At 43.7% G+C, this 57,980-nt stretch overlaps 1 protein-coding gene across 1 annotated transcript; it reads left to right on the top strand.

Annotated features, from left to right (window-relative positions):
* The first annotated feature begins 25,511 nt into the window (after positions 1-25,511).
* GJA9 (gap junction protein alpha 9) lies at positions 25,512-57,738 on the top strand. The gene is made up of 4 exons (XM_077481826.1): positions 25,512-25,588; positions 27,722-27,775; positions 34,235-35,835; positions 57,355-57,738. Exon 3 carries the CDS (start codon positions 34,256-34,258, stop codon positions 35,831-35,833), a length of 1,578 nt encoding a protein of 525 aa, XP_077337952.1. The 5' UTR covers positions 25,512-25,588; positions 27,722-27,775; positions 34,235-34,255; the 3' UTR covers positions 35,834-35,835; positions 57,355-57,738.
* Positions 57,739-57,980: the final 242 nt, after the last annotated feature.

Raw genomic sequence — 57,980 nt, 5'->3', positions numbered from 1 at the left:
GCATGCTCAAAATACAAGATATCGTCGATAAACGGACCGATGACACCCCTCGCAATGAATCCAGCTTTTACACCAGGACTACACGCTCCCTTTTTGAAGATTAAATGGCCGCACATACCTGTCCGGGCTACTCACTTCTTCACAGACGACAAAATGCTCTCATACTCTACTCTCTCGAACCAGCTTAGACCAAACACATTTTCATACTGGACCTATATCCAAATTAAACATTACCTTGACACACAAGCTTCAAAATTGGAGTGGTCCCGACCTCTCACCCCATTTGAGGACATGTGCCAACACTCAGAACCCCATAGACACCTTATCTCCTTTACCTACGGATTACTGTTCCCGAACCAACAACAACGAAATTGCTGGACCACGATGAAATGGTCCACTGATTTATCTATCAACCTCACAGATAAGGATTGGGAAACAATACTTACCATCACACACAAAGGATCCTTGAACGTTTCTGCGCAAGAAAATGCATATAAACTGATTTCACGATGGTACCGCACACCTCTTAAACTCCATCACATTTACCCTTCCCTCTCACCGCAATGCTGGCGCTGTGGCACTGAAATCGGCTCACTGTTACATATATGGTGGGCCTGCCCTAAAATCCAACCGTTTTGGAAGAAAGTTCACCATTTGATACAAAAAATCACCACATACAATCTGGAATACACGCCTGCACAATTCCTATTACACTACCCTGCAAAACCACAACGTACCTACCTACGATCCCTCACTATGCACATGATAGCCGCTGCAAACATGTGCATCCCCAGGAAATGGCGATCATCGGCCACTCCAACCATGCGTGATTGGTTTGATAGACTCCACAAAACAGCCGAAATGGAAGACCTGATACATCAAGCCAAAGACACACCTTCCAAATTCATACAGACGTGGTCCTGTTGGCAACATTTCACCACCACACAGGAATATCGAGATCTGCTTACATGATATGAAAACTTAACACAATGTTAATAACGTCTCTCACAAATCAATCTTGAATCACCTCATTTCCGTACCCCCTCTCCTTACTCAACTAGACCCCCCTTTTTTAGATTTTCTTTATCTTTTACTACTGTTTATATACAGGTTTGGTTCACATTCTCAAGAACCATTTGAATTTTCAAACCACTTAGGCCATTGGAAGCATTTTACCCATTCTCCACTATCGGAACAGGCTATATACAGAACACTCCTATCCCATTCAATGTATTTACATTGATATCCTTCCACCGCCCCTACCTTGCCCCATTTTAGAATTTACTACTCAAATACCACTTTAGTGTCGAATGTGCAATTGGAAGGCAGCTTTGACTGCATTTATTTCACACAATGTTCTGGAATATGTTTTTAGTTATTTTTAATTTGTATTTCATTCCCCAACAAATTGTTCTATTCCTTCAGTATTCGTGTAAATTAACTCTAGTCCCTTTTCCACATTGTGACATCAAACTTTTCTGAAGTGACACCAAATCCCTCCACTGAGATCTCGAGATCTAATACTCTTTCCCCTTTTCTTTTTTTTTTTTAGTAGACTAATTAGTTGAATAGACCATGCCTACAGATATTTACCTTAAAGAATGACATCATAGTATTGGTTAGAATTTCTTGCTATATGCCATTCGAGATTGTCGACTCTTATATGTACCGAATAATATTGTCACTTTTTTCACTCATACATATGTTATTGTTTTTGTTTATGATATTGTACATGTACAAATTCTTAATAAAAACTTCTTTAAAAAAAAAAAAAACAGACACAATGATTTGGGGATTCAGGAAGTTCATATATGTAGATCAATACATATTGATTAGAATGCATGCGTTGTGTAATAGACATTTTAGTGCCACCAATCAGCAACCTGTTATGTAGCCACTGACACCATTAACAGTTAATATGAGGTGTAGTTGGGTAATTCTTTGCCATATTAAAATTGTTTCAATGGGCTACTTAACTTTGATGGACTGGTGAAATGATTTGGACCTCTGTATCCCAGTTCTGCCCTCTTCTTCCTCTGACTCCATCTAAAATGGAATCCATAAAAGTTGACAGCAAAGTCCAACACCCAGATACTAGAAAGACACTCAAATACCAGATATGTTCAGGTTGGAAATGTAAATCTGCAGATTAGTAAATAAAAGCCTTGATGTGTTAGACATACGGTCAGTATTCTGCTGGTATCGTGGCCCAATGTTGAGTTACCAATGCCCACTACACAATGGGAGGTTACTGTCACTTATTGGCTTTTAAAGACATGCAGGAGTACTACTTTTTGGGACTTATTTACTAAAGACAAATAGGCTGATTACTGTGCAAGGAGATTTTCATTTTTTTAGGGAATTTAACTTTAGCTTAGTGTATGAGGGTAGTTCTGCTGACTCCCATCATCAAATTATGTGCAGGCAAAAGTACTGCTTTTTTTGAAAATAAATTCTAGTGTAGCAGTCATAACCCTTTGCAGGGCGGCCTTAACCTTTTGAGCTTACCGGGTACCTCCGCTTGGCTTGTTCTTCCACGTCTAGGGGTTCCCAGGGTTGATACCCAACAACTTTGGACGCTGATACCAATAAAGTCCTTTTGAAAGGTTTTATTTTGCAGGGGTAACATCCAACAACACATTCTTGTACAGAGGGCAAGGGTGAAGAACTCAGGCACCTTGAACTGCAGACATAACAAAGTCTCTATTTCCTCCCAGAGAGTAGCCACTCGCAGCTGGGCGCTTCCAGGCTGAACAAATCTCTAGTCAGAGATTATGGCAATCAGAACTTTAAAGCTCGACAAGAAAAGAGCCCATCGTGCCCTTCTGGGAGAGAGTCGCTTAGCCTCAGACAAGAATGTAATATTCTTATAGTCAGTAAGAATAAGAACAGGCACAGTGGTACCTTCAAGGAGATGTCTCCATTCTTTCAGGGCTAAAATGATCGGCACCAATCTCATAATTGCACTCAGCAGGTGACAATTTCTTGGAAAAGTAGCCACACTGATGCATAGCGCTCTCAGAGTTAGAACGTTGAGACAGAAGGGCGCCAACTCCAGTCTCAGAAGCATCAACTTCTAGGATAAAAGGCAACGTAGGATCAGGATGTGCCAACACAGGAGCAGAAACAAAGGCAGCCTTGAGAGTCTCAAAGGCCTTAATGGATTTCAGAGACCAACTCTGTGGGTTACTGTCCTTTCTGGTCATATCAGTCAGGGGCTTGACCAGAGACGAGAAGTTACGAATAAACTTCCGATAGTAGTTGGCAAAACCCAGGAAACGCTGCAGAGGACGTAAACCCACGGGTCGAGGCCACTGTAGGACTGCTGAAAGTTTCTCTGGGTCTATCGAAAAACCAGCAGTGGAAATGACATAACCCAGGAATGTAACCTGTTCACGATGGAACTCGCACTTCTCCAGTTCACAATAGAGATTGTTCTCTCTTCGTTTCTGAAGCACACGACAGACATCTGTGTGGTGGCTCTCCAGGGACTTGGAAAATATGAGGATATCATCGAGATAAACCATCACACATAATTGCAACAAATCTTGGAGGACATCGTTAATAAATTCCTGGAAAACTGCTGGGGCGTTACAAAGGCCAAAAGGCATTACCAGGTATTCACAATCGCCTGTTCTGGTATTAAATGCAGTTTTCCACTCGTCGCCCTCCTTAATGCGCACAAGATTATATGCCCCTCTCAAGTAAAGCTTTGTGAAAACCGTTGCTCCCTTGAGGTGGTCAAATAACTCTGTAATCAATGGAATTGGGTAGGCATTCTTAATCGTGACACGATTGAGACCCCTATAATCTATACAAGGTCTCAGTTCACCGCTCTTCTTCTTCACAAAGAAGAAAGCAGCACCAGCAGGAGACAAGGATTTGTGGATGAAACCTCAAGAAAGTGTGTCAGAAACATACTCCTCCATGGCCTTATCCTCCAAGACTGACAAAGGGTAAACCCGGCCATGAGGAGGTATGGCACCAGGTTGAAGGTCAATTGTGCAGTCATAAGACTGGTGTGGAGGCAAACTACCGGCTTGACCTTTATCAAAGACTTCGCAAAAATCGCGGTACTCCTGCGGCAGGAAGAGTGAAGAGGTGCACAGGACCTTGGATACCTTCAGGAAGCATGTCTCACTGCATTGTGGTGACCAGGAGAGAACCTCAGCAAGGAGACAATCAAAAGAGGGGTTGTGCCTCTGTAACCAAGGATAACCAATAACCAGTGGAAACCTGGGTGAGGAAATAACTTGGAATTGGATTATCTCATGGTGAAGAGCCCCCAAGGCCATGGACAACGGAACCGTCTCATGAGTCACATGGGCAGGCTGTAAAGGTCTCCCATCAAGAGCCTTAATGGCAAGTGGAGTGTCATGCAACTGCAGCGGAATCGAGTACTGCAAAACAAATGCAGCATCAATGAACAGGCCTGCAGCCCCAGAGTCGATTAGAGCCTGTATCTCGATGGACGACTCAGCCCAAGAAAGAAGGAAAGTGACCGAAACCAGGGGCTTATCCTTCTGGATAACTGGGGATGAAACAACGCCAACTAAGGTCTGTCCATGACAGGACCTCAAGGTTCGGGTGTTCCCTGGACGGGTAGGACAAGACTTCAAAAAGTGACCTGCCTGGCCACAATAAAGGCACAATCTCTCCCTCCTCCTAAAGGCTCTCTCATCCGCAGAGAGACACGTGAAGCCCAGGGGCATGGGTTCATCTTCACTGACCGACTCGGTACCAGGAGGCATGGGAGGTGAGGGAGGCATGGGTGGGACTACAAAACTCGGAGGCAAATGTACAGGAGGCTTCCGCAAGCGCTCCTTAAGAGAAAGTCTTTCTCTGAATCTGGAGTCAATGAGGTTGGCAAACGAGATCAAGCTCTCCAGCTCAGTGGGTATATCTCGGGCTGCTATCTCATCCTTGATGGAATCCTAGAGACCATGAGAAAAAGCAGCCACGAGGGCCTCATTGTTCCAAGCAACCTCTGTTGCCAGAGTACGAAATTCAATGGCGTAGTCGGCAACAGTTCTCCTACTTTGTTTGATAGACATGAGGCACTTGCCAGCAGAAGCAGAGCGTGCGGGAATGTCAAATACCCTTTTAAAGGAGGCCACAAACTGAGGGTAACTCAATACAACTGGATCACCCCCAAATCACTGGGGAAGCAGAGCAGAACCAGACATACCTCTTATAGAGGTAACACTCGAGGCGGGTGCCTGCACAGAGACTGGCGCAGCAGCGGGGATGGCCTGCGACTCAGGTTGTACCAGAGCAGCCATCGTGGGGGATTTCAGGTGAGCCGTGTGACTCAGGAGCGTTTGTAATGCCATGGCAAACTGATCCATGCGGTGATCTTGCTCATCCAATCTGGAAATAATATAACCAACAAGTGGATTGACTGTATCTTCTGAATTCATGACCTTCACCTACTGTCAGAAACCATGAATCAGACCGAGACAGAAGTACAATTAAATCATACTTGTTTATTAAGATTTTATTTTGCAGGGGTAACACCCAACAACACATTCTTGTATGGAAACAGAGGGCAAGGGTGAAGAACTCAGGCACCTTGAACCGCAGACATAACAAAGTCTCTATTTCCATCCAGAGAGTAGCCACTCGCAGCTGGGCGCTTCCAGGCTGAACAAATCTCTAGTCAGAGATTATGGCAATCAGCACTTTGGTGTCAGAAACCATGAATCAGACCGAGACAGAAGTACAATTAAATCACACTTGTTTATTAAATAAAAATAGAAAGGTAAATAGAAAAAGCGTAGTCAAAGCATAGCCAGAGTCCAGTAACCGGATAGTGTAGTCAGCCAGGCCAGAGTTCAATAACCAGCTCGGGTAATCAGCCAGGCCAGAAGTCAGGCATCCAAGTAGAGCAACAGCAAGCAGGATAAGGAGCCAGAAGGGATGTCAGCAAGCCAGTCTTTAAACAGAACCGTAGAAGATGGTTTCTAGTGATGTGACCAAGGCGAAGGCAGAGGTGAAGTGAGCTGGACAGCTTTAAGTAGGCAGGTCAGACGAGCATGATCAGGAACAGCTGGTAACTGTGGAGAGAGATGAGAGCTGGCAATTAGCTGACAGCTGAGCAGCCAGCCCAGAGAAGGAAGGGCTAAGCCAGCCCTGACAGTACCCCCTCCTCAATGACCCCTCTCCCTCAGAGGGCCACAGGGCTTGAGGGGAAACCATCTATGGAACTCGTGGGGGAGGACAGGGGCATGTACATCCGAGGATGAAACCCAGGAGCGTTCCTCTGGACCGTACCCCTTCCAATGTACCAGGTACTGTATGCACCCACGGAACCTATGGGAGTCAACAATGGATTGTACCTCATACTCCTCATGGTTCTCAACCTGAATAGGGTGAGGGCGTGGCACTGAGGTGGCAAATCGGTTACAGACCAATGGTTTCAATAAGGAGACATGAAACACATTTGAGATGCGCATACTAGGAGGAAGGTCCAACGCGTAAGCCACTGGGTTAATCCTGCGAAGGATACGGAAAGGCCCAATAAACTGAGGTGCAAACTTCAGTGAGGGAACACAAAGCCGGAGGTTGCGAGATGACAGCCAGACCCTGTCCCCAACCTGGTAGGAAGGCGCAGGCAGGCATCTGCGGTCAGCATGGAGTCTGTACCTATCATTAGCCTGATGCAAAGCCTCTTGGACTTGTACCTGAGTGGAACGAAGACCACGGAGATGCTCCTCTAACGCAGGAATATTCTGCAGAAGAAACGAGTCGGGCAACATGGAAGGTTGGAAACCATAATTCGCCATAAATGGAGACAATCGGGAGGCAGAACTCAAGGCACTGTTGTGAGCAAACTCTGCCCATGGTAATAGGTCTTACCAGTTGTTATGGTGGTTATATAAATATAGCAATGTAGGAATTGCTCCAAGGACTCGCTCTGCGGCCCCATTAGACTGCGGGTGATACTCAGAAGAGAACGCAAGCTGGATTCCCAACTATGCACAAAAGGGTCGCCAGAATCGGGAGACAAACTGACTGCCCCTGTCCGAGACAATCACCTTGGGTAGCCTATGTAAGCAAAAGATCTCCCGAGCAAAAATGGAAGCCAGTTCCTTAGAGGTAGGCAACTTCTTAAGTGGAATACAATGACACATCTTTGAGAAACGGTTAACCACCAGAGTTAAGCAACTCCACAATGAAATCCATTGACAAGTGAGTCCAGGGCCTCTCTCCATTGGGTATGGGTTGTAGGAGGCCCACTGGAAGGTGTCGTGGAGTCTTACTCTGAGCACACATGGGACAGGCAGCTACGAAGGCAGTAACATCAGCCCGTAGACTAGGCCACCAGAATTGTTGGGAAATGGCCCAAATGAGTTGATTCTTCCCAGGATGGCCAGCTGCCTTGGGAGAAAGGTAAGACTGGAGCACAGCAGTACGGACACTCTATGGGACAAAGCAGCGATCACAAGGTTTCTCAGGAGGAGCATGGACCTGAGCAGCAAGAATTTTGTCACCCAAAGGAGAAGTAAGACTGGTGCGAACCGTAGCCAAGATATGATCAGGAGGAATCATAGGAACCGGAACCAACTCCGACTTGGAAGTGGAGGAAAATTGTCGTGACAAGGCATCAGCCCTTACATTCTTAGTACCGGGTAAGAATGAGACAATGTAATTAAAGCTCGACAAGAAAAGAGCCCATCGTGCCCTTCTGGGAGAGAGTCGCTTAGCCTCAGACAAGAATGTAATATTCTTATGGTCAGTAAGAATAAGAACAGGCACAGTGGTACCTTCAAGGAGATGTCTCCATTCTTTCAGGGCTAAAATGATCGCCAACAAACAGCTCTCTGTCACCAATCTCATAATTGCACTCAGCAGGTGACAATTTCTTGGAAAAGTAGCCACATGGATGCATAGCGCTCTCAGAGTTAGAACGTTGAGACAGAAGGGCGCCAACTCCAGTCTCAGAAGCATCAACTTCTAGGATAAAAGGCAACATATCATCAGGATGTGCCAACACAGGAGCAGAAACAAAGGCAGCCTTGAGAGTCTCAAAGGCCTTAATGGACTTCGGAGACCAACTCTGTGGGTTACTGTCCTTTCTGGTCATATCAGTCAGGGGCTTGACCAGAGACGAGAAGTTACAAATAAACTTCCGATAGTAGTTGGCAAAACCCAGGAAATGCTTCAGAGGACATAAACCCACGGGTCGAGGCCACTGTAGGACTGCTGAAAGTTTCCCTGGGTCTATCGAAAAATCAGCAGTGGAAATGACATAGCCCAGGAATGTAACCTGTTCACGATGGAACTCGCACTTCTCCAGTTCATAATAGAGATTGTTCTCTCTTCGTTTCTGAAGCACACGACAGACATCTGTGTGGTGGCTCTCCAGGGACTTGGAAAATATGAGGATATCATTGAGATAAACCATCACACATAATTGCAGCAAATCTTGGAGGACATCGTTAATAAATTCCTGGAAAACTGCTGGGGCGTTACAAAGGCCAAAAGGCAATACCAGGTATTCACAATGGCCTGTTCTGGTATTAAATGCAGTTTTCCACTCGTCGCCCTCCTTAATGCGCACAAGATTATATTGAGAGAAGTCAAGCTTTGTGAAAACCGTTGCTCCTTTGAGGTGGTCAAATAACTCTGTAATCAATGGAATTGGGTAGGCATTCTTAATCGTGACACGATTGAGACCCCTATAATCTATACAAGGTCTCAGTTCACCGCTCTTCTTCATCCCAAAGAAAAAAGCAGCACCAGCAGGAGACAAGGATTTGCGGATGAAACATACTCCTCCATGGCCTTATCCTCCAAGACTGACAAAGGGTAAACCCGGCCATGAGGAGGTATGGCACCAGGTTGAAGGTCAATTGTGCAATCATAAGACTGGTGTGGAGGCAAACTACTGGCTTGACCTTTATCAAAGACATCGCTAAAATCGCGGTACTCCTGCGGCAGGAAGGAGAGTGAAGAGGTGCACAGGACCTTGGATACCTTCAGGAAGCATGTCTCACTGCATTGTGGTGACCAGGAGAGAACATCAGCAAGGAGACAATCAAAAGAGGGGTTGTGCCTCTGTAACCAAGGATAACCAATAACCAGTGGAAACCTGGGTGAGGAAATAACTTGGAATTGGATTATCTCATGGTGAAAAGCCCCTACGGCCATGGACAACGGAACCGTCTCATGAGTCACATGGGCAGGCTGTAAAGGTCTCCCATCAAGAGCCTTAATGGCAAGTGGAGTGTCATGCAACTGCAGCGGAATCGAGTGCTGCAAAACAAATGCAGCATCAATGAACAGGCCTGCAGCCCCAGAGTCGATTAGAGCCTGTATCTCGATGGACGACTCAGCCCAAGAAATAAAGAAAGTGACCGAAACCAGGGGCTTATCTTTCTGGATAACTGGGGATGAAACAACGCCACCTAAGGTCTGTCCATGACAGGACCTCAAGGTTCGGGCGTTCCCTGGACGGGTAGGACAAAACTTCAAAAAGTAGGGGCAAGAGGGGGGTAGATGCGCTATGGAACAATTAGCACAATAAGATATAGTTCTGGTAAGAGCGGCCTCTATTATTTTCCACCCAATTTGGGTGGAACAGTAAAATGAAATAAGGAGAAAAATAGATTTGGTGCTATACCTTTTTTAAATCAAACTGAATAAATAAATATAATTTACAAAGATTTTTCAGCGTGCTGGTAAGTAATAAAAATAGAAAAAAATAATATAAAATAAAATAAAGAGATGAAAGTGCAGAACTCTCTGTGTGATACCTGACGGAAATCTGTGGTAATTATTCCTATATATATGCTTGTCAGTAAATATCAATACAGCATGAAAACTATAGACCATAGGTAGCTATTCAGACATGCTATTCCTTAATTCAAATATTAAAGTGCAAGTGCCAGTGAAAAAACATGTGCCAATACTTGGATGCACAGAAAACAAAATAAATGTCCAATCATATTATATCTCCATATGTGCATATAATAAATATCATGTGATAAAAAGTCCGTGAATAAAAAATCCGTGAATAAAAATAAAAATAATAAATAATAAATAATGAAAATTAAATGAAGATAAAAATAAAAATATATATATCAATACCACAAGTGAAATGAAAATTATGCCGGGAGCTATAAGAATGTTTTCAAATTCTAAAATATATAAAGGCCATTTATTGTCATTCCCACGAGAATATCTTGAAATTCTTCTTTGCTTTGTATCATCCGTACTTCAATATGTCTACTTTTTATTTCTGGTATCACATAATTTGTCTTATATTCTGTACATGTCATTTATTTTAACATAAAATAAAAAATTTTGAACGAGAAAAAGACACAAGTCCATCTGAGTACTGTTCTTGTTGCATTTGTGAGTGTCAGCAAACCAAACGGAACCGTGGGCACACTGGTCTATTCCCAGACTCAACAAACGCACATCCACATGCAAGGTTCCCAAACAGCAAAGCAGTCCTCTATGTGCAGCGTATGGTGCCATCATCTTCACTGACCAACTCGGTACCAGGAGCAGGGGCGGACTGACCAGTCGGTCACTCGGGCGCTGCCCGAGGGCCCGCGGACATTAGGGGCCCGGACTCGGCCATATGAGAGGCCACTTGCAGCGGCTGAATTACATGCCGCGATGCAGATGCTAACTGTGCGCTGATCCCCGCCGGCCCCTCCTTCCCCCGTCCATCCCAGGCCAGGTGCTTGTACTGTATGCATCGTGACATCACCTGACCTGGGACCGACGAAAAGAGTGGAGGGGCCGGCGGGGAGCAGCGCGCTGTTAAAAGTGTCTCAGGACTCAGGCTCAGCATCCAGTGACTCGGTGAGTGAAGCCGAGACACCAGGGGGCCGCCACCCGTGATGGGGGGGGGGGGGGTACAGACAGATGCATGGGCCCCGGGTCCCTCCATCCCACAGTGTCCTCCTGGCTGTGTGCATGTCCTGTGTGCATGTCCTGTGTGCATGTCCCCCTGGAGCGTGTCCTCCCGTGTGCGTGTCCTCCCTTGTGCGTGTCCTTCCGTGTGCGTGTCCTCCTGTGTGCATGTCCCCCTGTGTGCATGTCCTCCTGTGTGCATGTCCTGTGCTGTGTGCGATTCCCCCTGTGTGCTGTGTAAGTGTCCTGTGTGCATGTCCTGTGCTGTGTAAGTGTGTGTCCTGTGTGCATGTCCCCCTGTGCTGTATGCATGTCCCCCTGTGCTGTGTGCAAGTCCTCCTGTGTGCGTGTCCTCCTGTGCTGTGTGCGTGTCCTCCTGTGCTGTGTGCAAGTCCTCCTGTGTGTGTGTCCTCCTGTGCTGTGTGCATGTCCCCCTGTGTGCTGTGTAAGTGTCCTGTGTGCATATCCCCCTGTGTGCGTGTCCCTCCTGTGTGCGTGTCCCTCCTGTGTGCGTGTCCATCTGTGCTGTGTGAGTGTCCCCCTGTGTGCATGTCCCCCTGTGCTGTGTGCATGTGTCCCCCCTGTGTGCATGTCCCTCCTGTGTGCATGTCCCCCTGTGCTGTGTGCACGTCCTCCTGTGTACATGTCCCCCTGTGCTGTGTAAGTGTCCTGTGTGCATGCCCCCCTGTGCTGTGTAAGTGTCCTGTGTGCATGTCCTCCTTTGCTGTGTGTGTCCTCCCGTGTGCGTGTCCTCCCGTGTGCATGTCCTGTGCTGTGTGCGATTCCCCCTGTGTGCTGTGTAAGTGTCCTGTGTGCATGTCCTGTGCTGTGTACGTGTGTGTCCTGTGTGCATGTCCCCCTGTGCTGTGTGCATGTCCCCCTGTGCTGTGTGCATGTCCTCCTGTGTGCGTGTCCTCCTGTGCTGTGTGCATGTCCTTCTGTGTGCTGTGTAAGTGTCCTGTGTGCATGTTCTGTGCTGTGTAAGTGTGTGTCCTGTGTGCGTGTCCCCCTGTGTGCGTGTCCTCCTGTGTGCGTGTCCTCCTGTGTGTGTGTCCTCCTGTGTGCATGTCCTCCTGTGTGCATGTCCTCCTGTGCTGTGTGCGTGTCCTCCTGTGTGTGTGTCCCTCCTGTGTGCGTGTCCGTCTGTGCTGTGTGAGTGTCCCCCTGTGTGCATGTCCCCCTGTGCTGTGTGCGTGTCCCCGTGTGCATGTCCCCCTGTGCTGTGTGCATGTGTCCCCCTGTGTGCATGTCCCTCCTGTGTGCATGTCCCCCTGTGCTGTGTGCACATCCTCCTGTGTACATGTCCCCCTGTGCTGTGTAAGTGTCCTGTGTGCATGTCCCCCTGTGCTGTGTAAGTGTCCTGTGTAAGTGTCCTCCTGTGCTGTGCGAATGTCCCCCTGTGCTGTGTGCATGTCCCCCTGTGCTGTGTGCATGTCCTCCTGTGCTGTGTGCATGTCCTCCTGTGCTGTGTGCATGTCCCCCTATGTGCATGTCCCCCTGTGTGCATGTCCCCCTGTGTGCATGTCCCCCTGTGTGCTGTGTGCATGTCCTGTGTGCATGTCCCTCTGTGTGCATGTCCTCCTGTGCTGTGTAAGTGTGTGTCCTGTGTGCGTGTCCCCCTGTGTGCGTGTCCCCCTGTGTGCATGTCCTCCTGTCTGCATGTCCTCCTGTGCTGTGTGCGTGTCCTCCTGTGTGCGTGTCCCTCCTGTGTGCGTGTCCGCCTGTGCTGTGTGCGTGTCCCCGTGTGCATGTCCCCCTGTGCTGTGTGCATGTGTCCCCCTGTGCTGTGTGCATGTCCCCCTGTGTGCGTGTCCTCCCGTGTGCATGTCCCCCTGTGTGCATGTCCTCCTGTGTGCGATTCCCCCTGTGTGCTGTGTAAGTGTCCTGTGTGCATGTCCTGTGCTGTGTAAGTGTGTGTCCTGTGTGTGTGTCCTCCTGTGTGCGTGTCCTCCTGTGCTGTGTGCATGTCCCCCTGTGTGCTGTGTAAGTGTCCTGTGTGCATGTCCTGTGCTGTGTAAGTGTGTGTCCTGTGTGCATGTCCCCCTGTGTGCATGTCCTCCTGTGCTGTGTGCATGTCCTCCTGTATGCGTGTCCCTCCTGTGTGCGTGTCCGTCTGTGCTGTGTGAGTGTCCCCCTGTGTGCATGTCCCCCTGTGCTGTGTGCGTGTCACCGTGTGCATGTCCCCCTGTGCTGTGTGCATGTGTCCCCCTGTGTGCATATCCCCCTGTGCTGTGTGCACGTCCTCCTGTGTACATGTCCCCCTGTGCTGTGTAAGTGTCCTGTGTGCATGTCCCCCTGTGTGCATGTCCCCCTGTGCTGTGTAAGTGTCCTGTGTGCATGTCCTCCTGTGCTGTGTGTGTCCCCCTGTGTGCATGTCCCCCTGTGCTGTGTGCATGTCCTGTGTGCATGTCCCCCTGTGCTGTGTGCATGTCCTGTGTGCATGTCCCCCTGTGCTGTGTGCATGTGTCCCCCTGTGTGCATGTCCCTCCTGTGTGCATGTCCCCCTGTGCTGTGTGCATGTGTCCCCCTGTGTGCATGTCCCTCCTGTGTGCATGTCCCCCTGTGCTGTGTGCACGTCCTCCTGTTTACATGTCCCCCTGTGCTGTGTAAGTGTCCTGTGTGCGTGTCCCCCAGTGTGCATGTCCCCCTGTGCTGTGTAAGTGTCCTGTGTGTATGTCCTCCTGTGCTGTGTGTGTCGCCCTGTGTGCATGTCCCCCTGTGCTGTGTGCATGTCCCCCTGTGCTGTGTGCATGCCCCCCTGTGCTGTGTGCATGTCCCCCTGTGCTGTGTGCATGTCCCCCTGTGCTGTGTGCATGTCCCCCTGTGCTGTGTGCATGTCCCCCTGTGCTGTGTGCATGTCCCCCTGTGTGCTGTGTGCATGTCCTGTGTGCATGTCCCCCTGTGTGCTGTGTAAGTGTCCTGTGTGCATTCTCCCTCCAGTGTCCCCCCCTGTGTGTGTGTGCGTTCTCCCTCTGGTGTCCCCCTGTGTGTATGTTCTCTCTCCAGTGTCTCCCTGTGCAGGTTTGGCTTGAGTGTGGAGACCAAGGGGGCCCCATGATCTTCTATTGCCCGGGGGCCCCATGAGTTGTCAGTCCGCCCCTGACCAGGAGGCATGGGAGGTGAGGGAGGCATGGGTGGGACTACAAAACTCGGAGGCAAATGTACAGGAGGCTTCCGCAAGCGCTCCTTAAGAGAAAGTCTTTCTCTGAATCTGGAGTCAATGAGGTTGGCAAACGAGATCAAGCTCTCCAGCTCAGTGGGTATATCTCGGGCTGCTATCTCATCCTTGATGGAATCCGAGAGACCATGAGAAAAAGCAGCCACGAGGTCCTCATTGTTCCAAGCAACCTCTGTTGCCAGAGTACCAAATTCAATGGCGTAGTCGGCAACAGTTCTCCTACTTTGTTTGATAGACATGAGGCACTTGCCAGCAGAAGCAGAGCGTGCGGGAATGTCAAATACCCTTTTAAAGGAGGCCACAAACTGAGGGTAACTCAATACAACTGTTTTTTGCGTCTCCCATAGAGGGTTAGCCAAGGCCAAGTCTCTCTGAAAGCAAAGATATCATGAAACCTACTTTGCTTCTGTCCGTGGGAAACGCCTGGGGCAGCATCTCGAAGTATATCTCAACCTCATTGAGAAACCCTCTGCATTGAACTGGATCACCCCCAAATCACTGGAGAAGCAGAGCAGAACCAGACATACCTCTTATAGAGGTAACACTCGAGGCAGGTGCCTGCACAGAGACTGGCGCAGCAGCAGGGATGGCCTGTGACTCAGGTTGTACCAGAGCAGCCATCGTGGGGGATTTCAGGTGAGCCGTGTGACTCAGGAGCGTTTGTAATGCCATGGCAAACTGATCCATGCGGTGATCTTGCTCATCCAATCTGGAAATAATATAACCAACAAGTGGATTGACTGTATCTTCTGAATTCATGACATTCACCTACTGTCAGAAACCATGAATCAGACCGAGACAGAAGTACAATTAAATCATACTTGTTTATTAAGATTTTATTTTGCAGGGGTAACATCCAACAACACATTCTGGTATGGAAACAGAGGGCAAGGGTGAAGAACTCAGGCATCTTGAACTGCAGACATAACAAAGTCTCTATTTCCTCCCAGAGAGTAGCCACTCGCAGCTGGGCGCTTCCAGGCTGAACAAATCTCTAGCCAGAGATTATGGCAATCAGCACTTTGGTGTCAGAAACCATGAATCAGAACGAGACAGAAGTGCAATTAAATCACACTTGTTTATTAAATAAAAATAAAAAGGTAAATAGAAAAAACGTAGTCAAAGCATAGCCAGAGTCCAGTAACCGGATAGTGTAGTCAGCCAGGCCAGAGTTCAATAACCAGCTCAGGTAATCAGCCAGGCCAGAAGTCAGGCATCCAAGTAGAGCAACAGCAAGCAGAATAAAGAGCCAGAAGGGATGTCAGCAAGCCAGTCTTTAAAGAAGAACCGCAGGAGATGGTTTCTAGTGATGTGACCAAGGTGAAGGCAGAGGTGAAGTGAGCTGGACAGCTTTAAGTAGGCAGGTCAGACGAGCATGATCAGGAACAGCTGGTAACTGTGTAGAGAGATGAGAGCTGGCAATTAGCTGACAGCTGAGCAGCCAGCCCAGAGAAGGAAGGGCTAAGCCAGCCCTGACAGTACCTCCCCTCAATGACCCCTCTCCCTCGGTGGGCCACCGGGCTTGAGGGGAAACTCTTTTCTCTGGACTGTACCCCTTCCAATGCACGGGAGTCAACGGGAGTCAACAAAACATTAATAGGGTGAGGGTGTAGCACCGAGGTGGTAAATCGGTTACAGACCAACGGTTTGGAGACATGAAACACATTTGAGATGCGCATACTAGGAGGAAGGTCCAACGCGTAAGCCACTGAGTTAATCCTGCGAAGGATACGGAATGGCTGTCAATTAGCCAACAGATGAGCAGCCAGCCCAGAGAAGAAAGGGCTAAGCCAGCCCTGACATTTGGTTCCGAAAATTGTGAAATCTCTGACCTTGAAAAAGTTTTAACTGAAAGTGAACAGGAACCTTTTCCTCAGTACCTGGAACGTAGTACTCTGTCTCCTTGATAGTACTGGAAAAAGCGTGGATTCATCAATGTCCTTCCCAACTCAGTAACCAGGCACATCTCAGGATGCCAGCTTGTTGGCCGTCCTCCGAAGAGTCCTCCCCCGGTCACTTTCACTAGCTGTGGTGCCCCTCCAAGCCAAGAGCACACACGGACACCTTGAATCCTCCCTGAGTTACTGCACCTCAGACCAGCCAGTTCCGAGACTCGGGAACAGACGGATCCTTACCCCAGACCAGGTGGGTCTATTGGGGCTAACCAACAGAAGCATGTTGCGGAACGTCGAACGCTCCGTGACCGGGACCCCTCGCGGGGCTACCCCGGTCCAGGAAAACAGGAACAGACCACTCAGGCCTCACGAATGAACAACCCGTAACACGTGACCTCAACATCTTAAGTACCCCTCCCCAGACTCCTCAGCAGGGCCCGGCACACCCACTGATTGGTTCCGAGGAAGCTGATACCCAAAACGTCCAACCAGGCCTGGTTCTGGCCTGTCATGTGCACCTCGCCGCACACATGACCAGGCAGAACCCTAACACAACCCAGCCAGACTGATGTAAAAGTTAACCTACATAATTAACCCTCAGAACCCCATTACCATTCTGAGGCAAAAACTAAATTTACACATGAATGACACTTTGTCCAAAATGTCATCCGCTACACTAGCATATGATTAGGTATTCCATACAAAATGACCAACTATTTGCCTTTAGTTTTTTTTTTTTTTTTTTTTTTTTATAATTTCTGTTTATTATGTTTTTCATATAAACATTATACAACAACTTCTGGGCCATGTTAACATAACAGTAGCCCCACCAACCAGCCACGCAGGGCCTAACATTCCTTATCTAACAATTCCCCTACCTACCCCCCACCCATCCCCCTCCCATATTTGCCACAGCTCAGTCCCTCTGTTATGTGGATTGCATTCTGGGGCGTAGGCTCCCTCTCCCTCTGATTAGATGTTTCCAGTAGAATTATACCTCTTTTGTGTTTGCTTCCACCTCCTATTTTCCTACATATTTGTTCGGCTTTTCATATCCTTCAATAAAATCTTAGTGATATCCTTAGTTCTGTATTCACATTTGTTCTACCCCTAAGATATGGCTAAGAATCTCAAGTATTCCTCACTCATCCCACTGTGTTATCCAATTCATACCAGGCCTTCCAAACCTTATCAAATTTTTTTCCATGTCCTCTCACCCTGTATGTTGTTTTAAAATATGGTAACATAGAATTGATCAGGTGCTTCCAATAATTAATGTCCGGGGCTTGTTTGTTCTTCCACTTGAGCAGTATGGCCTTTTTACCATAAAATAACAGGATAGTGAGCAGTGTTCTCAATGCCCTCAAAGGGACCACCTCCTCTACCAAACCCAACAAGCACACCCTCAGTGTCAGGGGAATAGGTGCTGACAACCTGTCTGAAATACAAGCTGTGATCTCTTGCCAAAAACCTTGGATGTGTGGGCATTGGCAGAAGATGTGGTCAGCATCTGCTGGAGAGAAAGAACACCTCTAACACTTTGCCGCTGCAGTCCCATATATTCTGGCAATTCTAGCCAGTGTGTAGTAGCTTCTATAAAGTGAAAAATCAACCAGCGCTAAAAAACACAACAAATACAGTGAAAAAATATATAAAAAATATATACAAAAATATATAAAAAAATGCAGCTAGAATACTGTAGGTCAAATTACCAAATCCCACATTTCAAAAATCAAAAAATATCAGTACAGCGCAAATACAAAATAATACAATAAATATCATAAAGTGAAAAAATGAAAAGTCCATATAGTGAAAGAGAAATTCAGGAAGAGTCCACTTGTGTAATGTATCTTCAATCAATATATCAAGTGACGATGTGATCCCTTCACCATTGAGCAAGTTGAACTCTCACCTCAACAAGTGGACCTCTGATAAATCAGATAGGTCAAAAACGCATGTTCCCATCAAGGGTAGATCATAAGGTTACAGCAGACCAAGCGGAAGCATTTCCAGGTAAGGTTCTCCTCCGTATCATCAGATCAATGTGATATCATATATGAAAAAGAACAGGCAAATCTAGTGCTCTCCGTTGATGTAAATTTATTAACCAAATAAATAAAAGACAAATACCACTCACATTTGAAGGCACTGATCTCCAGTGCTGAGTGCTCAGATAAAAAGTACCATGCATGGATCAGTGTGTCAGCTGGCGGATGACGTCACGACGCAGGTCACGTGGTCCGTACGCGTTGCGTCCCAGAAAGTAGGCGGGACTTCATCAGCGGTGACGGAATGACGTCGGACGGCCGCTTTTATACCAACACACCATTAGAGAACCAATAGCAAGCGGAGTTATGCGCAAGACAGATACCGTAGACAGCACGTATCAAACGTGACACCGGAACATAGATCTGCGCTCACTCCAAACACAGGAAGGGGAGAGAGAGCATCAAAAAATATAAATGCTATGGAGACATAAAAACAAAACCAGAGAGAAGCGAAATAGTAGTCTGCTAATTGGCAACAAGATACAATCCTCTAATTATTCTCACATAAACTATGTGAAGACAGAAAAAAGGATATTGCCTAAAGAAACAGTACAATATAATCCCCTGGTAAGTCAAAAATAGAAATCTAGTGAATATACCCGCAATGCCGCTGACGTCATCAGAAAGCTACACTGATCCACACATGGGTTGATAACAATAAGTACCAAAATATAAATCAGAGCTAAAAATGGGAATGGAAATACAAATAAAATAAATAAAAAATAAAAGTAAATATAAAAAAATATAATTAAAATAAGAATAAAATACAAATACACGTATAAAAGGAAAAAATTCTAATGCAATGAAAATAATTCAATTATCTGTCCGAGATGAAACAATTTAAATCAAAATCCACGTTTAGACCTCTCGGGGCAAGAACCCTTGTTTCATGGATCCAATAAGATTCACGTTTGCTTAGTTGGCGTATGAAGTTACCTCCACGCCAATGTTTGGTTACCTTCTCAATCCCCCAAAAACTTAAACCTCTGGGATTCTGAGAGTGCACCAATTTGAAATGGCGAGACACATTGTGGGTTTTTAGACCCTTTTTGATATTATTTACGTGTTCACCCAACCTCACGTGTAGGGGTCTGGAGGTTCTGCCAATATATTGGAGACCACATTCACATTGTAACATATATACCACCCCTATGGTAGAGCAGGTAATAAGTTTATCGATCTTATATTCCTTATTGTTACTTGTAGCTATAAAAGATTTTCTCCTTTTTACATTGAGTGTCTGCATGCCGTACATCTACCGCACGCATAGAAGCCGGATAAGAAAGAGAAAAGTCTACTTTCAGTTTGTACAGGGGGATCGATAACACTTGGTGCTATTTGGTCACGTATTGATGGAGCCTTCTTATATATGAAAGAGGGCCGTGCAGGCAACAGAGGGCCCAACACTCGATCCTGTTTCAATATAAACCAATTTTTGGCAACAACCTTTTCGAATTTCTTATACTGTACGTTATAATCAAGAACCATTCTAAAGTTGACCCCTTCCACTCCTGATTCTTTTATCTTATCTCTAACCAAAAGGGATCTATCCATCTGTTGGACCAAAGAGATTTCATGTTCAAGAACAGAACGATGATATCCTTTTTCTTGGAATTTAGAGGATAGGGTATGGGCTTGATGCACGAAATCATCCATACTGGAGCAGTTCCGTCTTAATCTTACATACTGTCCCCTGGGGATATTGCATAACCAAGACTTATGGTGGCAGCTCCCCAGGGGAATGTACGAATTCCGATCAGTTGGCTTAAAATGATTTTTTAATACTAGCCCATCATTCGCTTTAGCGATCTCAAGATCAAGAAACACCATCCGTTCTTGGCTGATATTCCATGATAACTGGATGTTTTTTTCATTGCCGTTCATGGTGCCGATAAATTCATCCAGACCAAGCCGGTCACCATCCCATATAAGGATAAGATCATCTATAAATCTATTGTAGCAAATTAACTCCTTGGGGCGGTTCCGAAACACAACGTCCTCCTCCCAGTGGGCCATAAATAGATTGGCCACACTGGGAGCAAACCTAGCCCCCATGGCAACCCCCCTCACTTGTAAAAAGAACTGATGATTGAACCAAAAATAGTTCCTCGATAAACAAAAATCTAAACATTTGAGGATATATTTTCTGTGGCACTCAGATAAATTAGAATAAGTAGACATAGCCCACTGGACTGAAGCTCGTGCATCGTTGTGTCCTATAATAGTGTACAGTGAACCAACGTCGGCAGTCACAAAAAAACAAGAGGCCGTAATCTCTAATGATTCAAGAATTTGTATGATGTGTTTAGTATCTTTAAGGAATGCTCTGGTTTTAAACACCAGGGGTTGTAAAAAGGTGTCAATGTATTGACCCACTCTAGAAGAGATAGAGTCAATACCATTGACAATAGGTCTGCCAGGCGGGTTGATACAATCCTTGTGGATTTTTGGTAGGCTATATATAATCGGGGTTCTGCAAAATAATGGATCAAGATAAGATCCCTCCTTTTTATTAAGAATATTTTTATTTTTTCCTTCTTCTATTAACCAATGTAATTCATCCTTATACTGCAACATGGGGTCTTTGTTCAGAATATGGTATGTGTCAGTATCACCGACAAGTTTAACAAAAAAAAATGACCATTTTAGAAAGTCAGATCAATGAGATTAAAAATTCCATTGAATCATTTAAGGATACTCCTGACTTCATTAGACTCTCTGTTGAATTAAAGGATAAGATGGCAAAGTGGGACTTTGAGATCCAAAATAAGAAAAAGAAAAAGTTCATAAGAGATTCTGATGATTTCAATGGGGGAAATATCTTTAAATGGCAAAAAATGAATCAAACTGAGGGAGATATTCATCACAATACTCCTATTGAGGTTGATGTCATGGCCCCTGTACCCCTACCTGGCTCTCTAGGCACCCCTGTTTTGGAACATCTGGTATCTGAGTCCAGCAACACTAGGAGTGGTGCTCCCAGGGGTGGTACATTTAACAAGGGACCCCGTAATAATTACGGAAGAAAAAGAGGTAGAGGTAATGGTAATCATGACAGGAATTTTGATTCTAGGGAAGTCCCTGTTAATGAATCTCAGTACTATTATGATTATCATTCCCCTAACAGACAGGGTGGGTACCAGTCTGATTATGGTTCCCATCAGAGGGCTTTCTATGGTGGCCAACCGAGATATTCCTTGCCTGTGTCTAATAGGTATACACCATTACAGTATGGAGGAGCTGGAGAGGGAGGGGATTTTTCGGGTGCACAGAGCGGACCCGGAAGGGGTCCTTACGTGCAACCCCTTGTCCACCAACCTATCAATCCACCATTTGCACCTCCACCTATCCATCAGGAGTGGTGGAGACAGCAACCGTATGGAACCCCCCGGTCGGGCAATCAGGTTCGAAAAAGAAAAGAGAGAGAGGAAGGAGAGGGGGCAGGAGAATTCAAAAAACAAAAACCCCAATAGGAGCAGGTATATATAACTTAAGTGGATGCCCACTAAGTGATAACGAGTTAAAAGTTTTGGATAGGGGTTTAAAATTCGCCCTGGTTAGGAATTTGAATAAATTCCACACTTATGTTAACATTCAGAAGTTCGTCAGGAATTTAAACATGAAAAAATATTTCTTATCCAATCCGGTCAGACAAGTGAAAGCATTTGAAAATCAACACTCTAATCTCCGTAACAAATCCACGTTTAACCCTTTAAATGCTGATAATAAGTTTTTGGAGGTTTTTAAGAATGTTGTCATAAATGATTTAGACAATCTCAAAGTACGTAAAGTAAAGGACCCCCAGTATATCAAATTGGGAATGGAATCCCTTAGGAGCAGGGATGATATTATCATACGCCCCGCAGATAAAGGGGGAGGATTGGTTATTTTAAATAGGATCAATTATATGTCCGAAATGAATAAACTTGTCGGTGATACTGACACATACCATATTCTGAACAAAGACCCCATGTTGCAGTATAAGGATGAATTACATTGGTTAATAGAAGAAGGAAAAAATAAAAACATTCTTAATAAAAAGGAGGGATCTTATCTTGATCCATTATTTTGCAGAACCCCGATTATATATAGCCTACCAAAAATCCACAAGGATTGTATCAACCCGCCTGGCAGACCTATTGTCAATGGTATTGACTCTATCTCTTCTAGAGTGGGTCAATACATTGACACCTTTTTACAACCCCTGGTGTTTAAAACCAGAGCATTCCTTAAAGATACTAAACACATCATACAAATTCTTGAATCATTAGAGATTACGGCCTCTTGTTTTTTTGTGACTGCCGACGTTGGTTCACTGTACACTATTATAGGACACAACGATGCACGAGCTTCAGTCCAGTGGGCTATGTCTACTTATTCTAATTTATCTGAGTGCCACAGAAAATATATCCTCAAATGTTTAGATTTTTGTTTATCGAGGAACTATTTTTGGTTCAATCATCAGTTCTTTTTACAAGTGAGGGGGGTTGCCATGGGGGCTAGGTTTGCTCCCAGTGTGGCCAATCTATTTATGGCCCACTGGGAGGAGGACGTTGTGTTTCGGAACCGCCCCAAGGAGTTAATTTGCTACAATAGATTTATAGATGATCTTATCCTTATATGGGATGGTGACCGGCTTGGTCTGGATGAATTTATCGGCACCATGAACGGCAATGAAAAAAACATCCAGTTATCATGGAATATCAGCCAAGAACGGATGGTGTTTCTTGATCTTGAGATCGCTAAAGCGAATGATGGGCTAGTATTAAAAAATCATTTTAAGCCAACTGATCGGAATTCGTACATTCCCCTGGGGAGCTGCCACCATAAGTCTTGGTTATGCAATATCCCCAGGGGACAGTATGTAAGATTAAGACGGAACTGCTCCAGTATGGATGATTTCGTGCATCAAGCCCATACCCTATCCTCTAAATTCCAAGAAAAGGGATATGATCGTTCTGTTCTTGAACATGAAATCTCTTTGGTCCAACAGATGGATAGATCCCTTTTGGTTAGAGATAAGATAAAAGAATCAGGAGTGGAAGGGGTCAACTTTAGAATGGTTCTTGATTATAACGTACAGTATAAGAAATTCGAAAAGGTTGTTGCCAAAAATTGGTTTATATTGAAACAGGATCGAGTGTTGGGCCCTCTGTTGCCTGCACGGCCCTCTTTCATATATAAGAAGGCTCCATCAATACGTGACCAAATAGCACCAAGTGTTATCGATCCCCCTGTACAAACTGAAAGTAGACTTTTCTCTTTCTTATCCGGCTTCTATGCGTGCGGTAGATGTACGGCATGCAGACACTCAATGTAAAAAGGAGAAAATCTTTTATAGCTACAAGTAACAATAAGGAATATAAGATCGATAAACTTATTACCTGCTCTACCATAGGGGTGGTATATATGTTACAATGTGAATGTGGTCTCCAATATATTGGCAGAACCTCCAGACCCCTACACGTGAGGTTGGGTGAACACGTAAATAATATCAAAAAGGGTCTAAAAACCCACAATGTGTCTCGCCATTTCAAATTGGTGCACTCTCAGAATCCCAGAGGTTTAAGTTTTTGGGGGATTGAGAAGGTAACCAAACATTGGCGTGGAGGTAACTTCATACGCCAACTAAGCAAACGTGAATCTTATTGGATCCATGAAACAAGGGTTCTTGCCCCGAGAGGTCTAAACGTGGATTTTGATTTAAATTGTTTCATCTCGGACAGATAATTGAATTATTTTCATTGCATTAGAATTTTTTCCTTTTATACGTGTATTTGTATTTTATTCTTATTTTAATTATATTTTTTTATATTTACTTTTATTTTTTATTTATTTTATTTGTATTTCCATTCCCATTTTTAGCTCTGATTTATATTTTGGTACTTATTGTTATCAACCCATGTGTGGATCAGTGTAGCTTTCTGATGACGTCAGCGGCATTGCGGGTATATTCACTAGATTTCTATTTTTGACTTACCAGGGGATTATATTGTACTGTTTCTTTAGGCAATATCCTTTTTTCTGTCTTCACATAGTTTATGTGAGAATAATTAGAGGATTGTATCTTGTTGCCAATTAGCAGACTATTATTTCGCTTCTCTCTGGTTTTGTTTTTATGTCTCCATAGCATTTATATTTTTTGATGCTCTCTCTCCCCTTCCTGTGTTTGGAGTGAGCGCAGATCTATGTTCCGGTGTCACGTTTGATACGTGCTGTCTACGGTATCTGTCTTGCGCATAACTCCGCTTGCTATTGGTTCTCTAATGGTCTGTAGTAGCTTCTATGCAAGAATTTAAATGGGATCAGTCGGTCCCTAGCTGATACTACATGTTGAAAGGGCTGGGTCCACAGGTCATCACAGTCCTTGACCTGTATATCAGGGACTTCAGCTTCCCATTTGGTCCTACACTTAGTTACTGCCTTAGGTGAGTTTTAAAGAGTTCCTTACACATTATAGAAAGCGTTTTGGGCAGGTCCTCCTTTGACAGCAGAGATTTGAGTGTCGAGGGCAGGGATTCCACCCTCAAATCCCCAAACTGAGCCTGGTATGCATGTCAGAGCTGAAAGAAATGGAAAAAATAAGAGTTGGGTAGGTTATGTCTTGCCTGCAACTGTGAGAAGGTCTGTAAGTCTCCCAGGTGGGTAACGTCCTTAAGTGTTTTTACCCCTTTTGCTGCCCAGGTCATGGGATCTGGTAATTGGTAGCAGTGAGGTAATCTTCTATTCATCCATAAGGGAGTGGATGGGGACATACCTGTATAGCTAGGGGCTGCTTGTTTTATTGCCATTTCCCACGCCCTGATGGTGGCTGTCATTGTTAGCGTTATGGGCAGATCCGAGTTGGTACCCCTAAATAGCGCTAGACGTTATCTTTCATACGACCCTAGATGGGCAGCTTCCAACACTGTGGCCACATAAAAACAACAATACTGCGCAGTGGTCAGCGAAAGAGAAATACAGTTAAACTAAAGGCTGCTAACACGCTAAAATTGGGATCTTTTTAGCTGGGAAAAATGTCAAAGGTTACACTTTATACACTTTATACCTTTAACGCTGTGGCCACGCCTCCATTATCAGATGTTAGCCATCTACGGGCAAACACCATTTGACTCACAAGGTAGTATTTGAGCCAGTCCGGCCTATTTGCCTTTAGTTAATTAACCCCTTTATGTCACTAATTATAAAATATAATGTTAAATTAATCCATCTATATAAATATACAGATACATTCAAACTCAACAGACTTTAAATGAAACTTTCTATACCAAAAAAAAGGCAAGAATGTATTAAACATGTCATAACTTTAGTAGTCATGCATTGAAATTTAAAAATAATAGATAGATCAACAAGTAAACAAGTATCCTAGCCTTTTTTCCAGAACAATACTGTGGCAAGCCTATGGAACAGAGTGGGTTAGCTAAACCATTTACATGTAGCTGGAAGCGATGTCAGGCTGCACACATTGATTTTTATATGCCGAGTATAAGTTCAACAGAGAACACTCAGTCTTCCTTCCCTTAACACAATAGTAGCTACACATCACAGCAGAAGACCTTCTCCATGGAGTCCTACCTGTGTCACAGTGAAACAAAAAGGTATGTCTACAAATGCTAGCTGAAACACTCTGTTTTATATATATTTCTATGTTTTATTGCTTAAAAAAAAACTATATGCAACTCTAGCTTCATAGTACATAAAAAAGCTATAACTATTTGCACAAGAGTAAACATTTTTTGATTGAAAATAATTTTTCGTTCAAATAATATCTAAGATGAAACAGCGCTAGACCATCATTCTCCAACAAAAAATATAAATAGAGTGACAAAGAACAGATATAAAAAATCGATGTAGTCTGAAGCCTGCTCTACATGCATTTTTGCTGTAGTATGTGGCCAGTGTTATGTCTTTAGATCAGGGACTGCTGGTGCCAAGTTATAATATTTGACTTCATCTTCAAGATACCTATAGTTATATTCCATGATGTTGATAACCTAGGCCATTAAAAACTTGTAGAAGTGGCACCCACAGGAAATATTTCATGAATCAAAAATGTTTTTATTTCTCTTTGTGTTATTTTTTTTATGATGCTGGTATTATTGCTGATGGTTCAACTGCATACAAGTGTATCTATCTCTCTTCTGTCCATTTGTATTCATCTATATGTACTTATCTATAAGCTGTCTATATACAGGGAATGCCATACAAATTTCAAACTGCTTTTCATTTGGCGTTGGTGAGCAGAAAATGTGTTACATCCGAACAACGCATATTTTGTGTTGATGCTCACAAAGATGATTAGACATTCATTTATTTTTTCTTTGTTTATTGATTTATTCAAAAATACTAACTCAACAATTATAAATTCTGAGCCATAAAAATTGTTCTTGCCACAAACTTATGAATAAATGATTATTATTAATGTTATTTTAAATGCATTGATATAAATGCTGCTCGTTGAAGGTTCACATAGATTACTTATTTCCATAATACAAAAAATTTAAACGACCTCTATTGTGAAACGTGTATTCTGATACTTGTATGTGGTTATTACTTACTGTATATTGATTTTATGAATTCTCTTTTAATTTTGCATGCTTTAATTTATATTTTTCTCTACATTTACATGCACATCAAAAAAAGAATGAAAGCATATCTAAACTGAAGAATACAAATGTAATATATTGCAGCTAGAAGTCCTTAGATGTGGAAGCTGTATTATTTTCTTTTTCTCAAGCTTTTCTCCTTTATTTTCCACTGGCGATCCTGCTAATAACACATTTCCTCAACTAGGTTGACAACGTTCCCTTACAGTACTGTATGTATGGAACATTATCTATGTACACTACACTATCTACAGAACACTATAGTTCACAGAGCTGATATCACTGATTGAAATTTGTACAGGAGGTTATAAAGCTCACTGGATTACTGGCAGGATCAACAGGTATTGTTTGTATGTATCAAACAGATAAACAAAATGTTTTAAATTGCATATTTAACAGGCAAAAAGAAAGCAAATAAGAGACGTTCATTGTTATGCCCTATACACACAGTCGGACATTCCGACCACAAAATCCGCCAGATTTTTTCCAATGAATTTTGGCCGAAACTTGTCTTGCATACACGCGGTCGCACAAAGTTGTCGGATAATCCGAACGTTCGCAACGAGGTGACCTACAAAACGTACGACGGGACTACGTAGAGGCCAGTAGCCATTAGCTTTCGTCTCCAAATTTTATCTGAGCATGCGTGGCACTTTGTGCGTCAGAATTCTCTACACATGATCAGAAAAAGTCAGATCAGATTTTGTTGTCAGAAAATTTTAGATCCAGCTCTCAAACTTTTTCTGGAAAAAGTCAGATAGAGGCCACACACGATCAGATTTTCCAACAACATAATCCGATCAGACTTTTTCCGTCGGAATTTCCGACCATGTGTACAGGGCATCAGAGGGTACATACACTTTCGACCACATGAATTAAAGGTAACTGTTTTGGCACACCAGTTAGTGTTATAGCTTGTCCTAACCCCAGACACTGTCACATGTGCTGGACATATAAGTCTTCATGTAAATGTGGTGATAATAAAGCTAAAGAGATGAAAAGAACAAAAAGGATTTATATAGTCATTACCACCATTACATGTATTAACCACATGCAAATGTCAGAACACAAGACTTTTTGTGGTAGTGGTCCTTTAACTCTTATCTTTATTTTTCTTTGTAATAGATCTATTGATGCCCTCCATGATCGTGGTGGCCAGTAACATGAAGTAAGATACAAGTAAGTTCTGATTAAAAAACAGCAATTCGACTGCCAATTTTAACCTCCCTGGCGGTACGATTATTTCGGATTTTAGGTGCTAAAAGCGGTACCATTATTTTGCATGAAAATTTGGCGTTTTATATTGTAGTCCTGCAATTCTTAGGAATAACTCTCTTAAATCTGTCCAAACCAGAGTCTAGCAGACATCCCGGGTATGATAAAGTTTGAAAAATTAAATCATAAATTATAATATAATAAATAATTATAAATAATTGTACCAAATAATAATATAACAATAATAAAAATTATTCAATAATGTAATCAAATCAAAAACACTGAAATTTGCTCAGTTGCAGAATTGTCACTGTCATTACTTTTCAGTATTTGATGACGGATCTCCCCACAAATCGCTATCGCTCAATTCTGCGAGTGATTCTAATTTATTATCACTGTTTTCTAGCTGGTCTAAAATCATTTTTGATGTACAGTGACAGTTTTGGTTGCTATGGGCAATCTCCAGTTTCCAGGCATAAAGAACAGTTTTTATTATATAAAACTGCATGCAGGACACTGGGCAGACCACTAGGGACAACGGGGATGTGAAATATTTACATACAGCAATGTAATCTGTAAGATTACATTATACTGTATGTTTACTGTTTGTTTCACTTTTTGAATTTGGCGCCGATCTCCGTGCCCGTGCGTCGCAACGCTCGCAGGGCACGGAGATCGGCGATGTAAAGCATCGAGCGAGACACGGCTCGCTCGTACAGCGGGGAGACAACGCTGGATCCGAGGGAGAAGGTAAGTAAACCTCCTCCTGGATCCAGCGATGCGGTCCCGAGTCTGACTCGGGGTTACCGCTTTTGGTATAAAAAATCCACCCCGAGTCAGACTCGGGAATACCGTTAGGGGGGTTAAAGCATGCCATGTAAGACAATACCTTTTTAGGAGTACTCCTAATCCATCTGTGTATTGATCTGGTTGTCCCTTTAGATTAGCACAATAGTAAGAATCCTGAAGCATATTGTTTTAAACGTTTATGAAGTTACATTATTTCCAAGTTCTGTTCTACAAATGATCTTATTTGATGAAAAACTCATAGAGATGGTATAAGCTACAACCAATAGATGCTTTTCAAAGCAGAACCCATCGATTTAAACTGTTAAAAAAAAAAAAGGCATGCCGGGAATGCTAACTGCACATTGGCTGTGCTCTCAGCCAAACTATCAAACCATCCAATGGCTGGTGTCATAACGAATCACATGTGCAGCACCATAGCAGTTGAAGATTAAACAGAGGCAAAGATGGCAGCTTCCTTGGCTGAAAACGATAGGGGAGTTTACTTCCACTTATTTAGTATTCCTAAGAATGTATTCATTGTTAGAATTTGTTTTCTATCTTGATACCAATATACTATACTAATACTAGACAGGCATAAGCAGTATAAACTTTTGTTGTATTCAACATATGTCTATAATTTTCTGCAGATTATAGCAGTATGTTAAATATTAATATTATTATTATTTAGGATTTATATTGCACCAACAGTCAGACATTACAGTTATTACAATACAATTCAATACAAGAGGAATCAGAAGGCCCAGCCTGTTAGAGCTTACAATCTAAGAGGGAGGGTCAGATAATGTAAAAGGTAATAACTGTGGAACTACAGAACAACATAAGATGGTACATTTTTCAGTGTTTGATGTATTCATAATACATTATTTACTTTAATTACTGAACTCATACATATAGGGAACTAGGAAAAGCCAGTCTACTACTCACTTTACAGTGCAGTGATTACAGTTGATATAATATGTTTCTGTAACATATATTATATATATATACACACACACACACACACAGTAGCTCATAAAAGTGAGTACACCTCTCACATTTTCGTAAATATTTTATTATATCTTTTCATGTGACAACACTGAAGAAATGACACTTTGCTACAGTAGTAAGTATACAGCTTGTATAAATTTGCTGTCCCTTCAAAATAACTTAACACACAGCCATCAATGTCTAAACCGCTGGCAACAAAAGTGAGTACACCCCTAAGTGAAACTGTCCAAATTGGGCCCAATTAGCCATTTTCCCTCATGTGACTCATTAGTATTGCAAGGTCTCAGGTGTGAATGGGGAGCAGGTGTTTTAAATTTGGGGTTATCGCTCTCACTCTCTCATACTGGTCACTGGAAGTTCAACATGGCACCTCATGGCAAAGAACTCTCTGAGAATCTGAAAAAAAAATAATTGTTGCTCTAAATAAAAATGGCCTAGGCCAGTGATAGTGAACCTTGGCAACCCAGATGTTTTGGAACTAAATTTCCCATGATGCTCAGCTACACTGCAGAGTGCATGAGCATCATGGGAAATGTTGTTCCAAAACATCTGGGGTGCCAAGGTTTGCCATCACTGGCCTAGGCTATAAGAAGATTGCCAAGACCCTGAAATTAAGCTGCAGCACGGTGGCCAAGACTATACAGCGGTTTAACAGGACAGGTTTCACGCCATGGCCGGCCAAAGAAGTTGAGTGCACGTGCGTCATATCGAGAGATCATCTTTGGGAAATAGATGTATGAGTGCTGCTAGCATTGCTGCAAACGTTGAAGTGGTGGGAGGTATGCCTGGCAGTGCTCAGACCATACGCCGCACACTGCATTAAATTGGTCTGCATATCTGTCATCCCAGAAGGAAGCCTGTTCTAAAGATGATTCACAAGAAAGCCCCCAAACCCCAAAAGTTGCTTAAGACAAGCAGATTAAGGACATGGATTACTGGAACCATGTCCTGCGGTCTGATGAGACCAAGATAAACTTATTTAGTTGGTGTCAAGCGTGTGTGGCGGCAACCAGGTAAGGAGTACAAAGACAAGTGTGTCTTGCCTACAGTCAAGCATGGTAGTGGGAGTGTCATTATCTGGGGCTGCATGAGTGCTGCTGGCACTGGGGAGCTATACACAAAATCTCACAAAAGTGAGTACATCCCTCACATTTTTGTAAATATTTTATTATATCTTTTCATGTAGCAACACTGAAGAAATGACACTTTGTTACAATGTAAAGTACTGAGTGTACAGCTTGTATAACAGTGTAAATTTGCTGTCCCCTCAAAATAACTCAACACATAGCCATTAATGTCTAAAACAATGGCAACAAAAGTGAGTATACCCCTAATGCCGCGTACACACCACCGGACTTTCCGGCAGACTAGGTCTGACGGTCTTCCCGATGGACTTTCGGCCGGAGTTCCGATGGACTTTCCGAACGAACAGACTTGGCCACACACGAACGGACTAAGTCCATTCGAAAGTCTGTTCGTTTTGAACGTGATGACGTAAACAGGACAAAACAAGGACGTTTAATAGTCAGTAGCCAATAGCTTCCCTTGCATTGTATTTGGTCTGTCGGACCAGCACACCAGCACACAGCCGAACGGTTTTTCCGATTTTAGTCCGTCAGAATTGAGTCCTTCGGATAGATTTGAAACATGTTCTATTTCTAAGTCCGTCTGATTTTTTTTTTTTCGAAAAACGTTCGGACTAGCCCACACACGATCGGATTGTCCAACCATTATTTTTCAGCACTGCCTTAACCCTCTTGGGCATGGAGCTCACCAGAGCTTCACAGGTTGTCACTGGAGTCCTCTTCCACTGCTCCATGATGACATCACGGAGCTGGTGGATGTTGGAGATGGAGACCTTGGTGGATGCTGGTGGAGACCTTGCACTCCGCCACCTTCTGTTTTGAGTATGCCCAAAGATGCTCAATAGGGCTTATGTCTGGAGACATGCTTGACCAGTCCATCACCTTTACCCTTAGCTTCACCTTTACCCTTAGCTTATTTAGCAAGGCAGTGGTCGTCTTGGAGGTGTGTTTGGGGTCCTTTGGGGAATACTGCCCTGCGGCCCAGTCTCCAAAGGGAGGGGATCATGCTTTTCTTCAGTATGTCACAGTATATGTTGGCATTCATGGTTCCCTCAATGAATTGTAGCTCCCCAGTGCCAGCAGCACTCATGCAGCCCCAGGCCATGACACTCCCACACACTTGTCTTTGTACTCCTCACCTGGTTGCAGCCCCACACGCTTGACACCATCTGAACCAAATAAATGTATTTTGGTCTCATCAGACCACAGGACATGGTTCTAGTAATCCCTGTCCTTAGTATGCTTGTCTTCAGCAAACTGCGGGCTTTCTTGTGCATCATCTTTAGAAGAGGCTTCCTTAGCCATGCAGACCAATTTGATGCAGTGTGTGGTATATGGTCTAAGCACTGACAGGCTGACCCCCCCACCCTTCAACCTCTGCAGCAATGCTGGCAGCACTCATACGTCTATTTCCAAAAGACAACCTCTGGATATGACACTGAGCACTCAACTTCTTTGGTCTTCTTCTGAGTGGAACCTGTCATGTTAAACTGCTGTATGAGCTGGTTGCAGCTCAGTTTCAGGGTCTGGTCAATCTTCTTATAGCCTAGGTCATCTTTATGTAGAGCAACAATTCTTTTTTTTAGATCCTCAGAGAGTTCTTTGTCATGAGATGCCATGTTGAACTTCCAGTGACCAGTATGAGAGAGTGAGAGAGATAAACCCAAGTTTAACACACCTGCTCCCCATTCACACCTGAGACCTTGTAACACTAAAGAGTCACATGACACCGGGGAGGGAAAATGGCTACTTGTACCCAATTTGGACATTTTCATTTAGGGGTGTACTCACTTTTGTTGCCAGTGGTTTAGACATTGATGGCTGTGTGTTAAGTTATTTTGAGGGGACAGCAAATTTACACTGTTATACAAGCTGTACACTTACTACTGTACATTGTAGCAAAGTGTAATTTCTTCAGTGTTGTCACATGAAAAGATATAATAAAATGATTACAAAAATGTGAGGGGTGTAATATATATATATATATATATATATATATATATATATATATATATATATACACACATACACACATACACACACTTATCTAATAGTTAGAAGGAGAAGCTTACCGAAGTGTACTGATACCCAGGATATCAACCTCCCCCATAATCTATTGTTAATAAATTTGTTAATACAAATAAAAACTTTAGTTAGAAGCCACCCAGCTTAAAGCAAACTGGTTTGTAATTTTAAATATCTTAAGGTAAAAGTCATAGCTAAGAAAAGAAACTACAAGCTGCCTGCTTTTAACTTTGTTTAGCCCAAAAAAAAATCTCTATGTGCCTCTCTGAAACTTTTTTTACTTTACCAGGGGCCTCACTTCTTTAAATTTAAGGCTAAAATAGTCGGTAATATGCAACTTCATTACTATTATGCCACCTTCAGGGCTACTGATATCAGCCACATTGTAGTGACAACTCTCTGTTAATGCAATACCCCACCTGGCAGAATAATATCTATGGCCACTGTTAAAATGCCAGTCTTCAGGTAACATGGAACTACTCTGACTATTAGTACTGGGATCATTATTTTGACACATAGACCCCACTATGGCCTGGGTTCCTTTTCCTTTATTACAGCCCTCTCCTGGCAACTTGGCATGCCCTTAGCAACACATTTGACCCTGGTGACTTGGTATTTTTCTGACAGTATTGCACAATCCTCTGTGCTGGATTCAAAATGGCTCTCTGTCACTATGAACATGTGATTGTACATTGTTAAGAGTAGTCTAGCACAGTGTGAGGCTGGCCATACATTATACAATTTTCTTACAGTATATAACTTTCCATTAGATTTGCCAAAACCTTATAATGTGAGGTCACACCTTAACACTTTCAATTTTGTATGCAGTCAGGCAGGCCTTTGTACTACATAGTTGAAGATAAATCTAAAGAAAATTGTATAATGTATGGCCAGCTTAAGTAATATAGCGGAGAGTAGATACTCACAGCCCAAACATCCAGTTCTCACTACAATTAATTATACTATGTATTATATCAGTGCACAGTTTAGCTGCAAAAGTATATCTGCTTGTGCTCTTTTTACCATTTGAGGCATCTCCTACCCTATGGCATAATTAATTATGTTTAAAGAATATGTCAAGGGGACTCCATACTAAATTTTACACACAGCACCTTGTAGCCTAAGGACAGCTATCTATGAAACCCCACAGGGCCACCCTGACTCAACAACTCACTCTGTAGGCTGACTGTAAGTATAAATCATTTAAATGTTTTTCTCCAATTTCCATCATTTGGTGCCATTCAGCCAACCATGAAATGGTGAAGAAAGGGTGCAGTCCTGGCTCATTATATGTTAAAGCTTAGATAAATGTGTTTTCTCTCAGAAGCTGTGTTTATGAATTAGGCTTTTGAGAATGAATTACATTGTGCTGCTGTAAACATGGAATTACCTTGATGATCTCAAATTATAAGTGGGTAGAATGAATTCATAGAATGCAGCCTTGTACCAATGTCCAGTTTACATTAACAAATTGCATCGTGAAGTAACAGTTCTTCTGTTCCTCTGATTTATTTAGTGTTGAGATGGTGGACTAAAAATGGGAGACTGGAATTTCCTTGGGGTAATCCTGGAGGAAGTCCACATTCACTCTACCATAGTTGGCAAGATCTGGCTTACTATCCTGTTTATATTTCGAATGCTGGTCTTGGGTGTAGCAGCTGAAGAAGTCTGGAATGATGAGCAGTCACAATTTGTATGCAACACAGAGCAACCTGGATGCAAAAATGTCTGTTATGATCAAGCATTTCCTATATCTTTGATTAGATATTGGGTCCTACAAGTCATTTTTGTATCTTCACCTTCATTAGTCTACATGGGCCATGCAATTTACAGACTTCGAGTTCTTGAAAAGGAAAGGCACAAGAAGAAAGCACAGCTGAAAGGGGAGCTTGAAGGAGTTGAGTATGAGTTGACCGAGGATCGTAAGAGACTAGAGCGTGAACTCCGGCAGTTGGAGCAAAGAAAACTCAACAAGGCTCCTCTTCGTGGGTCTCTACTCTGTACCTATGTTATACATATATTCACTCGATCTGCTGTTGAGGTTGGCTTTATGGTTGGTCAGCATTTACTTTACGGTGTTCAGTTAAATCCACTTTACAAATGCGAGAGGGACCCTTGCCCTAATGTGGTTGACTGCTTTGTATCAAGACCCACAGAAAAGACAGTATTTATGCTATTTATGCAAAGCATTGCAGGTGTTTCTCTTTTTCTTAATATTCTGGAAATAGGACATCTGGGCGTGAAAAAGATCAGGAAAGGATGTTTAGTAAGATATAAATTTAAAGATGAATTTGATGATTTTTATGTAATGAAATCTAAGAAGCACTCTACAATAACCCATGCAGGCATTGGGACATCTTCTAGTCCACACAAGACTCTTCCTTCAGCTCCTAGTAACTACACATTGTTAATGGATAAACCAAATGATCCATCTGTATATCCAATATTGAATCCTCCTTGTGGATTTCATCCTATAGTAGATATGCGTACAGAAAACAATAATACCTGTATCCTTGATGAACAAGAAACCAAATCGGCTAATGAAATCAACCCTGCAAACATGACAGACAGCCACTTCCACAATAGCAGCTCCAACAATAATGAAAAGTTCACCAAAACGTATATTTCTGATAACAAAACTCCAAAAAGTCAACCACAAAGGAAAAGTGGATGTATAATAAGTAGTCGATACAGTGTTGAAAGTGTACCAGGTATTCCAATGGGAACAATGACTGAAATACCTTCTGAGGACACTATGGATTGCTCTGTAAAAAATATTATTTGTTCTTCAACTAGTAATGCAGTCCGTAAGACCAGGAGAATTAGTGCCCCTTGGCACAATTCTAGGATGGGTGACAGAAGTGGTTTTGTTCAAGATTCTGTATGCAGCAGCAGGGGACGCTACAGCTTCAGTGCAAATCGATCATGGGCACTCTCCAAGTCTGACTTAAAACGCATTAGTCGGCCAGCTACACCAGAAGCCCTAGGGGAGCAGAGTCCAGAATATAAGCAGGATAAGGAGTGTGATGGCTCCGTGACCTTCTCCCCATCTCGACGGATGTCACTGGCAAGTAACGCCAGTAGCCGGCGTGTCCCCACCGATCTGCAGATCTAACAGTTAGTTGCTTTACCTACACATTACACTAACATCTAGATTATTTATGTTAGGCAGAGTTAGCTGACACTATACAGATTGATTATCTTAGTATAAGAGTAACCTTTGTATTCTTTTATAAACTACTCAAAAAATGTAACACTTTAGGATTTTATTTTTTTCAATAATGCATGATTATCACCACAAAGAATAATACACCAATGGACAATTTATGCATTCCTCCATATATTGCATACAGAGAATGCTTAAATGGGGGCAAAAAAATTTGCTTAAAGGGTAACTCCACTTTCGTGGGGAAAAAAATAGCAAATAAAGAAAAAATAATATAGCGTATACAATTGCGACACAAGTCATATTGTAATTGAATATTAAAAATGACCTTTCCTTTTTAATCTGCAGCCACTGTAATCTTCTGAGAGTGCATTGCAATATGGCTACCTGGAGTTGTTCTGTACACAGAATGTGTACTGACCACCCCTAGAAACATAATATCCTGCTTGTGTGATTGGCTCACCAATTTTCCCAGAAGTCTGCCTAAGATACAAATCAGATATCGGGCACCCCCTGCAACAAAAATGTCATTTTTGGTGAGAAAGTCCCAGTAGGAGCACATCTTAAGAGATGCAGGCCCAGAAGATTTCCTGATTAGAGCCCTGCAGGTGCACACCTGATAGATAATTATGAAACCACTCCCATTAGACCCACTCATCGCTGAAGCACAGAGGAGCATGCAGGGATTACTTCAGAATAACAAAAGGTAGTAATCTGCAACAAAGGTTGTTATAATCCTTGTACTGTACATAGATCACTCAGAGGAGAATGTTTTTGTCTCAACAAAAGTGGAGTTACTCTTTAACAGATTTATGTTTAACTTAACATAATGAAACTTTCATGTATTTTAACAATATCATATCATATAGCTACTATAGGGTTTACACAGCATAAATCATTCCTGGACTCAAAAGTGGACAGTAGTGTATTTTTTAGTACACTATTCACTCTTGCACTCACAGTATATGATACTACTGCACTAGTAGAACTAATCCCATCTCCAATCTACTGAATATTTAACGATATTTATGAGGACCTAGTCTCTGATGATTAGCAGTGCATCACTGGGCTTTCCTCACTCTTGATGATCTGACCTACTGATGCATTTCTGTAACCCCAATGAACTTTCTATTTACTGTTTGGTTCCTATTTAATAGTAGAGGTGGCACAGCTAGTATGTCTTCACTGGCTGGGTGAGATTTCTGCATGGGCCAGACAGGCCATGACCAACAATGCCAGCAGCAACAGCACCTCTCACGTCCAGTAACACACTGTTGTATATGATAAATTATATTGGACTTCAACCTTGCCTATCATTCCCTACTGGCTAGGTCCTCCTTGTTGGTGCCCCTTGTGTATTTTTTTTTTGACCAAAAGCTTGGTAGTGGTACACCCAGAACCAAATGGGTTGGGTGACAGTATGTCCTATTTTTAGGGCTTTGATTGTATATGCATAAACACAATGTGAAGTACTGCCTCTTTCAGCCTCTCCAAAATAAGTAAGCATAGGAGAAGAGCAAAGAAACAGGAAGTATTGCTTTACCAATTCCTATTATGGACAATACAGGGGTGGACTGACAACTCATGGGGACCCCGGGCAATAGGAGATTATGGGGCCCCCAGCAATCAGAGATTATGGGGCCCCCAGCAATCAGAGATTATGGGGCCACACAGTATACACACACACGGTATACAATCACACAGTATACACATACATGTACACACAGTATTCACAGACATGTATATATTGGCTGAGAAGGTACTGGAGAGGTGAGGCAGCTATAATCTCAGGATTTTTAGACCAAAAGGATATCGGTAAGGGACATTTCAGAAACAGATGTAAAAAAAAACACAGATTTTTACATACTGTCCCTGGTTTTACTGAGGCTGGCAAACCTGATGGGGCCCCCTAGTGGCCCGAGGCCCTGGGGCAGTGCCCGAGTGGCCGAATAGTCAGTCCACCCCTGGGGCAATACCACTTCTTTTGGTAGCTTTGAGGTGGGAAGTGTGTGGTTTCTTTTGAAACCCATTCTTTCAAGAAGATTTCCCTTCAAAGAGTTGAATGCACTTGGTTTATGTATTCTATTATTGTTGTGAACTGTGGGACATGCAATACAGTATACATGCAATTATGTAGATTGTTTCCTTTTATTTGTAGGGTTAGTAATGACGTACATGATGATTTACTTCATGTACTTTCAACTTAATACAATGAAAATCATCCTTGGAAGAGCCCTATTCGACATACTACTTGACTTCACAGTTTTGCACACTATTGTGAAAAACACCCCTTTCATTATTCTGCTCAGAATCAGTACATCATTACAACACATTATAAAACTGTTTTTACATATTACCATCTTTAAAACAAAGTGGAAGTATCCTTGCTTGATATTTAAAATTTGACATTTATGCTGTTTATTGTTCAATGTAGATTGTTTAAACATCCTAATTATATGAGATGAGGAAGGTATAGGAACTACCACCGTGGTGGATGAGTGGGGCTTAGACCAGAAGTCAGGGAACATGTTAATGATTGTTAATCTAACTCAGAGAGGCACACATCTAGCATACAAAGTAAAACCAGGAACAGGGTCTGTTCTTATATAGATTTTAGTTTTAAAAGTTTACATTTATTTCAGGTTCACTTTAAAGTGTAATATACAATTGTTTTTGTTTTATGATGATGATTTTTCTGGAGGATACCCAAAACTTTACACATTATTAGCCGATTTATTAAAAATAACTTTAAAGTGAACCATGACCCCAATTTACAATGTATGCAATAATATAACAAATACAGTATGAGAAAGTAATAAAGATGTTTGGTATTTTTACACTGGGACTGTGTCAGATAGATGGGAACAGGTTTCGGCTTAAGGGTGAAGACAAAGGACATAAAGGGGTTGATTTACTAAAATTGGATAGTGCAAAATCTGGTGCAGTTTTGCAGCCTAGTGCACATGGGCTGAATGTCAAGCGGCATTAGCTGGTTCAATAGAAACCAGGCGACATTCGGCCCATCTGTAATACAGTCGGTCCGACAGAAGAAAACCATTTGGCTGGCTTCTGTCAAAGGGGCATGACAGAAAATGGTCTGCCTATAGGCTCTTGATAAGCACCCTCAGCCAATGGCTGAGAGTGCTGACTGGAGTATTTTGGTGAGGAGCATTCCCATCAGAACACAATAGAACAGCAGGGGAGATCACTGTACTAAGGTTGCATAATTAGTACATCGGCTCCTCCTAAGCTGTTCAGTTTTTTTTTCGTTCAGCCCTGAATAAAAAAAAAAACTACTAGTGTGTACTAGGCTATAGAAACCAATCACCTTGTTCAATTAAGCTTTGACAAAAAAAAAAACCTGGAAGCTAATTGGCTACCATGCTCACCTGCAGCAGATTTTGCACTCTCCAGTTTTAGTAAATCAATTCCAAATGATCAAAGGCATTTCTAGGAATATTGATTTTGAATGCCCAGAATATATTATGGTGGGAGAGGGGGTGTGGAAGAAAAATGAGTGTGTGAAAATCTAAAGAGGGAGTGAGAAGGTAGAGAAGGTAAGAAGAGAGAAAAGAATACTACAATTAGTCTGTTTACTGAGTGGGGAATCTTGGGTGTTGTCTGATCAGATAATGTAGGTTGTGGGAGTTTATGTAAGCAATCCACAGTGTCTACATTCTGGTGAAGTGAAATGCATCATTGTCAGTAACTATTATTTGTTCCATTCTCATTATGTAATTTACTACCACCACCACCCACTCACTACATCAAAGTATAACTAAAGGCAAACTTTTTTTTCTAGTTTTTGGATAGAGTGGAGAGGGATTGGAACCCTTGTTTTTATTGCTTTTGCTGTTAAAAGAAAATCCCACATTTTGGGTTGTCCCCAGAAAAAGGGTCATGCAAGGAATTCCCTTTATTTGCAGAGATTTCCCATCACTTCCTGTTTAGCTATGGTACAGGAAGTGAAGGTAAATCTCCACAATGGGCCTCAGTTAGCGGGAAAAAAAATCTGATAGGGGTTATAACCCTCCCTTGCTCTATTCAAAATAAAAAAAAAAGTTTTGCCTATAGTTTTACTTTAAGTGACCCAGTGGATACTTTTAATATTGACCAATTACATTGCTTTGGTCAATCTAAAAGGTTAATAAACCTCAAACCTGAATATTTAAGAAAGTAAAAGTGTGGTTTTGGTTTTCTTAGGAGAATATGTGTGTGCAATTATTGGTCAACTATTAAGCCTCGTACACAAGATTGGATTTTCCGACGGGAATTGTGTGATGACAGGCTGTTGGCGGAAAATCTGACCATTTGTACGCTCCATCAGACAATTGTTGTCCAACTTTCCATGGACAAATGTTGGATAGCAGGTTTATTTAACATTTGTGATGCGACAAATTATGAAATCTCGCAATGCAGCACACATTCCCTTCTTTTTTATTGGGGTAATAATGAAGTTGCTTTGCTGGTGATACTGATGAAGTTCTGGAGCTTTTATTTTCTAGTGATATCAAGAATAATATTATTATGCTTGTTTTTTTATTTATTTTTTGGGCAAATTACTACAACACTATTATGTTGGTGTCCCTTGTCAATTTTACATTGTATTTTTTTAAATGTAACTGCCTACTCTCAAACTGTCATTTGAAGTAAAACACATAGCCAAGTATTATTTTGCTCAAATTTTTTTTATTGTGCATTAAAAAAAAAAAAATTAGACATGCTATCTGCCAATAGAACTTAATCAAAAAGTGCATTCTATGCATCCAAAAATATAGAAAATATACCAAATCAAATCATTATTCAACCAAAAAATAAAATAAAAGCCTCATGCATGTGTCCTGCTTCTTAATATAGGGGGTAAACAATGCCAAGAGTTGGTGAAAGCAGGGGTCCGACATCCAGAGATAATTCTGAAAATCATAAGGATTATTCTCCTGGAGCTCCCGCAGCAATGGTAAATGACATAGTTTTTCACGATTAATAAAGCAACCAATTTTTGGTCCAAGAAATCCTCCTCCTGTTCCTGGACTGGACTTGGATCAAAGCAATAACTCTGAGGCCAATAATAAATAACACGTTATCTCCTCTGATTCTACAACATGGCTGGTTGATGAACAGCCGTTCAGAAACGAACTGAAAAGCATGAAATGAAAAGCGCAAATCAACACTCACCAAACTTCTACTAACATGAAATTAGCTGAAGGAGCCCAAAGGGTGGCGCATTACAATTGAACTTCCTCTGTATCTGCTCGTAGTACGCCACTAGGTTCAGGTTTGTTGGCTGACAATTGTGTGCCGTTTGTATGCAAGACAAGTTTGGGGCTAACACCCTTCGGACAAAAGTCAGAGGTTTTGTATGCGGAAAATCTGATCGCGTGTACGAAGCTTTAGTGTGCAAAAGTATTATGCAACTAAATGAAAAACAAAATTTTTTCCATGTCACTTGTTTATTTTCATCTGTTAGACCCCTTTCACACTGGGGCAAGGGAGGAGTCAACAGTAAAATGGAGCTATTTTTAGCGCCACTTTACCGTCATTTTAGCTGCGCTATTTGGCCACTAGCGGGACGGTTTTAACCCCCTCTAGCATCCGAAAAAGGGTTAAAACTGCCTGCAAAGCATCGCTGCAGCAACGCTATGCCAGCGGTATAGCCACGCTGCCCCATTGATTTCAATGGGCAGGAGTGGTGAAGGAGCAGTGTATACACCGCTCTTTCACCACTCCAAAGGTGCCGATAGCAGGACTTTTTTTGGCGTCCTGCCAGCGCACCGCTCCAGTGTGAAAGCCCTTGGGGCTTTCACATTGGAGAGACAGCAGTGGCTGTTTCAGGGCGTTTTGCAGGCCCTATTTTTAGCGCTGTAGCGCCTGCAAAGCACTCCAGTGGGAAAGGGGCCTTAAAGTGAGACTAATAAACAACTCAAAATTTACAAATAAACATTTCTGACATTTAGAAAAAAAAATGATTAGTGACTAATATAGCCACCCTTCTTTTCAATAACAGTCATTAGTCTTCCATTCATGGAGTCTGTCAGTTTCTTGATCTGTTGGCAATCAACTTTTTGTGAAGCAGCAACCACAGTCTCCCAGACACTGTTCAGAGAGGTGTACTGTTTCTTTTTAACATAAATCTCCCGTTTAAGAAGGGCTCACAAGTTCTCAATAGGGTTTAGGTCAGGTAAGGAAGGGAGCCATGTCATTATTCTTTGCTCTTTAAGGCCTTTATTGACTAGCCACGCAATGGAGTACTTCGATGCATGAGATGGAGTATTGTCCTGCAAAAATATAATGGTCTTCTTGATCGATGCAGATTTTTTCCTGTACCACTGCTTGAAGAAAGTGTCTTCTAAAAATTGGCAGCAAGGTTGGCAGTTGATTTTGAGTCCATCTTCAACCCAAAAAAAGTCCAACTAGCTGATCTTTAATAATACCAGCCCATATCAGTACCCCACCTCCACTTTGCTGGCGTCTGAGTGGAGCTCTGTGCCCGTTACTGATCCAGCCACAGGCCCATCCATCTGGTCCATCAAGAGTCACTCTCATCTCATCAGCCCATAAAACCTTTGAAAAATCTGTCTTCAGATATTTCTTGGCCTAGTCTTGACGTTTCAATTTATGTGTCTTGCTCAGAGGTGGTTGGGTTTCAGCCTTCTTTACCTTGGCCATGTCTCTGAGCACTGAACACCTTGTACTTCTGGGGTTGCAGTTCTGGAATAAGACAGCACTGGGGGATAATGGGTTCATGGTAGCTTCATGTTTGATTCTTCTCGTTTCTTGCGACCCTGTTGACTATTTGCAACCAAACGTTTGATGGTTCTGTGATCGCGCCCCAGCATCTTAGCAATTTCAAGAGTGCTACATCCCTCTGAAAGACTACAATTTTTGACTTTTCAGAGTCAGTTAAATCTCTTTTTTGGCGCATTTTGCCTGAGGAAAAGAAGCTGCCTAATAATTATGCATACCATGATATGGGGTGTTGATCTCCTTAGGCCGCACCCTCCCTCACACAAATAAACATCACCAAATATGCATAAATCCAATAAGCATAAATCCAATAAGCATTCAAGTTTATACAGCTTGGAGTTGGACAATATGCATAAAAATGATGATTTGGTAAAAATACTCACTTGCCTAATAATTGTGAACACAATATAGAACCGTGTTTCTCAACCTTTTTACCGTTGGGGAACCCCTGAAATAATGTACAGATCTACAGCTTTATTTTCTGCACAGATGCTCAATTCTGGGTTTAACTAGAGATAAGCAGTGTACAGGGGGCAGCAGGGCAGAGCACAGGAGGTCAGGACACAATACAGGGGGGTCAGCAGGGCACATTATGGGACACATGACATGGGGGCAGCAGGGCATATTATGGGGCACACAGCAGAACATGGAGCACATCAAGGGGCATACAGCAGAACATGGGGCACATCATGGGGCATAAGGGACATACAGCAGAGTAATGAGAACATTACAGGACTCACGGCAGAGCATTAGGTACACCATGGAGAAGGCAGCAGAACATGGGGAACATAATAACAACACACAGCAGAACATGGAGTGCACAGTAGAAAATGGGGAACATCATGGGACACACGGCAGAACATGGGGCACATCAAGGGACACACAGCAGGGCACATTACAGGGCTCGCAGCAGGGTATGGGACACATGGCACATTACAGGGCTCACAGCAGGGCACGGTGCACATTAAGGGACACACAGCAGGCCACATCAAGGGACATACAACAGAACATGGGGCACATCAAAGGGCACACAGCAGGACATGAGGCACATCATGGGGCATACAGAAGAACATGGGGCACAAAGGGCATACAGCAGGGCACAATACAGAACATGGGGAACATCAAGGGATACAAAGCAGAGCATGTGCCACATTACAGGGCTCACACCAGGGCATTGGGCACATTAAGGGACAAACAGCAGGACACAGGGCACATTATGGGACTCACAGCAGTACATGGGTCACACAGCAGAACATGGAACACACAACAGAAAATGGGGCACATCATGGAGCACACAGCAGAACATGGGGACCATCATGAGCCAAACAGCAGAAAATGGAGCACATCATGGGGAACACAGCAAGATATGGGGCACAGGCACATCATGGGGCACACAGCAGAACATGGGGCACACAGCAGGACATAGGGCACATTACGGGGCTCCCAGCAGAACACAGGGAATTTTACGGGGCTCACGGCAGGGCACAGGGAAGATTATGGAGCTCACATCAGCATATGGCAGGGCATGGATCACATGGCAGAGCACATCACAGACACAAGGCAGGGCATAGGGCACATTACAGGCATACAGCAGAGTATTGGCACATCACAGGCACACGGCAGGGCCTTGGCACATCACAGGGCACATGGCAGAGCATTGGGCACATCACAGGGCACATGGCAGTGCATGGGGCACATTACAGGGCATGGGGCACATCACAGGACATATGGTGGGGCATAGGGCATGGGGCACATGGCAGGCATGGGGCACATCACAGGGCATGAGGCACATTGCAGGGCACATGGCAGGGCATGGGGCACATTGCAGGGCATGGGGCACATCACAGGGCACATCACAGGGCATGGGGCATATCACAGGGCATGGGGAACATCGCAGGGCACATCACAGGGCATGGGGCACATCACAGGGCATGAGGCACATCACAGGGCATGGGGCACATTGCAGAGCACATGACAGGGCATGGGGCACATTGCAGGGCATGGGGCACATCACAGGCCACATCACAGGGCATGGGCACATCACAGGGCATGGGGCATATCACAGGGAATGGGGCACATCACGAGGCACATCACAGGGCATGGGGCAGATCGCAGGGCATGAGACACATCACAGGGCATGAGGCACATCACAGGCCACATCGCAGGGCATGGGACACATCACAGGGCACATCACAGGGCATGGGGCACATTGCAAGGCACATCACAGGGCATAGGGCACATCACAGGGCACGAGGCACATCACAGGGCATGGGGCACATCACAGGGCATATCACAAGGCATAGGACACATCACATGGCATGGGGCACATCATAGGGCATGAGGCACATCACAAGGCATGGGGCACATAAGCTTGCACTAAAAGCAGGGCATAGGGCACACCGGTACACTGTTGTAGCCATTTCAAATGCAGAGTAGCATGGGAAGCAACAGGAATAAGTCTTCTCTTTCATTTCGCATTGCTCCCCGTTGGCCCCTCTCTTCTCATCTGTCCCAGGGGAAGTCACAAGCTGTTGGGGTGGACGGGAGGAAAGGAGGGGCCGACGGGGAGCAGTGCAATATGAAAGAGAACTTATTACAGATGCTGCCTGTGTTAACGGAGACCCGATCTACCTGTCAGCTTTCTGAAATTGACAGGTAGACCGCCGCGGAACCCCGGTTGAGAAACACTGGTGTAGAAGGTTAATGCTGGAAAGCATTTTTCTGTTTTATGTATTGAGGATTAGTTCCCAGAAATGTACTAATGGGGTTCATACCCACCAAAATATATGTATAGGTCCTACTCACTGTCTGACAATGCAAGCACAAATTGTTTCAAAGAAGATGGATGGGACACTGATACCACTAACCATTGGTATATGAATTAGGCCCCTTTCATACTGGGGCGGGAGCGGCGTCGGCGTTAAAGCGCTATTTTTAGTGCCGCTTTACTGTTGTTTTAGAGGCGGTATGCGGCCACTAGCGGGGTGGTTTTAACCCCTGCTAGCAGCCGAAAAAGGGTTAAAACCACCCGCAAAGCGCCGCTGAAGCGGCGCTTTGCAGGCGGTATAGCCGCACTACCCCATTGATTTCAATAGGTAGCAGCGGTTTAGGAGCGGTGAATACACCGCTCCTTCACCGCTCCAAAGATGCGGCTAGCAGGACCATAGGTCTTTATAGAGAGATTTTTTTTTATGAAGCTCTAATTGTGATAAGAAGTTTTCCATCATTTTTAAAGTAAAAGAACTGCCTACAAGCAGATATGACAAGATTCTTGGTATTACTTTTATTAGTCAAAAAAGTTTCTTCTGTGCTTTTCTCTGATTTACTTTCACTTTGTGATTGATACCTGACTCTCTGACTACATTTCTAATGCCCCATAGGGTTTTTATACACAATATTACAATTGTACGTTTATGGTAACAAAGGGCGTTACATAGGCAGGCTAATTCTTATCAGGACTCGAAAGAATGCAAAGCATGTACTGAAATCATTATTAGTGCTGTGTGCATGGTGAGGGCAGTGTGCAATACATACAAAATAGAATACAATTATATACAGAACTTACAAATTTCCATTACAACATGGTTGGACATTCCAACCACAAAATCCGTTGGATTTTTTCAGACGGATTTTGGCTGAATCATGTCTTGCATACACACGGTTGCACAAAGTTGTCCGAAAATCCGATCGTTCGGAACGAGGTGACGTACAAAACGTACGACGGGACTACGTAGAGGCCAGTAACCAATAGCTTTGGTCTCCAAATTTTTTCTGAGCATGCGTGGCAGTTTGTGCATTGGAATTCTCTACACACAATCAGAAAAAGTCAGATCGGATTTTGCTGTCGGAAAATTTTTAGATCCAGCTCAAACTTTTTCCGTTGGAAATTCCGATAGAAAAAGTTCGATAGAGCCCACACAAGATTGGATTTTCCGACAACATAACCCAATCGGACTTTTTCCACCTGAAGGAGATGACCAGAGACTGCAAGCATAATACAGGAGACAGTCAGTGACTGCTAGTGAAATAAAAGCTAAAATAAATATTATCCAAGGGTGGTTACAGATTACCTCTATTTATTGCATATATGTATTAACTTGTCTATTCCTATAATTAGATAGTCTATTAAAACTCTGATAATGTTACTGTTGATAAGCACAATGATATAAGTTTAGCTATGAAAACAAACACACTGCTTAGTAAAACAATGTCTTATTAATTTCCAAGAAAATAGGAAAATGTTAACATGAAAACACTAATGGAAAATATTATAGAGCATATAACAAAAGAACATCAAAGATACATATTGCAAGGCTTTCCTCTAGATATTGTCTCGTCAGCTGGGCTCAAGATGGTAACAGAGAGAGCTCTCCCTCTCAGTCAGCACTTTTTAAACTTTATCCATTCACCATCCAGACCTAACCCCATTGCCAGCCCATTTAGGTTTCTAACGAATGAAAGTAGCTACGGGGCAATCCTCAATATATTATATTTCTGTCCGTCCTGCTGTATTGGCCTCTAGGGGCAGCACTCGTCCATGTATTATCGCTATGTGACCCAGGTCATCTTCAGTGCCTGTTGATCCTTTGATCTTTCATAGCCCACTTTCATCAATCATCCTAGCAGCCATGGCCCTTTTTGAAGCTTGCTTTCAGAGTGTTATCACACCAGTTGGTCAGGAACCAAGCTTTTGTTTAGCCTGACTTCTTATTTGAGATGAAGATTCTGATATGCTACAAAACTTTGATGTGCAACTTGTTACATTCCAGACAATCCCCAAGAATGCAGAGGCTAGGATCGGCACTGATCACTGACTGTGTCCATTCATTAATGAAGCATAGTAAACTGTTTTTACTATGTTTGAGTTTGTGAGTTTACAGAGCTATTCCTGTCCATTAATTCTGTGCAGCTGAGTCTCCTTTCTCCGTCTCAAAGGTGAAACATCAGAACTTTGTTAAGGCCCTCAGCCGGGGGGTCAGGGGGGCCTTTCATGGTTTCTTGCACCTGGGCCCTGAAGGTTTTAATTACACCTCTGCATCAGCAAAGTACTAGAAACAACTCCCTCTGAACTTTTCCTGAGAACAGAAAAGACCTGGGAAACAACATGTGACCTCTGAACAGCAATGATTAACCGGTTCCCGACCATGTCACGCAGATATGCTGCGGCAGAATGGCTCTCCTCTGCAAAATCCTGTATGGATACTTCCTATCCTTTTTCAGCCACCAGGTGGCGCCTGCTGCACGGCAGGGGACCCAATTTGCGTGGCCGGCAGGCACGATCGCGGCCAGCCACACGCAATCGTGTGCACGAGCACCAGCACGGGGATTTGTGTGTGTAAACACACAAATCCCTGTGCTGTCGGAGGGGAGGAGCCATATCGTTTGTTCCTACTAAGTAGGAAAAACTATGTCTCCTCTCCTAGTCAATCCTATCCTCATACAGTTAGAACACAGGATGCCACCATCCCTGCACTTGGAAACCGTCCTGGCGCTTTAAGCTTACAGCACCGGAAAAGACAGTGAACAGGCAGGTAGGAGCATTTTATTGTAGAAAATATACTGCGTTTTTATTCACAAGGATCACTATGAAGTTTATGGCCCCCAAACCAATCTAATTGGCAACTCATTAAAAAGATCTGCCCCACCCTGACAGCTGTCAAGACAAACAGTATGGATGAATAGTTTCTACCGGATACAGCACTGATAATTACACTTGGACTGCACTCTTTGCACTTTGAAATAGCGATTGCTATTATATACCACATTAAAAGTTTACATGTGTTTAAATTGAACTTTGTGTATTTTATATATTTATAGTTCACATAGTGTATCTGTGACATACAATATATGCTCAATGGATTTATATTAATTGGAGGATTGAGCGTTAAATTAAGGAATGATTTAATAGTTTGTTTGAGATCTTTTATTGCACAGGGTTTAAGTAATTGATCATTTTAGCACTATGCACTATTTGTTTAAAATTCAGCTAATTAAAAAGGTCTTTCCTACACAGACAGCTGTCAACACTGAACAGTATTTCATCTACCAATACATAAACACTGAACAGTATGTCATCTACCAATACAGAAAGGTAGTAAAAATAGCATTTCAGTTTAACTTATAAAAATAACAATAGTTGGAACATTTATAGCTAAAAGCAGATATTAATATGTGCCCCTGCTATAAACAGAAAACTCAACACTGCTGTCTGCATTTTATGGCCCATTCATAAAATGCAAGCCATGCTGTGGAGCCCGCAGAGTCATACAGAGTTCCCTCTGCTTACCACTGCAGAGAGAACACCTTAATTGAAAAGAGTCAGGTACATGACTTTAACAGATCATGTGACTGGGTTCTCACCCTGTATTTCATTCTTTTTAAAGTGGTTGTAAACCCTTACAAACCACTTTGACCTACAGGTAAGCCTAGATTAAGGCTTACCTGTAGGTCCAAGAAATATCTCCCAAACCTATACGGTTTAGGAGATATTTGCCCGAAGACGGGCACCGCTGTCTACGGCGCATGCGCCATAGACAGCGGCGCGCAGGCGCACTGAGAGTGGCATCCTCGATAATGAAGATGCCGCGCAATGGCGTGACGTCATCGCGGCTTCGCCGAATGACAGCGGCGGAGCTGCGAGACCCACCGAGAAGATGGATATGGCGGACTACATGGGACAGCGATGACTTCACTGGCTCCTGTGTCAGGTAAGTGACACATAATGGGCTATTATGCGATGCATAGTAGTCCATTATGCTTTGCCTTTGCAGGGAATGAAAGAGGAAGTAAACTCATCAGGGTTTACTTCCTCTTTAATCTTCTTCAACTAAGAAAAATGCACTCCACTGGTTCTGGAGTCCTGAAGCCCGCAGAGCACTAATCACATACATAAAGCACATCACTATATTTTAGAAACCTGCAATGATATGGCCAAAAAGCTGTTTTATGATTGGCCCCCTTTATAGCATAACATCCATTTTCATAAGATTGAAGAGATGTAATTTTGTTAAAATTTGTGGTGTTCTAACTTTCCAGAATTAATATATTAAGTCATTTGTTCTAAGCCACTGATACACCACCATTGGAGACTAAAGCTTCGTACACACAACTGGATTTTCCGATGGGATTTGTGTGATGAATGGATGTTGGCGGAAAATCCGACCGTTTGTATGCTCCATCGGACAATTGTTGTCAGATTTTCCGCAGACAAATGTTGGATGGCAGAATTTAAAACTTTCCGCGGACAAATGTCTGTTGTTGGATTTTCCGACCGTGTGTACACAAGTCATGGAGGCTTGGTGATACACTGCCCAAGAAGCCCTAACAGCCCTGGTGGAGTGTGCTTTAATATGAACAATCACTTGACAGATCCATTTAGAAATAGTAGATTTTGACGCTGCCTGTCCTCTTTTAGGACCGTCTGGGAACACAAACAAAACATCTGTTTTATGACTCTGAGCAGACACTTTAATAGACTTTGACCGCTCTGACCACATCAAGAGAATGTAGTGATCTTTCTTCCACAGAACAAGGTTCTGGAAAAAATGAAGGCAGAACAATATCCTGCTTTAAATGAAAAACGAACACTACCTTCGGTAGGAATTCAGGATGAGGCCACAATACAACCTCATCCTTATGAATAAACTAATATGGCTCTTTACAAGAAAGAGCAGGCAACTCTGATACTCTTCCTGCAGAAGGTATGGCAACCAAGAAAATATTTTTTGTCCTCAAAAGGCCCAAGGGAATATCTTGTATTGGCTCAAAAGGCTGCTTCTGTAAAGCCAACAGGATTAAATTTAAGTCCCAAAGGTTCAGGGGTGACCTGACTGGATGATTAATCCGTGTTACCCCCTGAATAAAATTATGAACCAGAGAGTGTGAAGCAAGAGGTCGTTGAAAAAAACCACAGATAAAGCCGACAGTTGGCCTTGATAGTACTCAAGTCCAGCTTAATTTCTAATCCTATCTGTAGGAATTCAAGGATCTTACCTATGACATATTTCCTGGGGTGCTAACCCCTGGATTCACAACGGGAGAGTCACATGCCTTCCAGATTCTATAGTATATGACTCTGGAGGTCGGCTTCCTAGTATTAACCAAGTAGAAACGAATGAAGCTAATAGCCCATGATCTTTTACAATGGGGGTCTCAGTAGCCAAACTGCTAAATTTAGCGTTTGTAAGGTAGGATGGAATACCGGACCTTACGAGAGAAGGTATAGCCATAGTAGTAGGGTCCAAGGGTTCCCTACCGCCATTTTTACGATTTCGGCAAACCAAGATCTCCTGGGCCATGCTGGGGCAAAAAGAATCACCTCCTTCCTTTCTTGCTTGAATCTGTGAGACGGCGCTGAAGCAGAAGAACAGGAGGGAACACATAGATCAGTGAAAAAACAATGCATCTGTTCCTTATGCCATTGGATCCCTTGTCCTTGACACAAAGTTGTCGATCTTGTTGTTGAACCTGGACGCAAACAGATCCATGTCCGGAACTCCCCATTTTTGGCATGACAGAAAGATGTTGAGGTGAAGGGACCATTCTCCCGGGAACAATGGTTGGCAACTCAAGTAGTTTGCCTGCCAATTCCCTATTCCTTGAATGAAAATTGCTGATAGGCAAGGAATGTTATTTTCCCAAGATAGAATATGATTCACCTCTCTCTGGGCTGCATGACTTCTCGTGCCCTCTTTGTGATTGATATAGGTCACAGCTGTGGCATTGTCAGATTGGATCCTGACAGAATAATTTCGTAGTCTGAGCGTCCATGCATCCAGGGCCAGGTGTACTGCCTGAGTCTCTAGAATATTGATGGGCAAGGCCTTCTCTGATTTGGACCATTTGCTCTGGACAGATGCTTCTTCCAGGACTGCTCCCCAGCCCAGAAGGCTGGCATCTGCTGTTACCCCCTTCCAGGTAACTAGTAGAAAGGATTTTCCTTTTTGAAGATTCTTGGATATTCTTGGGTGACCCGTTCGGATCACGGGTCGGTGACAATCCGTTGCACCCCTAATCTCCACCAATAAAACTTTATGGCCTTAATACCAAAATGTACTGGATCCCGGGGTCCAGCTCTCTAAAAAGAGAAGCGTTACAAGCAAGACCTCGTTTCTTTGGATACGAGGCCCGGGTACCATTCAATTCGGTCAAAAAGACGCTTTGAATCAATCCGGCTGCATGGCTAGCCCCAGCAAGGATTGCTCCAGTGGAGCTCAGCACAGCACATCTTTACTCGTGACCAACACCTTAGACACTGGCGAAAAAACTGAGGTACTCCCACCAGTGGGAGGGGTTATATAGGGAGTGCACTTTTTAATTTAGGGCGTGCCAGTGTCCACCACCAGAAGGAGGCCTATAACCCACATATGAACTACTATGGCTCTATGTCCCGTGCTGTACGATAAGAAATTATTATGCTTGTTATTTTTATTTTATTTTTTTGGTGCAAGTTACCACAACACCATTATCTCATAGTTTTTAAGATCAAAGATACAATTATGTTGGTGTCCCTTGTTAATTTTACATTGTATTTTTTTTAAATGTAACTGCCTACTCTCAAACTGTCATTTGAAGTAAAACACATAGCCAAGTATTATTCTCCACAATTATTTTTATTGTGCATTAAAAAAAGAAAACAAATAAAATTAGACATGCTATCTTCCAATAGAACTTAACCAAAAAGTGCATTCTATGCATCCAAAAATATAGAAAATATACATATATCATTATTCAACCCAAAAATAAAATAAAAGCCTCATGCATGTGAAGAAACTAACTGAAAAGTGTGAAATGAAAAGCACAAATCAACACTCATCAAACTTCTACTAACACGAAATTAGCAGAAGGAGCCCAAAGGGTGGCACTTGACAATTGAACTTCCTCTTTTTCGTCTAGTAGTACATCTAGTACTTCACTACGTTTGTGTTTGTTGGCTGACAATTGTGTACCTTTTGTATGCAAGACAAAATCCAGGCACACACCATCGGACAAAAGTCAGAGGTTTTGTTTGGGAAAAAATCCAATAGTGTGTACGAGGTTTAAGAGCCCATTCACACAGGGGCAACTCCTGATCCGACTTCAGGTCGCCCCAAGTCGCCTCAGGTCGCCTCAGGTCGGACAACATTTAAAAAGCAATGTAAGTGAATGAGAGCCGTCTTAATGCACACTACTGAAGTCGCTCCGACTTCAGAAAAGGTTCCTGTACTACTTCTATCCGACTTGTAGGCGACCGGTACCCATTGATTTCAATGGAGATCGCCTCCAAGTCGGATCTCCGTCTATACGGAGGCGACTTTGACAGAATTATTAGCTCTGAAGGGGGAACTCCACGGCAAATTTCTGAAAAAAATTTGGCGTGGGTTCCCCCTCCGAGAGCATACCAGGCCCTTAGGTTTGGTATGGATTCCAAGGGGAACCCCCTACGCCGAAAAAACGGTGTGGGGGTCCCCCCCAGATCCACACCAGACCCTTATCCGAGCACGCTACCCGGCCGGCCAGGAAAGGGGGTGGGGACGAGCGGGCGGCCCCCCCCCTCCTGAGCCGTACCAGGCCGCGTGCCCTCAACATGGGGGGGGTGCCTTGGGGGAGGGGGGGCGTGCGGCCCCCCCACCCCAAAGCACCTTGTCCCCATGTCGATGAGGACAAGGGCCTCTTCCCGACAACCCTGGCCGTTGGTTGTCGGGGTCTGCGGGCGGGGGGCTTATCGGAATCCGGGAGCCCCCTTTAATAAGGGGGCCCCCGGATACCGGCCCCCCACCCTATGTGAATGAGTATGGGGTACAATGTACCCCTACCCATTCACCTGTGGAAAAAAAGTACAAAAAAAAACACAACACAGGGAAAAAATATTTTATTGCACAGCTCCGGGGGTCTTCCGTCTTCGGGGGTGTTCTCGCCGGACTCCTCCGCTATCTTCTTGTAGCTCTTTTGCTAGCGGAGGAGTCCGGCTTTCTTCCTCCCCGCCGCCGGCCTCTTCTCCCGACTTCGGGGGTCTTGTCCCCCTCTTCGGTTCTTCTGCCGGGCCACCGCGCCTTCTTATAGCTCTTTTGCAGGCGGTGGCCCGGTCTTCTGTCGCCGCTGCCGCCTTCCGTTCTTCTTCTTCTTCTTCTTCTCCAGGAGATGTTGACACGACGCTCTCTCCGGCCACAATGCCAGGGACGCGCTCCGCTGCCACTTATATAGGGACAATGGGGCGGTGTCACATGGGTTGATGTCACATGGGTTGATGTCACATGGTGACCCCGCCCCCTTACCATGTGACATCAACCCATGTGACCAACCCATGTGACATCAACCCATGTGACACCGCCCCATTGTCCCTATATAAGTGGCAGCGGAGCGCGTCCCTGGCATTGTGGCCGGAGAGAGCGTCGTGTCAACATCTCCTGGAGAAGAAGAAGAAGAAGAAGAAGAAGAAGAAGAAGAAGAACGGAAGGCGGCGGCGGCGGCGGCGGCGACAGAAGACCGGGCCACCGCCTGCAAAAGAGCTATAAGAAGGCGCGGTGGCCCGGCAGAAGAACCGAAGAGGGGGACAAGACCCCCGAAGTCGGGAGAAGAGGCCGGCGGCGGGGAGGAAGAAAGCCGGACTCCTCCGCTAGCAAAAGAGCTACAAGAAGATAGCGGAGGAGTCCGGCGAGAAGACCCCCGAAGACGGAAGACCCCCGGAGCTGTGCAATAAAATATTTTTTCCCTGTGTTGTGTTTTTTTTTTGTACTTTTTTTCCACAGGTGAATGGGTAGGGGTACATTGTACCCCATACTCATTCACATAGGGTGGGGGGCCGGTATCCGGGGGCCCCCTTATTAAAGGGGGCTCCCGGATTCCGATAAGCCCCCCGCCCGCAGACCCCGACAACCAACGGCCAGGGTTGTCGGGAAGAGGCCCTTGTCCTCATCGACATGGGGACAAGGTGCTTTGGGGTGGGGGGGCCGCACGCCCCCCCTCCCCCAAGGCACCCCCCCATGTTGAGGGCACGCGGCCTGGTACGGCTCAGGAGGGGGGGGCCGCCCGCTCGTCCCCACCCCCTTTCCTGGCCGGCCGGGTAGCGTGCTCGGATAAGGGTCTGGTGTGGATCTGGGGGGGACCCCCACGCCGTTTTTTCGGCGTAGGGGGTTCCCCTTGGAATCCATACCAGACCTAAGGGCCTGGTATGCTCTCGGAGGGGGAACCAACGCCAAATTTTTTTCAGAAATTTGCCGTGGAGTTCCCCCTTGAGCTCATTCTCTGCTTGGCCTCGGCAAAAGTCGCCTGGCCTGGGGCGACTTGTAAGTCGTCCCAAGTCGGGCTTGAAGTCATCACAAGTCGTTTTGAAGTCGTCCCAAGTCGCGCTGTGATCTTAACTCAAGTCGTGTCCAAGTTGCCTGACTCAAGTCGCCTACAAGTCGTGTTGCCCCTGTGTGAATGGGCTCTAAAGGGGTTGTAAAGTTATTTATTTATTTAAAAAAATAAATAAACATGTTATACTTATCTCCACTGTGCAGCTCGTTTTGCACAGAGTGGCCCCGAACCTGGTCTTCTGGAGTCCGTCGGCGGCTGTCTCGGCTTCCTCCCACAAGTACTTCTCACATTCATGCGAGCTCCCTTGCATGGTGAGAAGCACTTGCGGGTGCGCTCCCGTGATACAGCCAGCGGCTATAGCCGCTCACTGTATCACTTGGTCACGCCCCCCGGAGTGGCGCGTCATTGGATGTGATTGACAGCAGCGCGAGCCAATGGCTGCGCTGCTTTCAATCCATCCACTCCAGCCAATCAGTGGCCAGGCTTAGCGGTGAAGAGGACGTTGGGGGCAAGCGCGGAACTAGTGGGGTCAGGTAAGTAAAACGGGGGACTGGGGGCGCCGGCACTGTGAGATGTTTTTCTCCTTAATGCATAGAATGCATTAAGGTGAAAAAATATTTACCTTTACAACCCCTTTAAGTGTATACAAAGCTTTACTGCATTGTTGTCACGTGGCTGCTGACAAATTAATCTGAAACATATTCTGTTTTTAGAAAATAAGGTTTTACTTTTAGAATGTAATTAATTTTATCTTGTGTTCAAGTCCTAGTTTCAGAATACAAATACTTTATTTCACTAGTAATAAAACACGGCTGACAACAATTCAGATTTTTTGAAAATGACATCAACTGTAAAGATTCAAATATGTTGTATATAAAGCCTGTAGAAGATACTGTAGGTGTCCTAAAAAGGTTTTCACTTGCCACAGTTAAGCCATTCTAAAATGTTGTCAATGTTTTATTAAAAACTCTCATAAAATATTTAGGGCCTTGTTGCTTTAGGCTGGGTTCACACGGTCTTCGCATGCGGCTCACAGCAGGGATCCGGTGTGTCCTTGTTCTCTGTTACAGGGACGTATCAGGCCTGAATTTTTGCCTGCATTCAGACCCTAAACGGAGCACTCCTGTGCAATCCGTTTTGCAGCCACTACCGGGATATGTGAACCAACTTCATTGAGAGCCGGTCACAGTCTCCTGTCATGTGAATTGGATGCAGTGAAACCCACATCCATATCACACTAGTGTTGACCCTGCCTTAGACTTGAATGGAAGGATTTGGGATTCTTCAACTCCTTCCAAACTCCATGTGAAGTATCAATTTTGAAATGAATTAACGCAACACGATGCAACGCTACACTGTGTGCTGTCCATATTGTCAGTTGCATAGGAGTTTGAGGAGCATTAAAAACGTCCCTCAAACTCCTGCTTTCATTGCCATGTGAACAGGGCCTAATAATTCAATTTTGCAAGTCGCAACTAATCAAAATGAGTCATATCAGTACTTGATGGCTTCTGATTGGCTCATATAAGTTATTGCACCTAAAAGAGAAGCTGATGTCAGAGAACTGCTTTAGGATATAACGTCAGGATCCACTCAGATGCTTGACCAGCAGCTGGCTCATCATCTCAACGTGTCGCTGAAATGCTGAGCCTGAACCTCTTTTTAATACAAACACCCTGGTACACGCTACCCCCAAGAACAACCCCCCCCCCCCCCATGCTCCAGTACAGCTCCCCTCCCTTCCCACCAGTATAGATCCCCCCTCACCAGATACAATGCAGACCTCACATACAGCAGGAACAGGACGTCCTCCATTTGGCTGTGCTATGTGACCAGAGCCAGAGGAAGCCGTCTTGGCTTTGTCAATGAATGAGCTGCAGCAGTCTCTGTACAAGGGACTCCAGGACTCTGGTGAAAATGTGGAAAGTCCCATGCAATCCAGGAGTGTTGGGAGGTATGACAACATAGGATGCAATAAATAACATGATAGCTTTTCTGTCAACGAACTAGTTCTAATTTTCAAATATGAATAACTACAATTAGGTGTAACTTTAAATTTGTGGCTGTTTGAATTGCTTTCTGATTCCCAATCAGGGGAGATTCCTTTCATGGGGTCAGGAAGTGATGGTAATTCTCGCCAATGAAAAAACTGACAGCAATAAAGGGATTGCTCCTTGCTTTAGAGAGATTTATTCTCACATCCTGCTGTGTTTTTTTTTTTAAAACAGGAAGTATGGACAACATTTCCCAACATTTGAAAATGTGCAATGTTCAACCTACACAGGGCAGCATGTAATATACTGAATACTTTCTGCAATAAAAGATGTATAATTATTATCTGCAGTTCCCTCAGTGTATAATTGATGTGTTTTTATGTGTGAAATAGTTTCCATGCCCATCTTTGAAGCCTAATTTGCTTTGCAGTTCATGTATATGTTTGTATTTTACAGGGTATTTTCTTGCAGCTATCCTCACTTATGAAGAAACATTAATAAGACTACAAAATGGTCTCAATATCTTTTTAAATACATTTTACACCAGACTAGCGGAAGAAAAATAAAGCAAGGCTCTGGATCAAGGACTTTTTTTTTCAGGGGACATTTTTGGGAAAATGTATTGTAGAAAGTGAATTGTTTCTTTGCTACACAAAACGTACACAGCAATAAACAAATACCAAAAAAAAATACTTGTTTATACAACAAGACAAAATGATCTCTTGGCATTACCTTCCTGTATGACACAAAACATGGCCGTTTGTATAATGTATTGCTGCAAAGCCTATGAGTATTGTAGGGTCTGAAAGAAAATAAAAGAAATGTAATATTTTTTTTCAATTTGCTTCCCCTCATTGATTGAAGTCTCACAAAGGACACGTTTCGCCTAGAGCTATAGACATAGCAAAGAGGACATGGGTTTGCCTTTTGTATGACCGACGAATTGTTGACTGACGATCCTCGAGAGGGCCAAACATTCATTCTTTGTACAGCATGCAAGTATGCTTAACTAATTCGCTATATTGTGCAGTGCGCCAGCATTAAACTGACTACTATCACTATGCAACTACCAAAGTCATGTT

The sequence above is a fragment of the Lithobates pipiens genome, unplaced genomic scaffold, assembly GCF_037356315.1.
Source record: "Lithobates pipiens isolate NorthernLeopardFrog02 unplaced genomic scaffold, aLitPip1_a1.2 Scaffold_16, whole genome shotgun sequence".
Taxonomy (NCBI): Eukaryota; Metazoa; Chordata; class Amphibia; order Anura; family Ranidae; genus Lithobates; species Lithobates pipiens.
This window is presented reverse-complemented; position numbering and strand designations above follow the sequence as displayed.

Bases quoted from the DNA above. Each gene is read 5' to 3' on its own strand.
- GJA9 (XM_077481826.1), top strand. From the start codon at position 34,256: ATGGGAGACTGGAATTTCCTTGGGGTAATCCTGGAGGAAGTCCACATT.